The sequence below is a fragment of the Panicum virgatum genome, chromosome 2K (genome assembly GCF_016808335.1).
Source record: "Panicum virgatum strain AP13 chromosome 2K, P.virgatum_v5, whole genome shotgun sequence".
In the NCBI taxonomy this organism is placed as follows: Eukaryota; Viridiplantae; Streptophyta; class Magnoliopsida; order Poales; family Poaceae; genus Panicum; species Panicum virgatum.
Window position 1 is genome coordinate 38,692,273 of NC_053137.1, and position 59,139 is coordinate 38,751,411.

Below are 59,139 nucleotides of genomic sequence, written 5' to 3' on the forward strand. Positions count from 1 at the left end.
GACGTCTCAAGCAGACAAGGTTGGAAATGAGCCGAAATGGCACATAGTTCTTCCAGAAAAAAGAAAAGTTGTTAGAGTCGAGGATATTTCGGACAATTTGAAAGATTATGACCAGATTGATGACCTTCCTCCATTCTCAGTTGACGTTGACCCCCAGCATCCTCTTATCCAGAGAGGACACGCCTTACTTATGCCGTGATCACGTCCAAGTCACTTTCGTCAAAAGGAAGATTATCAATGTTCCAGTAGATAATGATGATGAGTAGTACTTTTATATAAATTATATATTGTATTTTCTCATTAAGTGATGTAATGTAACACACCGCGTCGTATTTGTCTCAATTCTCGATACTATTCGTCCAATTAGGACACAATATCATCTTCATATAATATTATATTGTTGCATGGTATAAATATTATTTACTTTCACTAATTTTGCATTACTAGATGCGTTGAAATATTAAATTACAAACAAATAATCAAGTAATTTGCGAATTGATTATATCATTGTATAGGCTATTACTGAAAAGACTTTTGAATATTTTTGCATGGATTAAAATGAAAAATTTTCAATTTATTACGAATAACAGAAGCATACTAACATATAAACCCTATAAACTACACATAATTGATAATGGTAGCATATTTGTTAATTTACTTCAATTACTATTATTATTGTGTAGATATAACTACTATAATTATTGTGTAGCCAAAAAAATTAAGATATAAATTTGTGAATAAATTTATGTTATTCTAATTATTAAGCCTATTATGAATAAATTTATGAATATTAAAAATTTAGGTTAAAAGGAAACTGGCGCGGCCAATTTTTGGTTCCCGCCAGATGGAACACGTTAGTGCCGGCTGGTAACTATAGCCGGCACTAACGTGTCCATCTAACATCACGGGGGCACATTAGTGCCGGCTGGTAAGGCTAGCCGGCACTAACCGAGCCATCCCCTCCCCAAACAAATTCCCCCTTTTGCCAAATTCAGATCGACGTCGCCCCTGCCCCCGCCGCCCCGACGTCGCCCCTGCTCGCTCGCTCGCATGCGCCGCCGCCTTCTTCCCCGGCCGTGTGTGGGTCCTCGATCGGCGCTCGACCGTGGCCGCCCCTCGAGGTCGTCCCCGGCCCGCCGTCCCGGCCGCCCCCACCTTGTCGTCCTCGCCGCCCGGTCCGCGCAGCCGCACCTCGAGGTCATCCCCCACCGTCGCGGCCGCCCGGCTGCCCCCACTGTGCCCCGACCATGCCGCCCTTGCCCCCACTGCCGCACGCCTCGTCGTCCTCGCGCTCGGCTCATTCCGTGTAGCCCGGCTGCCCCCGCCGCCCCGACCACGTCGTCCCTGCCACCGCCGCCGCGCGCCTTGTCATCCTCGCGCGCGGCCTGTTCCGCGCAGCCCGGCCGCCCGGCTGCCCCCGCCGCCTCAAGGTCGTCCCTTGCGCCGTAGTCCCGGCCGCCTCTACCACCGCCGCCCCGAACTCATCGTCCTCGCCCGCGCCGCCACGCGCCTCGTCGTCGTCCACGCCCGCGCTGCCGTGCGTCTCGTCGTCGTCCTCATCCGGTCCGCGCCGCCATGCCTCGTCATCCTCGCCCGATCCGCGCCGCCCCCCCTCCTCGTCCCCGTCGACGTCCAGCCGGCTGCGCCCTGAAAATAGGTATTTGATTTGATCCGAACTGCTCCCTCACTAATCCTGGGCAAAATTGTGTCTCTAGTTGGCCTTACAGACATGCAACATTGGTAAATTTTCAAAATGCCGAGCAAAATTAAACAAGCAGCTCGAATATGGAACAAAGAACTTAGACATTAGCTAGAGGTTTAAGTTTTCAGAACTATTAATTCTTACTAAGGCATTCCAAGTGCTGTTTGTGATCATTGATCATGGGTTTACAGCTAGTGATTGCCTTGGTGTTTTGATTTCTGGATCTAAATAACCATGTATCATTGATCATGGGTTTACAGCTAGCATGCCCAAATTTTCTTTGTGATAATGTTATCATTGGTGCTGAAATGGTATTCTTAGTATTTAGAGCTTTAGAAAAATGCAAACTGAAAGCCTAGTTGAACCGAAAGCCATCATGATTTCAAGGGTTAATTTCAAAGCGACCATCATTTACAGAACGTGGTTGGAATTTTCCATTGCTATTCAACTGTGCTTATTGTTTTATGCTTTTAATAATTTTTTGTCTGAAGAGTTCTGAATTCAAACAAATTATAAACATGTGTTCAAATTCAGCCATGATTTAAATTGAGTTTAAATTCAGCCATGATTCAAATTGAGTTTAACCTTTGATTTAATAGATGCTTTGTAAACATGTGTACTCCATTTAGCACTCCATGCATCTTCTAGAAGTGGGATTCTAGAATGAATCCAAACAAGGCAAGAAGCCCAAGTGGCATCTAACAGCACTGTTCTATTTCCTTCATTCTGGTGAGGAATTTAGTACCAAATTGAAGCTGGTTCCCACCTTAGAGTTTTGGCTGTTTTCCTCATGTTTCCCATTCCTATTCATGTATTGTTGTATTGCATCTCGATCTTGAGTTCATTTTGGGAGGACTTATACCAGCTTCGATTGTTTTGCGCAAGCCGAGGTGCTGTGGCGTGAAGCCGTTTGGCAAAGCAAGACAGAAATGAACTAGCTAGAAGGTAAAAGCTAGATGAAGCTAGTTTATTTTTTTTTCTTCACTGGTGAACCTGTTTTCGGAGAAGCCTTTCCAAATAGTCTCTTCTCTTGTTGCTCCTTGTCTACTGGGCTTGTATGCAGTTGAATAAGTTGGAGTCGTATATATATAGTAGATACGTGTAGGGAATGCCTCCTGAACACATGTGGCTCGTGGTAGGTAGGTGTTGTATCGACATGTGTACTATTCTCAAGTGTTACAATAAACTATAAACGTATTTCCCGTACAGCTCATGCATTAGAGGATTCAAAGCAATTTGAATGCTGGTGTATTTATGCATGATCAAAATGTTTCGAATACATATGGTTTCACAAGGCTATGGTGAAATACGTTTTTTTTAAAAAGTGGTGAAATACGTTTTGGAATATGTGAAGGATTTTTGTTTTCTTTCTTTTTTGATGTCGGCTGCCAGTGCTTAACGACTTGAGCACATTGCAAATGTGGGTGGATACTAGAGACATGACAGTCGAAAGAGAGTAATTTTTCGCTGAAAGATTTGATCTCTACAACACTCGGATTTACAATATACAAACCAGTACAGTACAGCACGTATATCAATTATTACATATATCACGAGTTGATTAGCCACATCGCTTGTTCCTACGGCCATATCGGCACCACAAACTTGTGCCCTATGTATTGCCGACTAGGCTGATTGGGATCTGATAAAGCAGTGGCTTGTGGCTAGGATTTGATTCTCAATCTTTGGTTCTTTTCTCATTGTCTCCCTATGTACAGTTGTGTTGCCTATTCAAACGAATAAGTCGGAGCGGTATGTATATAGTATATGTCTAGACACTTACGATGGTTGGTGCCCTATTGATGGCTGAATTAAAAAATCCTATGAGCATTTATGAATATAAACATGTGTACAATATTTTTGCAAATACGTACATTTTACTAGTACTAGAAAATACTTAATATTTTTTTATTGTTTCAGGTAGTGGAAATGGATCCTACGGACAACCAAGACGAGTTAATGCACGAGCTCATTCGTGGTAGTACCTCATACACTGCTCCAGAGTTTGATGAGGCCGAGAACGATGGTACACTTCTAGGCTTCTGAAGAATCCAGTTGCGAGAGTGGTGATCGGCTTTTCTCTTCTTCTCGTGCTTGCGATCCTCCCATTCCAATCTTTCATTCTCCACAGCGATAGCACAGTTGACTAGATTGCGATACGACTGATGGATGCTTCCTGCCAAAATCTGACGAATCCCGTGGTGTAGACCATGGTGAAACCAGAACTACTTCTTCTCATCGGTGTTCACATCTTCAGGGGCGTATCTCATCATCTTGGTGAAGCGGCGTTCATACTCCTGAACATTCATCGTTCCTTGGGTCATGGTACGGAACTCTTGAGCCTTCTGAATGAGAAGTTGTCGGGGCACGTGCTGGTCACGAAACGCCCTAGAAAACTCCTCCCAAGTGATGCTCGCTGGGTTGGTGCGGGAGTTACAGTAACTGTCCCACCAAAATCTGGCGGTTCCTTCGAGTTGGTGTACTGCAAGTGCAACGCACTCCTCGTTGGTGCAGTCGGTCAAATCCAGCTTGGACTCAATCACTCTTAGCCAATCGTCGGCATCCATAGGATCTTGAGAGTAGCTGAAGGTCGGTGGCTTCATACGAATAAACGTCTCGATCTTGCGAGGTAGACTCTCTGCTTGTAGGTCCGGGTGATGATATACATTGATCTGCTGCTCGGTCGCCTCGGTCAGGCGCCGAAGTAACTGAGTTTGTGCAACAATGCTCTCGGTGATGTCCGGTGGCGGCGATGGATCAGCATTGATCTCCATGTTGACTTCTTCATCGTCTTCTCCGTTGACTTCTTCCTCATCTTCTCCTTCGTCCACCTATCCATTAGGACTGTTAGGAGCTCCAGCAGACAGGTTTGCGCCCCTGCTTTGCCTCGGGGGTGGAATAGGTACCTACGCACATCTGGGTGCTACAGCAGTAGCTTCCTCTTGAGCGGCTTCCTCGAAACATGCCATCAGGCGGCTGATTCTTCGATCTGACATCTTCTGCGAAGGATTGACGAAGGGATGCACTGTTTAACGTACGTCACTCACCAGAAGAGCACACAATATAAATCCTACACTCAATAGCAAGAACCATAGACTCAAACAAAATCCAATCAAGAATCAAACACTCAAGCATTCAAACATCCTAAAAAGGCTATTTCGTGTAACTATCAGTACACGAACTTCTTTGAAAGGGTAGTCTCTACTTTAAGGAACTCAGGGTCACTTGTCTGTCAACTAGATCACTTCAACCTCATCCTAAGGGTTTTGTAAGAACTTGCATCTGCGTAGGTAAGAGAATGAGTCAAAAGTAAGGGGAAAGAGTCAAAAAGATAGAATTTACAGTACAAGGGGGTATATAAAGTAGATGGAAGCGTTTAGAGAGTCCTGAATCTAACGACCATTGCTATGGCTCGTGCTATGGTCAAGTATGGCTCTGATACCAACTGAAACGAACCGGGTTGTCGAACGGACAACCTGACTCCCTGTATCATCGTGATAGTCCCTGGATCAGTAGCTATCATATACAGAACTCATTTCAATTACATATCCCAGTCATACTTCTCGATAAAACACAACAAGGGTTTAATTATTACATAATCCAGCGGATTGCAGTACGAAATTCTGGTACAAGCCCATTGGGCTAAAGAGAAAACAAACAGAACTCGGAAGCGGTAGCTAGACTTCTGGGCATCCTCCATCTTGATGTTATTCTTCCACAGGCGAACCTGAGCGAAGCACGAGTCGTCCTTAGTCCTTCCTTCAAAGTTGTCATCGATCTTCGAGTCGGATCCTGCATCTACCAAACTATCCCCAAGGACAGGATAGGTTCACATCACCATCCGTATGCAAGCTTTAAGTGGATGCATTATGGTATAAAGAAATATCCAATGGATAAGGTTAGGGCTTCCTATGCGTAGCATCAACAAAGTATAGCATCTGCCAAGCCGCCTGACGCGGGCCATTCCGACATCCCGGACTCCATTCCGGCATCCTGGACTCCCGGTCAACTCACACCTCCGAGACTCACCCAAGTCCCTGATATCCAACCAAGTCGGTGCGAGAACTCCCTCTCCTCGCACCTCAGCTGCTATCCAAGCAGGAAAGTAGACTAGAGGGAGGTAGAAAAGTATCAAGGCACACTAACTAATGGAAGTAACAGAAGAGTAGGAATGTACATGACCGAGTACGCGGCTATACGTATAGTTTTCACCATGCAGGGGTTGTACACCTGGACCCACTCGAATCACTGCCAGCCAGAGGCCAGCCGACTGACAACGAGACACCGGTCTACTGAGAACAAGAACTAGCAGCCATGGCACCATCCTGCTTTCCCGGGTTTGGGCACGTTCTCTCGCAAGAGGTCGCTCCGGGACTGTGAATCCATCTAGAATAGGATTCCCATGAATCTCGCGAATCGGGGAACGCCAGGTCCACACCTGCTTCCCCTGCACTGATACTACATCCGCCTACAGGATTGGCACCACGCTTACTAGCCTCGGACTGGATCCACCCGCATAGTGGATAAGTGGTGTGCACGCTCACAAAGTCCCACTAACCATAGTTACACCAACCGGTTCCTTATATGCCGGGGCGAGCATCTCCGTCCTCATGCGTATCCACCACAGCGGTCCGCGAATGGCACCCATTACAGGTAAGGCCCACAAAACACCTCAAGAGTCCAACCGTGTCTAACGACACCTACATGCACCCGCAACAGGTGCTCGTAGGGTGTGCCCAACACACACCCCCAGCAAAGTCAACTTGCTCGCCCCCTGCTAATAGCCCTAATCACCAACTCCTGATATGGTGGATCTCCACACACGCCAAGACCATCATATCACGAGGAAATCCCACACATACACATGCAAGCATATCAACCATTCAATATGGTTTATATTAGGAGTTCAAGGAATAAGGGCACACAATTGGCTATGCAGGTTCATCTCATAACAGTAATAAAGCGATAGCAGTTCTAGCAAGCAATGTCTAATGGGTAATTAATTCATAGATGTGCGTGAACCTGAGACTTCTCGTAGTCGTCCTAGGTCTTCGGAGTCTTCTCGTAGTCTGATACATCCATCTGGGTCCTCTGGGCGTCCGGGGCGTCGATAAGCTCCTCCTCGCTAAGGGCATATTCGTAATTATGAATTACTAAAGGGGCCAAAGTGCAAAAGTGCAAAAAAGTATCAAAAAGATCCAAATCACACCGAAACCTAATCTAATGTGTAGATCATGATTTTAGAAAAATTATGAAACTGGTTTCATAATTTTCGGAGCTCCGGTTAATTTATTACGAATTTTTGAAGCCTAAATTTATTTCTGAAATTAATAACTGATTTTCGAAAAGAGAAAAACACATAGTCAACGGTCAATGCCTGGTCAGCGGAGTCCACGGGTCAGTGGCTCCACCTGTCAGTCTCACACCAGAGGCTAACATGTGGGACCCGCGGGGTTAAAAAGGCTTTAAAAGAAAAGAAAAGTGAAAGGGCGGCTTGGTCTACTGGGCTGAAAAGAAAACAGGCCGGCTCGGGCTGGCCCAAACTTGGCTCGGCTTGGCAGGCTCAAAGCAATGGGCCGGCTCAGGCCATGGCCCATTCGGCTCTCTCACTCTCTCTCTCTCTTACAGGCTGGGCCCGCAGCGCGGTTCTCTCTCCCTCCACTGACAAGCGGGACCTGCCCGTCAGCGGGAGGAGGATCTGGTGTGGTCGGGCCGGATCCGGTGTGGTTGTAGGGCGGTGTGGCCGAAGTGTGCGTGTGTGCAAGGCATGGCTGAGGGTGTGCACGGCACTCAGGCGCTAGACGAAGGGTCTCTACGGGCCAGCGACGATGCGCACACGATGTTGCGACGCTGGCCGCGGCGACCAGGCGCCTCGTGGTTTGGCGAGGAGGTGGCGAGCTCAGGGTGAGACCAAGGCGTGGCCTTTTGGCCTCGACAGCGAGCAGCGGGGCTACGAGATGGCGAGCGGCATGGCAGAGCAGAGCGGGGCGAGCTCGTGCGTGCGTGCATGCGTGCAAAACAAGCCAAAAGGACAACCCTTGGTTGGTGCTAGCGAACGCTGGGGCAGGGCCACGGCGTGCCGAGTCGGTGTTTGCGGCCATGCAAAAAGGCGGGGTCTTGGCCCTTGCAAGCGGCCGTGCGCATGTGTTTGCGGTGGTCTGGGTGGCCAGAACTGCGAGGGTAGCACCGGCGGGGCTCAGGCACTCCGACGGCGGACAGGAGGGCGGAGCGGGTGCGTGCGAGTGTGGGAGCTCTTGCGCCAGTTGGGTCCTAGTGCCACGGCACGGTTGCGATGCGCGCGCGCGAGGCACCGGTGTTCCGGGCCCGCGGCGGCGGCGCGGCGGGGAAGAGGGCTATGGCGGAGGCACAGACGTCGGGTCCCTGCAAGAAAGGATAGGACAGGTTCCTATGGCTCGCTAGGAGGGTTCATCGGCGGCGTACGGCGGCCGGATAGCAGAGCAGAGGCAGAGAAAAGGCGGCGCGATGGTGGCTCACCGGCGGGCTCGTGGAGGAAGGGCTCGGTGCTGTGGCGAGGCGATGCAGGTAGGTCGAAGCGGTGCCGTGCCGCGCAGGTTCGTCGGGGTAGTCGTTCAGGGCGCCGGCGTGAGGCAGGTCCTTGACGATGGTGTTGCGGCGGGGTTCTTGGCAGCGAAGAGGTGCTCCTTTTCTTCCTTCTTCTCCTCTTCTCCTTGGCTCCGTGGCTCCCTCTTTTCCCTCTTGGCACGGCGTCAGCGACGAGCTGCAGTGGCGCTCCTGGCTCCTCTCCTTTCCTCTTCCCCTGCTTCCACTTCTCCTCCTCGGTCTTCTCGATTTGGCGGCGGCGGCGCTCGATTGGGTTGGGGGAAAACCCCAGGGGTGGTTCTAGGGTTTCACAGCGGGGCTAGGTGGCTTTATAGGCGGCCGGCTAGGGCTCCCCTCGGCACGGACGCCGAGGATTGCCTGTCTGGTTGGGGGGCGCGCCCGGGGGCTACGTGGCACGCATCCGACAGCCTTCCGTGCTGGGTCTAGGGTTTCTAGGGCGCGCGCGCGGGCGGTTTTGCTATCCTGTCATGGAGCGAGGGCGGCGGCTGCTGACGCGGGCACGCGCGCGGGCAGAGGCGGCGGTCGCCGGCTGCGAGAGAGAAAAGCAGAGGAGAGGGGGCGCTGCGCAGTTGGAAAGGGGAAAAAGGAGGGGCTGATGGGGCGGGCCCGCTCGTCAGCGGCTTAAGGCAGAAAGGGGAGCGGCGGCTGCTGGCTTGGGCCGGACTGGGCTAGGGCAGCCGTGCGGGGTTAGCAGGCCGGCTGGCTTGTCGGGCTCGCAGTGGGGTAGGCCGAGAAGGCCTGTGCGTTTGGGCTGGCTTAGGAGGTTGGGCAGGTTTAGGCCTGTTAGCAGGTTTGGTTTTGTTAATATTTGAACTTAATTTGATTGGTTCAAATCAAATTAAGTTCCACACAATTCAAACAAAAATAAATCAAACCAAATTTAAACAAGGTAGATTCGAATAAACTCCAACTCCAAAAGATTCACACTAGCAGTTATAAACCTTATATTTGTTTTGGTTTTAATTCACTAGGAATTCGAGATGGAAGGAGAGATCAACCTTACATCATTTCTACCTAATTACACATGCACACAAAAAGTTTTTGAAATTTCACATTTTTGCACTATATAATATTTCGTAAAAATATGGGATGTTACAGAGAATGACGAGCTGACTTACGCTCTTGGGAATGAGGAACACACTGGACGGACCCGAGGCATGGGCGTAGTTCCATGGAAATATGGCTTTTCCGGAGATCTCGAAACCTACCGAAGCCGATGCAGAAGCAAGGCAGTAGTGGCAGAGAAGATCCGTAGCCTAGAAAACGGGATAATATCACATGAGGCAACAGTTGGGCAATGCTTGGACCAACCAGCTGCCAATGTGGAGATCAGCCCCCCTCTCAGCGTCGTAGCAGTGTTGCTTTCACGGAGCACCCTAATTTGGGTGCCGACAGGCCGAGGGACCCCATTGACTACATCACCGTTAGGACCCAATGTGAGCTTCTGGTTCTTTATGGGAAAAAGCTCAAAGTTTGTGCTGAGGGTTATGCGGAAGTCCAAGAAGAAGGCGGGACAATACATTGCCAGCCGATTCCTGAAGGATTCGCCAGAGTCTTTGTTGACCGAATTACTGAAGAACGCTGGGAAGACATGGACCTCCCGATCCCTATAGGTCCTGAAGAAACAGAACTACAACATGATGTACACATATGGATCGCTTGGCCAAAGCGTGACATAAGATTGGTGCAAGCAGCCACAGATTCCGCTCGGTGCTCAAGGCAAAGATCACCAACGCCAGTTGACAGGAATCCTACTGTTGGTCCACCTTCTCCACCGCCTGCACGGGACCCCAGCATGGATCTGCCATCACCAGCCGCACAAAGCGAGCCCAGTCCGGCATCATCACCAGCCGCACAACAGAATCAGAGTCAGCGACAGAGGGCATACACGGTACCTTCGGTCCAGCCTTCTCATAAGCGGCAAAGAAAGAAGAAAGCGAAGGCTCCAGAAGAGGAAGAGGCAGAAGAATCATTTCAAACCTTCTTGCTTAAGCGCAAGCTACAGAGGGAGGCTGCGAACAAGAAGTCAGAAATAGATCCGGGTGCAAAGGCACACTTCATTAAACACTTCATTAAAGATCCCACCAAGGATAAAGAAAGGGAATCGGATTATGATCGGCAGATCAAAAAGTGCTACAACAACCCCAAGAATCGGCGGATTAATGCAAAGACCGTTCCCTAGCTCGGAGAGCAGTCCAAACAATCGATCCCTCCGTTGATAGTGCCGCATGAAGAATGTCCTGATGAATCAAGAGATCCGGAGACCATGGCTGGGATGATATTGCAAACTGATCTAACAAGGGCTCAATTACTTGGGGAGGCCCTACAGAATGCCCGCGGTAAGAAAAGTTTGTACTTGGTGAACCTTTGATATGGCCAGAGTTACTACCATTTCTACCAACGAGAATGGCCGAGTTACACAAATGGTATGCCGTGCAATCAAGAGCTAATGAATTAGAGATGTTCCCAGCTCAGATTAAAGATGAGCATTTCTGGCGGGGGGGCAGATGATGTATATTTCGAGTTTGCAGCACTTTACGATTTATACCATCAAGATGCCCTTTACAAGTCCCTCATCAGTGTATGGTGCATGTAAGTATTGTCTCTTATTTCATTATTTTAGCCTTGTGTGTTGACTGATCCCCGCTTTGCTTGTGTCCCATAGGTCAAAAATTCAAATTTGCCAAAAGAAGAACTTCCATAACGTCGGGTTCTTCGACCCCGATATTATACACGAGCAATCGGTAGCGCAAAAGTCTGAAGACGTAGTCAATGTTATATACAGGGGGTTGCGTAAGAATAGCATGTGTTCCTTCATTCTCTTGCCATACAATCATCAGCGAGTAGTTCTTTGTTAGCCGCTTTTTTTCAATCCCTTCGTATTAATAATACTATTTAATAACTATTATAATCAACATTAATTGATTATGCGTATGTATATGTACAGCTTTCATTGTATATTGCTTTGTATTCGGATTGAGGAGCACAAGTTCTTGGTGTACGACTCGTTAAGGCAAGATAAATCAAAGTACCAAGATCTCATCGAGGTGATAAATACTGCATGGAGTCGCTACCTCCGCAAACACATAGGCTTGCCCATAGGTGAAATCGAGCCTCTTCGTTGGGTGACTAATTTTTCGGTATGAATATATTCTCGCTACTAGTGTCATTCGTAATAAACATCAGGAAAATTCTATATCGTAACCCACATTTGCCTATAGTGTTGGAGACAGGAGCAAGGAAATAATTTATGTGGATACTACGTATGCGAGTGGATCAACACATTTGCAAGTGAAAAAGGGCAAATGACACTGGAGGCATTCAATGTACGTGAGCACAATCATATCTGCTCATTATTTTAATTCATTATTTTTTATTCTCATGTTTTTATCTGAAAATGTGACAGCGTTGGTGGATGAAAGAAGAACTCATAGAAATGGCTCGGGTCAGGGCAATTCAAGAAGCTATGTGCGGATTCCTGCTCGATGAAGTCATAAATCCTAAAGGCGAATTTCATGGCAATCTCCGTATAAGCGTCGCTAAAGAAGATCTGACAAGGAAACTGATAGTTACTATAGTTGATGCTTAATAATTTGTAATATCTCAAGTACTTTTGAACTCCTAAGTGTTCCATATATGAACTATATATGTATAGACATATATTATATATATATATGTAATATTATATTAGTGTGATGCGATCCTAATATTAGTATGCAATATGTTACTAATACAGTTCTAATATTAATGTGCAATACGGTACTAATACGGTCCTAATATTAGTCTGCAATACGGTCCTAATACGACACAAATACGCATAGCAATATGTATAAAATCAAAAAGAAAAGAAAAAAAGAGAAAAACATTTAGTGCCGGCCAGTGATACCAGCCAGCACTAAAGAGGATGCCTGGGATCCCGCGTGGCCGCGCACATTGGTGCCAGTCAGAGTAGCCGTTACTAACGTGTTGTCACGTTAGTGCCGGCCATTTAACACGTCATGTGACCGGCACTAATAACCATTTCTCCAACAGTGTTCCAAGTGCAAAAAAAAATGGTCACCAAGCATAGATGGCCTTATTTTTGAAAAAATAGATGACCTTATTCGGTTATTCCTCCGACCTCCACATCTCCATCCTAAGAGTAGAAGCAAAAGAATAGTACGGAGATGCATCACTAGTCCTAACTTAAACAGTGAGTATTATGGGGACTGTTTGGTTTTCAGTAGTACGAGTAGCATAAAAAATTTGACCAATAATTAAGGGTACTAAATAAAGGCAATTTACAAAACTAACTCCACAACCCTGCGCGGCTTCGCGAGACGAACCTAATGAGGCTTTTAACCGCGTGATTAGAGGACAGTTATTGTAGCATCACTGTAGCCAATCATCGATTAATTACCGTTATTAGATTCGTCTCGAAAAGTTACACACATCTGTGAAAAGGTTTTGCAAATAAACTTCGTTTAGTACTCCATGCATGTAAGATTTTTTTTTCGGAAATCGTGTGCCGTAGTTGTGCTACTCAAACAAACAGGGCCACGGTCTTTTTGGAGGTTTAAATCTCTATCTCTTTTCTATCTCAATCTGTACTACTAAAAAGAGGCTAAATGTGACGTTTATTTGTGCACATCCTTCCTTCCCAAGCTTCGCCTGCGATCCTGTCCTCTGTTCCAGACTCGCCCCCTGCTAATCTCTCCCGCACGACGCGCCCCGCACGCCGCGCACCTCCTACACGCCACATCTCCCGCACGCCGCGCACCCCGCACGCCGCCTACAGTCTGCGCCCGAACCTCTCCCCCACCGATCCAATCTCGCCGCGCCCCCCGCACGCCACCGCGCCTGCAGTCTGCGCCTGATCCAATCTCGCCGTGCTCCCCGCCCGCACGCCGCCGCCGCCGCCGCCGTCGAGTTCGACCGCGCGGGCTCCGAGGACATCCGTCGTCGCCTCCCCCCGGGACCTCTCCATCTGCCGCCGCCGTCGAGTTCGTCCGCGCGGGCTCCGGGGACATCCGTCGTCGCCTCCCCCCGGGACCTCTCCATCACCGTCGCCTTCGCCGTCCAGTTCGTCCGCGCCGTCTCCGATGGGGATCCGTCGTCGCCTCCCCCAGGACCTCGCCATCACTGTCGCCGTCTCCGTCGCCGTCGCGTTCATCCGCGCAGGCTCCGTCGCCGTCCCCGGTGAGTGCCCAACAGAATATCAGGTTCAGTTCCTTCCCAAATCCAAGCAAGTGTGTCTGCACCAAATAAAACAGTGCTCCATATATTTCAACTAGCCAAACTCAGTTCCCTTGCACCTTCTAACTTCCCTGATGCCCACACGTAGTACTTTGAAGGTGCTTAAAAACTGAAAACCGAAGCACCACATTAGGAGCTGGTAGGTGTAGCATAGAAAACAGCAGTATCTAGATGAGGAAACAGTATGCAAATGTAATGCAGATCAGACGTTCATATAATTCATCAGCTTTCAATTCAACAATTTGAATTGACTGATTTTTCTCCTCAAATAACTCAGGCTGAACATCAGCTGAATTTTCACCAGTAGGCAGCTTCCCTTGAGATAGTTGCTGGTTAAAAAAAATTGTCCTATTCAGATAGATGTTTAGTATTTATTTCAACAATTTGAATTGACTGATTTTTCTCCTCAAATAACTCAGGCTGAACATCAGCTGAATTTTCACCCGTGGGCAGCTTCCCTTGAGATAGTTGTAGGTTAAAAAAAATTGTCCTATTTATGTTGCGGTTAGTATTTATTTCAAAGTTTTAAGTACTTGAATTACTAATAGTTGAACTACCAAGGGTTTAATTATTGGTAGATGTGATCAGGGGACTGCTCAAATACTGCCCAGCCACAACTCATGAGTCGTCAGAAGGTGTGTTCAGCCTGGGATAGTTAGAACTTTTGTTCAGCCTGGGAGAGCTGAACCTGTATCGTTCTGATTGGTAAACCTGTAAATGCAATAGGTCCTCCCAACAATAAGAAAGGTACTAATTTTTTTCTTTCCCTTTATCATATTATTTTTATCTTTATATCTTTATTAAGTATCCGTTCCAAGTACACGTCTCACGAAATACCACTGGATAAGGTCCTGGTCTCCCCGTTGATGCTCTTGAACTTCGAAGAGAGCGGCAAGCCGGCAACGAGCCCGTTGTGCCGCAATGACAGATGAGCAAAGAGAGGAAAAGAACAGGAAGCGTCGTGAGGCATACAGATGGAAAAAGAGCTATGCAAACAAGGAAAATGAGCTAGGTTTAACCCTGTTGGATCCAAACTGACGCTTTGATCTTGTGCTTAATTGTTGTTTCCCTGACCTTTTCCTCATCTGAATCTTCTTTTAAATCTACGGCAGGTTGTAACATACATGTTTTCAAATCGAGTAATGCTGATACTAATATAGCCAAACATCCAACAGGTATTTTTTTTTCATTTCTTGGTCGGCATTCTACATCTATGGATAACAAACTCATTTTAACTGTCTTTAGGAATTTCTGGCCTGAGACGAGAAAGTGACAGGGCCCTGAGTGACTTGAATTCAAATGATAAAAGGCTTGAAACGAACAAGAAGATGCGTGAAGCTTATCGGATGAAGAAAGATGTAACCAAGGGCGCAAAAATTTCATCAGGTGTGTGTCCTTCTGATGAACATACTCTGACTTGCCTATCATGCAGTTCTTATGCTTAACATCAATGTGAATGGAATGCATAATAATTTTTGCTGGTGGACGTGTCCAACTGATCCTGTGTAGACTACTATGGTGCTTTTCATAATAGAATCACCATTTAAGTTATGTTGTCATCTGAATCCCGGTGAGATCCACTGCAGATTTAAATTTCAAGGACAGTGCTGCTGAAGAACATGCACACATCTCAGGCACTGTCCAGTTTCTGCCCACTAATGGTAATTTGCCTGTCATGCAGTTCTTATGCTCAACATTGAGTGAATTGAACTATATGTCTTCACTTGAATGAAATGCATAATAGTTTTGTTTATTAGTTCAGAAATGATTAGAAATTAGTTTTTTGTGGTGCACGTGTCCAACTGAACCCGTGCAGACTACTATGGTACTTTTCATAATAGAATCACCATTTAAGTTATGTTGTCATCTGAACCCTGGTGAGATCCACTGCAGATTTAAATTTCAATGATGGTGCTGCTGAACAATATATAGAATGTGTCTCGTGTACTGCGCCAACCAACGAGCATCCCCCCACTGGTATGCTATATATGTTTTCATATGCTGTGATGTACATGCCCAGCTGATGAACAAGCACTAACTTGTTTGCTGTAGATGACGAAAATGATGCACCCATCACCAGCACTCCTATCGTTGAGCATCCCGCCGGTAATATGCACCCATCATTTTTCATGCCGTTCACATTTTATTGGTTCGACTTATAGTGGTAGTGATTCTTAATCAGATTCGACCCCGGTGGGCATGGTGGAGTCTAATCTCTCTTACGCATATACAGATGTACCACCAGGTGCGTGAAATCTTTGGTTTTGATCAAATGATTGGGATATATAATGTGCAACTACCTGTCCAAATTCTTCATTTTGTATATTGTATACGTTTTTAATATTAAATTTTATACTGCTGGCTTGTTTGTGTTGGTAAAATAATTTTTTACACCGTAATTAAATGCTAAGTTGTGTTTATTAAGTATGAATGATGATTGCAAACGTCTGATGGTGTGATCTTAATAATTTATTTACAGTAGTTGGCTATACACACTTGCCTGCATGTGCGGATACCTCAAGTGTGAGTGTAAAGTCCCGTAAGACACGAACCTTAACAGACGATCAACGGGTCAGAATAAATAAACGTCGTCGTGAATTAGACCATGAGAAAAACCAATCGAAGAAGCAAACGAAGACTGGTGCGGAACGTAATCGAGATTACAAGAGAAGATTAAAAGATTTCTGGGAAAACAATCTACACCCAGAATCCATCGCCATGGAAAATCCTCAATTTATCCCTCAAATCATATGTAAGCTTGTTTCTACTCATGAACATATAAAAATTTCACACACACACACGCACGCACGCACACATATATATATATATATATATATATATATATATATATATATATATATATATAATAATATAAATTTTTTTTATGCAGTTTCTTATGCCATGGGTAAAATCTACAAAATTTATGCTATTTGTGCTTGACCATAAGGATAAAAAATTTACCTGGATTGACCCGACCTCAACTCCAGAATGGTGCAAAGATATGCCATACAAGAAGTATGCGCGTGCAATCCTAGATCTGGGTATAAAGTATATGAGTGCTATGAGAGTATATGACCAAAAATGGAGTCAGAACATTTTCACGTGGAAAGCTAAAAGTACAGATGGTATTATCGAGGATAAAGACGGGTTATGACTCTGTCACATGTATTCACAGAGCATTCAAGCACAGGTGTTTAACTGGCTACATAGTTCTGCAATATATGGCTGCCTAGAAGCATGTGATGACTACACCAATATGTGTGGTGCGTATATTATGTTTTTCTACGTTCATGATTCATTTCAGCACAACTTTATGCTTATGTATACACAATCTTAACTCCAGGATGGACAAGCACTGAAGAGGAATTTTGTGATTGACGCGCTAGCGTTCGATGGAAACTCATATCGGAAAATACTTCCTGATTGTGTTAAGAAGTGCCTAAGCCGCATCACAGGAAAAGACATTTGAATTAGATATATGAGATAAAATATTCAAACTATGCTTATGAGATTATGGATACTGTGATTTTGTCTAGATGAATTCTTAATCCATTATGGATATTTTGATTTCATTGAATGCAATATTTTTTGGACGTGTAGAATATTGGTTTGGGTTTACTTTTGTTCACTCATAGCACTGGAATGATTCTTTCAAGTCTAAATTAGCCTTATAATATCATGTTGCTAAGACCAACATCATGCTACTCATGCTATACATTACTTTGAGTAAACTTTTACCACTGTAGTTGAATTTTGATGAAGTTTTATAAAATTGAATTATAAATTAATATATAAATTGGTAATATTTTTGTTGTCCGTAGCAACGCATTATTGCCCGTAGCACGGGCACTCACCTAGTATATACTACTAAAAAGAGGCTTAAGCGTGACTTTTTTTCGTCTACATGGTCGCCCCCTCGCCCAGCCGCCGCAGTCGGCCCTCTCTCCCTGGCCGTCGACCTGTGCCCGTCGTCGCCTGCATCGTGGCCTGCGTCCCGCGCGCCACTTCCTCCTCCTTTTATCCTTCCCTCTCTCTCCACACGGGAAGTCAAGCAGAGCCGTCGCCGTCGCCGTCGCCGCCCCCAGATCCGGCGCCTACCGGTCATCCCCCTCCGATTGCCCACATCCATAGTTGTGTCGCCCTCTACTGCACGTCAGCCTGTCGATCCCCGCCCGCCTCCTCCAAGCCGTCGGGGCCACCGTCGCCGTCGCCCCCGCCTCCTCCGATCCCTCTGAGACGTCGCCCCCTGTACCGCGGCCCCTGGTACGTGACCGTTGTTAGGCGTCCATGACTGCAACGGTCGGCCAGCCGGCCAACCCACCGGAGCCAGGCGCAAATGCTTATTAACACCATATCTCCTCGTCTTGCAGATTGGTGGTGGTATTAGAAGCGACCCAGCGAGCGCACCACGGACGAAGTGGATCTCAGTGCCAGGTCCGATTTGCTTGCTCGTCGCTCTACCTCAGCTTGTTTGATAATGCGACTGATTTTTGAGCACCTTTTTGTGTGAAAGTTTTGATTTATTTCTGTGTTTGCTAGATTTAGGGACTGCGAGGACGACTCCACCGCCGGACCAGAAGGCGTTGGAGATGATTCTAGAGAAGCTGCAAAAGTTCGTGCTTCACATCTTTCCATTCGACCCAAAATGGGATTTGTTGCATTGAGTTTTGATGAGCTCAATTTTGTCTTCTTTTTGCCACTGTTTGATTCCGCAGAAAGGATACATGCGGAGTGTTTGCTTAGCCAGTGGATCCGGAGGAGGTGAGATCCCTTGTTCTTGTTCATTAGCTGTGCTTGCTGGAGTTACTGAGTGTTGATGATGTTATTGTTGATTGACACAGTCGCCTAATTATCATGATGTGATTGAGCACCCAATGGACTTCGATACCGTCAGAAGGAAGCTTGCCAGGAACACATACTGCTCATTCCGTCATTCGAGCAATTTGAGGTGGGCTTAAAATGGTGCTGCAAACCCTCAGGCGGGCTCGCCCCCTCGCCATCGTCGTCGCGTTCTCCTCCGAACTGGCGTTGCAAACCTCCTAGATCTGCAGCAACGCCGAGGCTGATGGTGGCAGCAAGGGTGATGCGAGGCAGGCCAGGTCGCGTCCAGGAGGGGGCAAGGACGGTGGGCGTGGCGGTCGGCGAAGCGGCAGGAAAGGGTCCAGCTCCCGGCCATTGTCTCTGGCGGTGACGTCGGCGAGTTCGTGCGGCACCCTGACATTGTGGAGTCCCTCCTCAACACCGGCGCGCTCGAGAGGGGGGTGGGGGGAGGGGGGTAGGGGGTGCTGGGCCCGTGCTCTGCTGCATCAGGTTCTGGGCTTCGAGGTCACGCCGGTGCTCGAGCTCCGCGTCGCCCTGACGAGCACCGACTGCACCGTCGAGATGCTGTCGTGCAGGGTACGTGCGTGCGATCGTTGTCTGATCCACCGATTGGTCTTGCCATGCGAAAACTTCTCTGATCCCAGCTCTTCCTTTCCTCCTGTGTTTTATTTGAAAGACCCTGCCTAGATGCTCCACCGAGTAGACAACATAACACATCTCAAATTATGTTGTCTTACTTCAATCTGACACTTGCACTGAATTTTATTTCAGATTGATGCAAGGCCTGCTGGACAGGCTTGTCCGTGTCCTGGGGGAGCAGTTGCTGAGGGACTACCATTCCTGGGTTCAGCAGTAGCCTGAAGCTTCTTCATGAGGTAGAGGGAGCCCGGTGCACAGTCCCCCAACGCCTTGAGCATTTCATGCTAGGATGGTGCAGATTCAGAGCTCTGGGAATCCATGTGCATGGTTCATAGGGGTAACAAATCCATAAATTCTTGTTTATGTCAAATCAATGGTGATTGTTTAAGATTTCTTGTCTCAGCAATGCGAGCCTTAGAGTAAGTTTTGCTTGTCACAGATCAAGATGAATTGATAAGTAATTTCTATGTAGACATGTCATAAAATCAGATTGATAGTTCGTAACTATAACAATCTAATTTGAGGTGCCGGCTTTTGTCACAAAATTGTCATTGTCCATCTATATGATCTATATGGTCTTGTACTTCGATTGAAAGTAATTTGAATTATGACCATCATTAGGCTTCAATGTTGTTGATTGTTTCTTTATCTTCTACTAAATAATCTGTATAAATTTACTTATACTGGTATAATAGTTTCCCACAGTGAAATTTACTTTCTCATGGTCATGTCCAAATTATTTGACACGATTTTATTTAGTGCCTAATCATCTTAGCATCGGAGGCCTAACATTTTTATTTACAGGTGTCATTCGACCATATGGATATAACCTTGTCGAAGGTATTCAAGTGCAGCAGTAGATAGTATACTGTGTCTTCCCCAACACCAACAGGTAAGGTCATAATTCTTTAGAAGCCTTCATAACTTTGTTTCTTCTTTTGCTTCCTCCTGTTATGTTAGTTGTAGTCTACTGCATTTCTACATCTCATTCTTATGTGTGAAATCGGACAGATGGTACTGTGTGCATTGGCAAATACTTTCCATCATTGTAAGAAAAAGTCTACTAGCCTAGGAGAGGTAACACTTACTCCATGCGCTTGTATGATTCTAACCTACCTATACATACCTTTTTTCAGCTCAACAAATCGTACATTGGAATCTGTAGATCAACCCAAGTCCCAGCAGTTGGAATGCTTGATTTCTCGAATAGTGCATGGTTTTCAGTGATCAGGTGTACAGATATGGTTAATCATTTACTCAATTAGAATGAAATGAAAAGGCAACCCAAATGTTTCTATTTTGATTCGAAGGCACGTCACCTAATTGGTTGTCCAGATGCTTATAGCATTAAGATGTTTATAAGGCTCCAGTTATCCTCACAGTTAGCTGGTGACATTTCTCACATTTGTATACTGTGATGATATACATTTTACTCGTATAGAAGGGGATAAATTTTAGGTCAATTTTGTTTACTGTAAAATAATAGATTCTAATCTTACATTTACCCCCAAATTTGTTTTACTATTATTATTCTTGAATTATCATGGACTCAAGGGAAGTACTTGCTCAAAATTCACCATCCTAGCTTCAAAACCACGTACCAATTCACTCAATAATGGTAGAGTTTGATTGTAAAAAATACTATGAGAATTATAAAAATGTGCATTTATATATCACTTAGATTGATTGAGAATTATAAAAGTGTGCTTTTATATGTTAGGCTCTTGTATAATATGATTTGTTGGGGTTATTTATTTTGCCCGTTGCAACGCACGGGCACGAACCTAGTATATCATCTACATCGTTAGCCTTGCCTCTACCCTAAATGTATAGTAGCTTTACGTCCCACTTTCTTTTCCCTTAGCTTTCATCTTGTAAGCTACCTCTTTGTTGTTTGGGTGTAGGCATCTACGCTGTAAGTCTTCAGTTTTAAATTTGTACCCGCTTCCATGCGTCTGCAATATCAAATTAAGTGAGGTGGTACTTTCGCACTTAGACTATTTTTAATGGTAATTTCATAAAAAATCATTTCTGATTCAATTAAGTGAGATGCGTGCCCCGTTAACTATGGTAACATGTCAAAGTATTTATGACGAGAGAGACGTGAGTGGTTTTATTAAAACTGGTGCTCACCATTTCCAAAACGTTGGAATTGAAACCAAGTGAAACTTCTACTGAGAGGATGAGTTTTATTTCCACTCCTTTCAACAAGTCTCATAGATCACTTTAGAGCAAGGCTAATAAGCCCGCCGACTGTCGGCTACAAGGAAGGCGGGGTGGTGGCGGGCCCTATCAACTTTTAATGCCCAGCAGCAAACGCTAGCGAATAGGAGCTCAGCAAACGCATGCGCTGGGAGACGCCGTTTCGCGAGTTGTCCACCCGTGCTTTCTCTCTCTCCGCATAGGACTCTGCGCTGGCTCCCTGCTAACTACTATACTTGCTCTTAGATAAAACACTGAAATGATAGCTAGCTTAATTGAGAGATCTTTTTCATTCATCAATTCAAATATCGTTGGATGACATGACACTCTTTAAAACCATGTAACACAATCTTGCACTAAGAATGATCTTAGTACGTACCTCTTTGAAACGCAAGATTACCAAAATACAGGAATAAAAACACACCGAAATTGAGTTGTATGCCACTTGAAATCCTACGCGTTTGAGAACAAAGGAACGTTTCTAATAGAGTGTTTGCATGAAACACAGGGCACCACCCGCCCGGGAATCGTAGGAGAGAGACACAAAGATTTTTTTTTCAAAAAGTTGGACTTTACATTAGATTTTCTCTAAAATTTCATGGATTGATCCATTCCATGTGGTGTTTGTATGGCCAATCCTTTATTCCAAAGAACTACCTAAAAAATGCCTAGAAACTACTATTTTTACAATTTTCTCTATTAATCCTATCAGCTTATTCGACAATGCTATTTGCAGTTAGGCTGTAGTTGCTGCTCCGAAAATTGCAGCAGATAATTGCATAAGCAGGCACATAGCTGTTATATTGTGATCCAAATTTATTGCACAAGAAAATGCCGACTTTCGACGGAGCGAAGTGAAAGGCCCGCGCCAGGGACGCTTGGGGTGGGGTGGGGTGGGGGGGGGGGGGCGAAGCCCTCTGTGGTCCGGTTTTGCTCCTCATTGCATTATTCCTCTTGTAAGCCACCGTTAGGCATTGTAAACACATATCCGATATAGTGAAGATTTGCTGGCTGGCGCCCATGGTTTTTTCCATTCCACATTGGAGGGGGTTTTTCACGTTAAATCCTCGTGTCTCCTGTGATTGATCTTGTTGTTCTTTATGTTTATTCGCCGTCGCTTCTAACAATAACTACTACAACATGGTACAGACGCTGTCGAGGCTAAGGAAAAAGCTAAAGCGAACACTTCCATAGGGCCTCAACCAAATATTTGTGTAACACCAGAAACACGAATGAACATTCTCGAAAGTAATCAAGAATTGTAGCCTCAAATTTTGATTCAAGACCTGCTTGGTTGGTTCCAAATTTTGCCTTGAATAAAAATATGCAAGTCTATAAATTTTAGTTCCAGTTTGTTTGAATTAAAAAAAATAGCGCGCGCAAGTTTGTTGGCAATTTGGCAATATTCAACTCATATACATTGCATTTCGACGGTTCCTGCCACACTTCCTCATATGATATTTGTATTATCCTATCAAACTAATTGATGGCCAAAATTTTAGTTATCATATTCTAACATCCAATTAATACTCGTCTTCCCCAGATTTTGATTAAGTAAATTTAGCATGCCTATATGCCATATTTTAGTAGGGTAAAATAATTTTTTTTGAAAAAGATATATTCCATTACTTAAAGGCACAGTACAGATATGGGGCAAAACATGCCCCAATCAAAGTTTTGGACTGCAGTTTGCACAGTACATTGAGTAGAATGTACATTTGCTTCGCAAGAGAAAAGGCAAGAACTAGAAATTGTTGCCTTTCTTGCCTGCTTTGCGAGCCTGTCAGCCATCTTGTTTATGTCTCTGTTGATCTTGATGATCGAATGTTGCATGCCTTCAGTGATTTCTGCGAACTCAGCAATAATTGGTCGCAATGACCAATGACCCGGGTATTGGCGCGATGATCTCCTTTTAGCTGCATCGGCAAGTATTTCATTGTCTGTGAGGAAGTTCACCACCTGCAAGTTCAGTGCAGCAGCAAGCCTTGCACCTAGTAGCAGTGCCCAACCTTCTGCTTCCAATGGCTCCATGATGTGTGGAATTGCAACCTGAAAAAAGTATCCAGAGGATAGACTATGCCTTGGGGAAGAAAGTATGAAGACTCCAATCCCAGTTTGGTTATGATGTGGGGGCTGTTGCACACATACTGAAGCATCACAGAACACTCTTGGACCATCATGTACCTGCATTGGATCAGCTCTGTAAATTGTACCTTGTGAACTTAGGTGTTGGTGACGGGCCTGCATTACAGGATCAGGAGGATTCATATCTTCTTCCATAGCCAAGCTGTAAGACATATCTATAGCTTTGGCCTCATGGAGCACTCTTGCAGGCGACCAATGAATGTTGTTGAACCTGTGATCATTACGAGACTTCCAAAGGCACCACATGATGGAAAAAATCATACCTGCAGTTGCCTGTGATGGTCCTTGTTGCAATATTGTCATAATCTGCATGTGAACTCCATGACTTGAAGAAGGCAGAGTATGGGTTCGAATTCCTATCATAGAAGTAAACCACACTGCCCTAGCATAACTGCACTCAAAAAACAAGTGAACCTCATTTTCTACACCTCCACAACGTGAGCAAGTTTCATTGATCTTAGGAATTATTCTACGAATCCTACTTGCTGTTCCTAAAGCTAATCTAAGCAACCTCCAAGCAAATGTTTTAATTCGAGGTTGGATTGTTTTGTCAGCCCATACTTGGCGTAGGATTTGTAGAACCTGCATGGGAATATTAGTGGGTGGTGAAATCGCTGCCTCATCAATTGCAAGCATCTTGTAAGCACTCTTGGAAGTACATTGCCCATTAGATATTAGCTTCCAGCATAAAATATCCGGTCCTGTACCTGCAATGATAGGAACATGCACAAGGGCATCCCAAGTTTGTTGCCCAAAAATGGTGATAATTTTATCAGAATCCCAAGTTTTCGTGTTTGGCATGCACAGATCAGAAACTCTTTCTGGTATTTGATAAACTGTTTGCTTAAGGTTTAGTCTTTCATGCATTTGCCTCCAAAAAGGACTCCAAGGCTGATTCCAAATAGAGGTGTTGCCATCAATGAATTGGATGGTGATATTCTGTTCAAGATGATGCCTAATAATAAGAATGGAACTCCAAAAGGTTGATTTACGAATGTAAGTAGCAGCAGTTCATAAATAAGCATGAGGATAATACTTAGATTTGATTATCTTTGCAACAAAAGAATCTGAATTATGGACCAAGCGCCAAGCAGTGTTGATGAGCATACCTTTGTTGACAAGTTCAAGATTTTTTATCCCTAGACCTCCTTCCTTCTTTGGCTTACAAATGGAGTCCCAAGATCTATAGTGGATGGGTTTCTTTTCCTTATCATTTTGAACACCTTGCCACCAAAAGGTGCAGATAATCATTGTGATTTTTGCTAAGAACTTCTTAGTGAACAGAATGTTAGCCATGTAATATATGAGAATTGAGGCAAAAACAGATTGAATGAGAGTTAGCCTGCCAGCATGATTGAGAGTGTTTGCTTTTGTGAGTGTAAGCTTCGTTTTGAATTTATTGTAAATGAACTCATAAGCTCTCTTGTCCCTGTGAGAGATGAGGAAAGGATGGCCCAAATGCATTGTGTTTGATTTTAAATCATCAACAGGGAACACAGACTTGATTTGAGCTTTGACTTGAGGCCTAACCTTTTTGCTAAAAATAATCGAGGATTTTGCCCAACTTGGAGTCTGACCTGACATTGAACAGAAAGATTGCAGAATGTGATTAATGGTATGTACTTGCTGCATGTTCGCCTCGCCACAAATTATCAGGTCATCTTCAAAAAGAATGGAATGAATTGGTGGACAACCCGGACCCAATGTAACACCTGTGAGTGAAGCATCGTCCAAAGCCTGCTGAAGTCTCAGATATAGTTCATTAATAGCAATGACAAACAAGTATGGTGAGAGTGGGCAGCCTTGTCTGATACCCCAAGTAGCCGAGATCTTCCCATAGGACTGTCTATTGACGTTGACAGAAAAGGAGGCTGTGGACATGCATACATGGATCAACTTTATGAAATGACCATGATATCCTTTACGTCGCAGGGCATCGAGGACAAAAGACCACTCAATTCTATCAAAAGCTTTGGCCAAGTCAATTTTTAGCATGAAAGCTTGTTGGTGAAAAGATTTCAAATTAAAAGAATGGATCATCTCTTAGGCAATAATGATGTTATCAATAATTCTCCTTCCTTTAATGAAGCATGCTGAGAATGGTGGATATAATCAGGCAGCTCCTCTTTGAGTCGATTCGCTAAAGATTTTGCAATGATGCGATAAGCTACATTTGTGAGACTAATTGGCCTGTAATCAGTCACATGTTTTGCATTTGCCTTCTTAGGAATAAGCACAATCTCAGTAGTGTTTATGGGATCTGGAAACTCACATGAGATGTAGAAATCGGTGACAAGTTTATGTACATCCTCTTTGATCCAAGACCAGACTGCTCGATAAAATGCCACATTAAGACCATCCGACCCAGGAGATGCATTGAGCTTCATGTTTTTAATAATCTGCAAGCACTCATCAAGACTAGGAATTGAATTGATGAATTCATTAATAATAGTACCTTCGTGAGAAAAGTCCAAATTTTGTGTTGGAAGTGTGGAAGTGAAAAGGTTTGAAAAATATTAAATGAACTCCTTTGCAATGTCACCAGGGTTTGACACCATGTTGTTGCACCCATTTTCAATAAAAAGAATTTTATTCTTTTGTCTTCTTCTGGTGCAAGCTTGCTGAAAAAATCTTGTATTCCTGTCACCCTGAGTTGCCCAATGCTTCTTAGAAAGTAGTCTATAATAATATGTAAGCTTGTCTAGGATGGAGTTGTGGAGTTGTATTAGAGACTCCTCTTTGGAATGGTCAATGAGGTGCGGTGGAGCTTGCTGCACTTGGAAAAGCTCTTGCTCAATCTCAGTGAGCTGCTGGTTTAGGGATTTCTTTTTCTTGGCCCAAGTTTTAAGGGAGGCTGCAAGGATTTTAGTACGGAGGTGAAAAGGCTCTGCAGCTGTCTGAGTCCAGGCTTGGGCAGCTGTTTCATGGAAATCTACTTCAGCAAGCCACCAATTTGCAAATCTAAATCTCCTTCTAGGTTTTGGATTGCTGGATTCCATGATAGCTAGAATGGGAGCATGGTCACTGTAGAGCATCGGCCGGTGATAAACGACAGTGTGAGGGAAAATTTGACACCAGTCAGCATTGGCAAGACAACGATCCAATGTTCAAATGTTGGGTTGGTTTGGTTGTAAAACGTTTATTTGTCCAAGTGTAAGCTGGGCCACTATAACCAGAGATCAATCAAACCACATTGCTTAACAAGAGCACAAAAGTGCCAATTAATACTCGTCTTCCACAGATTTTGATTAAGTAAATTTAGCATGCCTATATGCCATATTTTAGTAGGGTAAAATATTTTTTTTTGAAAAAGATATATTCCATTACTTAAAGGCACAATACAGATATGGGGCAAAACATACCCCAATTAAAGTTTTGGAGTGCAATTTGCACAGTACATTGAGTAGAATGTACATTTGTTTCGCAAGAGAAAAGGCAAGAACTAGAAATTGTTGCCTGTCTTGCCTGCTTTGCGAGCCTGTCAGCCATTTTATTTGTGTCTCTGTTGATTTTGATGATCCAATATTGTATGCCTTTAGTGATTTCTGCCAACTCAACAATAATTGGTCGCAATGACCAATGACCCGGGTAGCCAACTACCAAGCAACCCACAGATACATCGAATTCCAAACGTGCCAAACTGCCAACTGAAGTGCCATCAATTCAATTGTTCCCTGATCAGGGGCAAAACTGGCAAGCCACAAAATGGAGAGGGACCCCAGGGTTTCCTGTTCGGCGCTCCCTGTCCCTTTCTGCGTCTCTCTCCTACCGCCGCCACCATTTTGCCGCGCCTCATCGCCGGCGACGGCATACGACAACGCAGTCCTCCTCAGTCCTCACATCCAAGTCTCTATTTCCTAGTGTCGCCGACCCCCTCCTCCTCTACTGGCATTGTACCGTCGCGGAGGGGAGATCCGTCCACCCTCCTATACGGTCCTAGATCGATCTCACCAATTCTTGGCAACTAACCCAAGCTTGCTCGGAGGAATCGCTGCAGGGCCCGAGAAATGCAGAGGGACAGCGGCGCCGGCGACGCGACGCCGGGCACCCCGAGCCCGACGCACGGCGGCCGCCTCAGGCACCGGAAGCGCTCCAGCGAGGTGATCCTCCGACCTGTCCATAATCCATGCAGACAATGCCTCTGGTTCTTGGGTCTAGGAGTAGTGGACTCATGTCGCGATCTTTGAAATCTTTTGCGCATCCTCCCTTGTTGTTTAGGTTATCAGCGACGTGAACAAGTCCAATGGCGCCAACCTGCTCTTGAACGACCAGAACAAGTACAAGTCGATGCTAGTCCGGACCTACTCCTCGCTGTGGATGATGGCTGGGTTCGTGTTCTTGATATACATGGGGCATCTCTACATCTGGGCCATGGTGGTGGTCATACAAATATTCATGGCCAAGGAGCTCTTCAACCTGCTTAGGAAGGCCAACGAGGATCGGCAGCTCCCGGGATTTAGGATGCTGAACTGGTGAGGTGGCGGTAGGATAAATGGTCGGTTGATTAATAGGATGAGCCGAGGTTTACAAATTTTTTTTTTGTGTTGCTGCAGGCATTTTTTCTTTACTGCAATGCTGTTTACATATGGCCGGTTCCTTAGCCGGCAGCTTGTCAACACTGTCACTTCAGATAAGTTGCTGTACAAGCTGGTGAGCGGGGTCATCAAGTATCAGATGTTTATTTGCTACTTCCTCTACATAGCAGGTAGCTGTGACCATCTTTTTTGTGTGTTCCCAAATAAGGGTCATGTCAATTACAACATAGGGGGGCCTTCAACATTTAAGTGCGTGTTTGGATAGGCAGGTGTTAGACCCTATGTGTTCAGGTCGTCAAGAAAAAAATGGTTCATTTGCCTAGAACTGTAGGGTGACGAATTGTCCCCCCCCCCCCCCTTTGTTCTCCAATTGAGGCTTATTCAGGAAGCCCAGAGGATTATTGCTTGAGTTTTACTGTATTAGTCTTCTCCTTTATAAACTTCAATTTTCCATAGTAAGTTGGTGCTCGTTTTAGTTGATATTTGTTATTGAGTAAAGGTGGTTGGGTAGGTTGTTTATGATGTGACCTAGAATGCAATTTAATCTCAATGTTGGCACCTTTTAGTCTGGTAGACGGTAGTTGAGCACTTAAGCTTTTATGGCACATCAATCTTAACTGTCAATTTGGATAGTTGTACTTACTAACAAGTGCCTTTGTTGACATAGATATGGCAAATGCATTTGTAAATTTTGAAAATTTGCTTGCTTCTTGCTACCATATTAATTGATGTATCATCCAGGTTTTGTCTGGTTTATTGTCACGCTAAAGAAAAAGGCATACAAATACCAGTTCAGTCAGTATGCATGGACTCATATGATCCTTCTGATGGTATTTGCGCAGTCATCTTTCACTGTGGCAAACATATTCGATGGAATATTCTGGTAAGTTTGTATCTTACAGCATGTTCTGATGCTTTGATCTGATAATATGATATGGATGCCAGTGCTCTGTTTGAACAGTGTGGATATATTACCAGCTTATGAGCCTATTTGCTTTACTAATTACTACTTTATGCTTGTGTTTGTGATTTTTCTCGTAAAATTTTGTTGTTGGTTTAAAATTTGCGAGATAGCTGCAGAGTTACTGATTTAAAAAGTGCTCATTCATTAATGAAGTTCAATTCAAAGAGTGTTTGAACCAAGCTATAGTTTAGTGATTACATTAGTTTTCTTAAAACTGTATGAATTCAAAACAATAGTGAAAACCTGCTATTCTTTTTGTGTAACTCTTCCAATCTTTCACGCATCACTTTTATGGAGCATCAACTTAGCTTAGGTAAACAAAGGCAAAATAATTGTACTCACTTTTGTACCTTTTTGTTTTAAGATCTTTGTACCTAATGATTTGTGCTCTACTCCATTTATCTTTATTTAGTTATGCATAGCATGCAGAGTGGTATTGATAAAGCTTTGGCAGCTAAGCTGTGTATGGATGTGGGAGGTTTCTTTGGGGATTATTACTTTTTGTTTGAAATCTGATTCAGATTCTCTCATTCAACTGGGCCTTAATTGATTAATGTAAGGCTGATACAAAGATGCTTTTGTAGGTTCCTCCTACCAGCTTCATTAATTGCTATCAATGATGTTGCTGCATATTTCTTTGGATTCTTCTTTGGGAAAACACCCTTGATTAAGCTCTCTCCAAAGAAAACATGGGAAGGCTTTATAGGTGCATCAGTGACAACCATGCTTTCTGCATTTGTGGTCAGTAAATACTCACTGACCTTGTATATTATTGTTGGTTCCCATTGCTAACTGATGGCCATGTAACTGATTTATGTGGTACATATACTCCATCTTTGTTCAATTGTTTTCTTGTTGGCCTTCTACAAATATGGACATGCCTAATTAACTGGAGTAGCAACTGAATCAGACATAAAATTTTCAGTATCCACCTGTCCTTTGGTAACATTATACATTATAGTTTGTACCAAGGATGTGCTAAAAAATGGTGGGGATTGTTTGGTTGGTGCCCCCGTGTGCGACAATGCAACTACTTTCTGCAAAATTAGTCACAAAAAATGTACACTTATGGTCATTAAAATGCTCCAAGCCTTGTATTCTGGAGAGCAACTATTGTCCTCTTAGAATGAATGAATCTGTGGGCTGATTTTGTTGTAGTGGTGTTTGAGACTTCACCAAAGTGCATTTGAACTTCTTGTTCTTCTACATGTTTTCTAATTCTTTTTAAATTTAAGTGTTTTTATAGATGTATCATGTATCTAATGTCATTATTTACTTTTGGTGTTTTGGCAGCTTGCTAATTTCATGGGCCATTTCCAGTGGTTGACATGCCCAAGAAAGGTATAGTTCCTTGGATTAATTCTTCACATGCCATTGCAAAATTTCTCAATCCCTTATTTGCCATTAGCTCTTTCAATGACATGCAGGGCCTGGGTCCACATGTCATAGGCAACACCGATGGCAAATAAGATATTGCGCAATTGTGACAGTGGCAAAAACCTCCTTTCTCATAGAGCAGCACCCATTGCAATGCATTTGAAATGTACTGCCACCAAGCTTTATCTTATTCCATTACTCCCTCTGTAGGACTTGTCAACTGGATGGCTTCATTGCGACCCAGGTCCCATGTTTACACCAGAAAGTTATAGGTTATCAGGATGGATGCCACAATCGGTGAGCAAGCAATTTGAATATTTGATTCTCCAATTGATAATAGCTAACATTCCATCTCTTCTAGTCAGAGTTCCAATTAGTTTATTTGTACTTTACAGTTTCCCTGGCGAGAAGTTGCAATTATGCCTGTTCAATGGCATGGCTTAGCTCTTGGCTGGTTTGCTTCAATAATAGCACCATTTGGGGGGTTTTTTGCAAGTGGCTTCAAGAGGGCATTCAAATTTAAGGTGCGTATTTTGTTTGCAATCACTGGTTCGAAAGATATTTCATTCTCCAGATCTAATCCTGATTTCTGTGCATACTTTTTAGGATTTTGGGGACAGCATACCTGGCCATGGTGGATTTACAGATAGGATGGATTGCCAAGTATGCATTTTGGACTTGATTTGTTTCTAAAATGTACACATTTGTTAGTGGTGATTTTATGAGTTCTGCTACTGTGCATCTTGTAGTCAAATCAAATGTATGTTCTGTTCCATATTTGGTGGTGAATAGATGTTGATTCAAAGAGAACACCTGCATCTGTTTCGTATGTTTGACTCGTTTATTCTTGCTCATAGATATGCGTTTTAATTGCTGTGAATTCAGGCTTGCTGATAGTTTCTGATGATCTGATCTTGAGTGAACTATATAGTTATGTCTCTCTCTGTATGGTGCACTTATCAATGTCAAATTAAACAAGACATGCAGTTCAGACTTCAGCTGTGTTTTCTATTCTATGTATATGCTTTGCAATGCAAAAGCTGATTGTCTACAATATTAGATTGCAGTTGAGGCTTCATCTGCATTTTTCATTCCGTGTGCTTTTACGTTATTACATGTTATATTCTGAGAAACTCCAAACTGATTTCTTGCAGATGGTCATGGCTGTCTTTGCATACATCTATTATCAATCATTTGTGATGGTACAGGACCTGTCTGTTGAGACCATCCTGGAGCAGGTAATTTGGCTTCGCCATGTTTATATGTCGACTCCAATTCACTTGTGCAATAAAGAAATATAACTGTTAAACACCATTTTGTTCAATGCAGATACTAAGGAATCTCACCGTTGAGGAGCAGCATGATCTATATGAACAGCTCGGCAAGTTACTGGCGCGAGCAAACTGATGCTAACATAGACGTTGTGCACGCACCAGATCCAAAAGGATATGTGCAGTGCTTTTTCCAGGCCGTGTTTTAGTTAATCTGCTTGTACAGCCCTAACACCCCTAAGAACAGAATGGAAAAATGAAAACCACAACACTTCACAGGAGTTGCACCGCTGTATGATGTTTCGGAGTATACAGATCCTGCGTCCTTCTGAATGATTTGACATCGCCCTTTTGTCTTGCTTCTGGTGTTGTGTTATGCTTGTTGCCTCCTCAAATCCGGCCAACGTTGTTTTCTTGTGTAAAAAGGTAGTTTATACTCTCTCTGTTTTTATTAACATGTCGTATTAGATTTGTTCTAAGTCAAATTTGACTAACTTTGACCAAGTCTATAAAAAAATATAGCAACAACTATACTATCCAACCTATGCAGTATCAACATATACTTCATGGTGGATCCAATGGAACAAAATTGGTATTGAAAATGTTTTTTTTTCTATAAGTTTGGTCAAAGTTTGCCAAGTTTGACTTAAGACTATGTGTAGGTTGTCTTTTCCTGTCAATGTCTTTCTTCAATGTGGTAGTTTGTGATAAATTTCGTTTGAAAGAATGTCCTGGCAAGTGGCATGATGTGCTCTTTGTTGATAATTGTTTTGCTATTGTCGACATGTTTCAGTTTTGCACCCTTTGCCAAATGTGAGTGCCTCCAGGGTCCTGTGTCGACATGATAGTGATTCGCTTCGTTAGAAATCAGGTGAGATCTACACAAGATATTGATAGTTTTAATAGAAAAGATGAGCCTATTCAATATCTGTATTTTCAGCAAAAGCTTTCCAAAAAACTTAAGGCGTTTCTTCCGCAAGTAAAATAACGAACGTGCGTACACTTTTTTTAAGGTAAAAAGAAAGCTTATTAGCAACAATCATGGCGATTGTGCTTGTTCACGTAAATGCAAAGTGTTCAAATGGTGAAACAAAATTTCCTTTGTTGGAACAAGAATGTGCACTTATTTTCACCTCCTTTCTAGATACAGTTTATATATGAATGGCAAAATAGGTAAAATCGTCTTTGAATTTTTGTCAATGGGTCAAATTCCTGGGTCAATTAGTCCTCAACTATGGTTCTCCGCTTCAGTTACATCTTTCATCCAAACTGCCATCAGCAGCGCTGTTAAATTATTTGACGTGCAATAAGAAAAGACTCGTTTGTCCCTCCCTTCCAGCGGCGCTGTAACCCCCCCACCCCACCTCCTACAGCAGGCGCAGTGCCCCTCCATCTTATCCGAGCAACCATCAATCACCGTGTTCGGCTGGTTGCTACTGGGCTGCTTCCGGCTGCTGCTGGCTGCTCTTGCCGTTCGGATCGCTGCTTGCTGCTGGCTGCTCGCTGCTACTGCTGCAGCCAAGAGCAGCCCAATCCGCTGCTGCCGAACACGGTGAATGTTACAAGCGGCCGTGCAAGAGCAACCATCAATGTTACAAGTGGCCATGCAACTACAGAGATTAAATCTGCTTCAACTGCACGGGGGATAGAAAAATCACGATAATAGCATCTGTATTATCCGAGATCATGTAGTGACTTCCAATTTGTAATGGCTTTGGGAAGGGGCGCTGGAAGGAAGGGACAAATGAGTCTTTTCCTATTGCGCGTTAGATGATTTAACGGTGTTGCTGACTGCAGTTTGGATAAAGGATGTAACTGAAGTGGAGAGCCATAGTTCGAGAACTAAATTGGCCCAAACAAAAGTATAGGGACAAACTTGATCCTTTGCCAAGAGTTCAGGGACGATTCTACCTATTTTGCCTATATGAATATATGCGCGCGCAGCTCATATTGAACTCACATGGTCACATATAAAACGTCCATATTACTAAGGTCATGTTTAGTTTCCAAAAAAATTTCTACAATATCCGTCACATCAAATCTTTGGACACATATATAGAGCATTAAATGCAGTAAAAAAATAACTAATTATACAGTATAACTATTTCACATAAGATGAATCTTATAAGCCTAATTATTTTATGATTTGATATTAATTGTCAAATAACAACGAAATGTAATACAATACCAAAATTCAAACTTTTTTGCGAACTAAACACCGCCTAAGTTACTCAAGTCCCTAGAAAGAGGCAGAAGCAGAACGGCTACTACTAAAATAATCAGATCCCTCGTAGGGTTTAGCTTATCCATAAATAAAAAAATATAGGAGGTGGGTGGTAAGTGGGAATATTGGATATATCCGAATTCTATCGGCGATGGAAAAAAGCAGACAAATTTTAGGGGAAAATATCTCATTTTACATAGAAATGAACATATATTCTCTCCAAACCATATCACATAAAAATATATACCTAATAGTGTTGAAAAATGTGAAGAATTTATCAGCAGCAAGGTATGGCGTGTGCAATGTCTCTAGCTAGGATATGGAATGAAAGTCCATATGTCCTTATTCAACTATTAGTACACCAAAAAGCACACATTATCGTAGGTTGGCCCTTATTCAACTATTAGTACACCAAAAAGCACTCAAAAGCTCCTCTCAAACAAACATGAGCAGCCGCAGGCCGCAGCTCTCACTCCGATTCTCCATTTCAATCAAGCTTCACGACTACCTCAACCGTCACCACCGATTCCCGCCACAACCTCCGATAGTCTCTGATGCCTTCCCCACCACCGGCACCGGGCCTCCTCCCCCGACGCCACTCGGTCACCGCCCTGCTGCCGCGTCTCCGCGTCGCCGCCGGGCCGGCCTCGCCGCGCCTCCTCCTCCTCCAGTCCATGGCGCTCGTCCTCACCTCGGGCCTCTCCTCCCACCCGGCCCTCGCCTCCCGCCTCCTCAACTCCCTCCTCCCGCACGTCCCGTGCCACCGCCTCCCCGCACTCCTCCGCCTCCTCCCGCGCGACCACCTCACGCTCCTGCTCCTCTCCTCCGTCAAGCACCGCCGCCACGCGCACTCCCTCCCCGCCGCCTGCGCGCTCCACGCCCTCGCCCTCGCCTCCGGCCACCTCCCCTCCGACCTCCGCCTCGCCAACTCCCTCCTCTCGCTCTACCTCTCCCTCGGCTCCCCGGCCTCCGCGCGCCGCCTCCTCGCCGACATCCCCCGCCCCGACACCGTCACCTGGAACACCCTCCTCCGCGCCTGCCTCCGCATGGGCCTCCTGCCCGCCGCGCGCCGCCTGTTCGACGAAATGCCGGAGCGGGACCTCGTCTCGTACAATTCCATGCTGGCTGGGTACGCGGCTGAGGGGGACGTGGTCGGCGCCCGGGAGCTCTTCGCTGAGATGCCAGAGAGGGACGTGGTTACGTGGAACTCGATGCTCGCTGGTTATACTCAGCTAGGGGACATGGAGAGCGCCAAGAAGATGTTCGATGCAATGCCAGTGAGGGATGTTGTGTCGTGGAACTCGATGCTGGATGGGTACGCCCAGGCCGGGGACATCAAGATGGCGCGAATGGTTTTTGATGGCATGCCAAGGAGGAGCATTGTCTCGTGGAATGTTGTTCTCGCATTATATGCAAAGGTGAAAGACTGGCGCGAGTGCCTGAGGCTGTTTGATGCGATGATGGCTGTGGGGGAAAGCATTCCAAATGAGAAGACGTTTGTGAGTGTTCTGACGGCCTGTGGTAATTTGGGAGATTTGGAGAGGGGGAAATGGGTGCATGGCTTGGTCCGCGAGAGGTGGGAGAAACTTGTGCCAGACGTACTACTGTTTACTGCACTGCTGACAATGTATGCCAAGTGCGGGGTGATGGGGACAGCCAAGGAGATATTTGATTCGATGAGCGAAAAGAGTGTTGCATCCTGGAACTCAATGATCATCGGGTATGGATTGCATGGGCAGAGCGAGAAAGCCCTAGAGTTGTTCATGGAGATGGAGAAAAATGGGCCTCAACCGAATGAGACGACTTTCATATGCATTTTGAGCTCGTGTGCTCATGGAGGCCTGGTGCTTGAAGGCTGGTGGTGTTTCGATAGGATGGTCAGGTTCTACAATTTTGAGCCCAAGGCTGAGCACTTTGGCTGTATGATGGATCTCCTTGGTCGTGCTGGACTGCTCAAAGATTCAGAGAAGCTCATCAATAATTTGCAGGTGAAGGTTTCACCTGCATTATGGGGCACTCTAATAGCAGCCACTCGAACTCAGGACAGCTCCAAATTTGGAGAGTTTGTTGGAAAGAAATTGATTGAAATGAAGCCAGCAGAGTTCAGCTCCTACGTGCTTCTGTCAAATATTTATGCTGCAGAAGGCAGATGGGATGATGTTGAAAAAGTGAGAAAGGTGATGAAGGAGAAGGTGGTGGAAAAAGATGTAGGGATGAGCCTTGTAGGATCAAGTGAGCCTCATCCTGATGCTGAAGATGGCATTTCATTTCAAAAGAATTCTGTGATGCTCTCGATGTTGGGTGAGATGGGTCTGCGTGTGAAACAACCATCTGAGGTGTCAGACTATCGGAGGGAAGCTTGTTAGTTATTGTTTGACACTGCCAACAGAGTTTATGCACTCTATTTTGCATTTTTGCTAGGCATATTCAGGAAGACAAATGCCAAGTGGGGATGCTTACGTATCAGTACCTCATGGTTGCTGATAGTTGCGCAGTTGTAGTAAGTCAGTCAATATACAACATGCATTTTATTTTCATTTTTTATGTACATCACTGGTGTGTAACTGTTAAATACAAAGGAATCTTTGTTTCCGGACACAATTTTCAATTTTGCATTAAACTACTTATCATGTGCCATGTTAGCTAATCCTTTTTAGATAAGTTCTCAAAAATAGTGTGACTTGGAGGGGTTTTGCTAGTGGATTCCAGAGTCATTTAAGGTGCTTTGAGTATGATGTTACCTTGTTGGAAAGATGTTTTATCCTCAGAAGCTCATCCTGATTCCTGCTTGTACTTTTTCAGGATTCTTGGGAGGGCTTACCCAGACATGGTGGATTTACAGTTAAGGTGGACTTTGAACTTGATAAGTTTCCAAAATGTACATGTTTGTTATTGTTGAACTTTTGAAGAGTAAAATCTACCTGTTAGTGTGCTTCTAATGTATGCTCTGTTCTACTTTTTGTGTGAATTCATGTCAATTCAAACATAATGCCTCCATCTAAGGTTTGCTATTGTTGTGAACTCTAGGTTTGTTGTGCAGTTCAGATTTCAAATGGGTTCATGCTGTTTATGCCATGCAATGCAAGAAATAGTAGTATACAATATGAGAATCTGTAGTTGAACTGTTTCCTGTGTATGCTTTGCAATGTGAAGCTTATAGTTTACAGTATTAGAATGCTTTGTGCTGAGCAACTTCCATTGGTGCAGCAGATGGTCATGCTGGTCGTCGTGACCATATACTTCCAATGTGATGGTGCAAGACTTGTCTGTTGGGATTATCTAGAAGGTAATTTGCCAATTTGGGCTTCTATAATCCACACGTAGAGTTCTAACACCCTAAGAACACAACAGAAGATCGACAACACTGACAGGAAACACATTGCAGCAGATTGATTTCTCCGACTCATGGGAGTGGCAGGCAATGATTTTTTGTGCTTGGGAGCGCTCCGTGGAATCTGGTGTGGAATGGAGCAGCAGGAACGCTGCCAAACAAGGTCCTCCGAGATGATTTGTCACCACATTTATCTTTATCTTATAGTTTACTGCCTGAAAATCAACAAACTTTGTTCCCTCATGTAGCCAAATATTTTCTTCACTAGGATATGTAGTTGACAAGCCCTTGTTTGAAAGATTACCATTGTTGTGCTTTTTGTCGGTGTTTTGCTTAGAACTTGGACACTAACTGCAAACCAACTTGAATCAAAACCTTGATATTTCTATTTAAGCACAGTTAAATGCTAAATTTTCTGACAGCAGTCCCCCTGAACAATGTTATACTCCACCATTGTGGTACAGTGCTAAATAAAACAAGTCACACAAAACCCAGCTTTATTCATTTTTCTTGATCGTCAAAATTGGAAGCACTGTAAGAATAAATATTTCTGTACAACACTTGGCAGGAACAATTTACCACCACAAAAAGACAATACACAGTAGTCATTCAACGTGACTATTCAAAACTGACAACTGCCCAGAGTCTCCATTGAACAAGTAAACCTCCAGCGGGGCATATGAGAATGACGACGAGAGCCTCGCTGAGGGTTGTAAGATTCTGCTTCCTTTGGGACATGGGATGGTTAGGAGGCGTGATCCGGTTCGCATTTTCCAAACCTGGCCACATAAGGGTAACAAATTACAAGTGTCAACCAGAAAGTAAATAGTCCTTTAGCCAACCTAGCAACGCAGCTTGTTTATCACCCTCTGAAGAAAACATGTAATTAACCCTTAGACTCTTCTAAGTGACTGAAGACCAACAGAAAATCAAACAACCGCAGAATGTCATCGTTCAGCACTGATAAAACCAAAAGATGATCGCTAAACAAGAATTCAGCAATTAGGCAACCATGAGACTTACCTCTATTATGCCTTTCCGTGGGGCATGGATTGCTAGACACAAACAGTAGTCACTCTTTGTATATTCCATATGCATTGTACTTGATGAAGCCTTGTCTTTATTTAGAAGCATCTCCACAAATAGACACGAAGCATCGCGATAGCCCTATAAAGTCGTTACATTAAAAATGATAAAAGAAATGGAAATAAAATGGTATTGTGAGTAGCTGACGAAGGTAATCATGTGCAGTCCAGTGATCATGCTCTCACAACAGCAGTTTATATCCATTGCAGACTTGAACAACAATATTTTCTATGTGCAGATTTCTGATCCTACCAGGATTTACAATAATTGTAGGACAGTGCAACCCCCTTCAACCCAAAAAAGTGATGCAAGCGTGGCAAAAAGATTTTTACCAACTGCTACAACCAATCAACAATTTGATTGAAAAATGGTATATAAAAGCCATCAGATGGAGGTGATAGTTTCTATAACTAGATTTTCTACACTTGCTTTCTAGGTTTGGAAAACCAGTGGGAAGCTACATATAAGCTTACTAGATAAATATTGACCATCTCAAAGTACTGAAATCTGTCACTAGATTTTCTACACTTGCTTTCTAGGTTTGGAAAACCAGTAGGAAGCTACATATAAGCTTACTAGATAAATATTGACCATCTCATAATGCCCTCGAAATACACTTGAGTTGCAGTGGCATGGGATAGTACCATGCTACCCAGTGGTAAATGGTGGCATGATCAGAGGACTGCGCATGATTACCCTGGTTTGCTACTCTCACAATTGCAGACTTGCTCTAAGGGGTGAAATGTGAGTACAGTTGAACCACAGTATTTTCAATGTCAACCCTCCTGGTCCTACCACGATTTACAATTATCATAGGATAGTACAGCCCAGCAACTTCCTAGGACAGTACAACCCATCAACCTAAACTATTGATGCTAGGCTGCTAGCATGGCAAACAAGTTCTATCCACCGCTGCAACCAATCAAATAATAGATTGAAATTGGTATGTAATTCAGGGATGAGATGTGAAAGCACAGTTGAACCACCATACCTATCTGCAGGTATCTATTTTGACCCAGACTACCTCTCTACATTCCGAAAGGGAGAATCTATTTTACTACCTCTCCCTTTCATGTCTCTCCCTCTCAAATGAAAACAAAATTTCTATATTTTGAAAGGGAGAATCCATTTTACTACCTTTCTGTCTCGCAATTCTCACCATGCACATTGTGTTTTAACTTCAATTATTTTTTGGGTGAATGTGAATCCAATATTAGTCTAAACCTGTGACAAAACAAACATTTAAAATGCTAAATACAAGACGACTAGGTATTACAAGTACTACATACCTAAATAAGGCAAAAAAAAAAAACTAATCAAGATCAATATGCCTTCAAAAGAAAATGAACTAACAACCACACCAGAAGGCAATAGTCATAACTGTTGGAAGTAATATATTACTTGGCAATTCATTATTTCTTTAGATTAGATTATTTAAGAATAAACTCGAGAACTTTACCTTCCATAACCGTACAGCCACAAGGGCATGAGTGTCCAGCAGTAGAATCCGCCCAAGTGAATCAGTTATGGCAGCCAATGTACCACTTGGGGAGAGTGTAAGCCTTTCTCCCTTCCTCGGCGAGTCTTTTAAGCAAGTTAGGGGTGATGCTGCAGCATATGTGACTGTGAGGAATAAATTCAGTATTTTTGAAAGATGTTAAATTTTAACTACTAGCCATTACTTTTTGCAAAGGATTGAGGCTTTGGCCATGACTTTTTAGGTGGTGATGGCTCACTCCGCCATAATATTTTTGACAAAGATGATATTGTCGAAAATGTTGCAGCGACACCTCTTGACAAAATTGCTCCAACAATTGACCTGCTTCTATCTTCTGATAGCCTGCAGAGTCAACAATGTGTTAGGAGATGTATAATCCTAACAATGTGTCAACATCACTTGATAGCTTTCCTCTACCAACATCTAGAACAGATGGACATTATTTTGAACTGATTGCAATTCAAATTTGAATGGAAGCTATCATGGTAAGTTTCCTGTTGCAAACTTGTAATATAATTTGAATCAATAAACCATGTCTACAGAACTCACAATGAAAGGACTGAAAAAACAATGTCACCATGTCAGAGCTAGTATCATGATCACCTCAATCAGAAACGCAAAAATCAGTGAGCAATGGAACTCACCTATACGCTGAAACTACAGCATCCTCTCCAACTGTGATGGCACAGTAGTGGCGCTGACTTGACTGCCCAGCAATATAAAAGCAGCTGAATTCAATATAATCGTAGCTTCAGAAAGCTTCCACTAAAGGTAGCAAAACAGGGATATGATAAAACTAAAATATAATAATGGTAAATGCATAATGAATTTATGTAAGAGTGATATCTAACAACAGTAGAAGAATCATGAGCAAGCAAGTCACCTGAAGTTCTAACAAGGGAGGTGGCATCAAACCAACAATTGCAGCATCAGCACATGAACCAAACTTGCTTACATTCCAAATCTGAAAGGGTATCTTTCCAAAGGAACCCTCATGCTCAGTATCTTCCTCTTCAAACTTATCTTTCCACAGACGTGATTTTACATCTTGAAATGATTTTTGAAGAATGTTCTGTGAATAACCAAGAACTCAGTTATTATTGTTATTGAACAGAGCAGACACAAAAAGCCTGATCATTACGACGCTGGCGACTAAGCATGGGGCTATCCGTTAATATTTAATAATAGAGAAATAGAGGGCTTCACACAAACCTGAAGGTCAGCCCCATCAAAGCGTGCGATAACACCAGGAAAAACTACAGAAAGTTCATCCGAACCTGAATCTTCCCAAGCGTTCTCCTTCCGCTCACGAAAGTTGAGTTTCAGTATCTTTGAAGGATATATACTCTGAAATACACGTGTCCAAGGACAACATTAAAAAAATGCATGTTTTATAAAAGATCGGGGATAGACAATATAGTTAATAGGAGCAATCTAAACAGAGTATCTTCTCTTTGTACTACAATACATGTGCTGCCTTCATTACAAAGTATATTTAGGGGGAGTAATTCATCAATGCAGTTTCACACGACCTACCTAGACACGAAACCTACATTTGGAATATGCGCTGCTAGAATTCCTCAAATTTCAAGCAAATCCTTGCATCTTATCTGACCCTAGTAAGAGCATTAGTGTGATTCCTAAAAGATCGTACAAAAGTTATCATATATATTGTAACAATCTGGTCTAAAAAGTATAGACCCGATAATTTAAATTTCTCAGACTAGCATATCTACAGAGAGAACTGGATGGATTAAGTGACCTGCTTGTGCAATAGATCTCCGGCGAGCGAGTAGAACAGCAGCCACCCGGTGTCCGTGCCAACCGCCACTGCCACCCCCTCCTCCCCTTCGCCGTCCTCCGTGGTGAGCGGGACCCACTCCACGGCCGAGATCCGGCCCTCCTCGAGCCCCACCGCGGGCTTCACCGTTACCCCGCCGCCTCCACCTCCCGCGACCGGGACGATCACGAGCACGGACCGCGTCGCGCTGGCCACGGCGAGGGCGCGCGCGCGGGGCCCGAGCGAGGGGAGCACGGTGGGGTCGTCCAGCCACCCCTCACGCTCGCCGGCATCCACGGCGGCGAGGTCCGGCGAGGCGGAAGCGAGGAGGGCCACCTCCGTCAGGTGGTGGCCCCGCGGCGCCATGGAAGAAGCCGAGAGGAGATCCCGCGGAAGCTTGGGGCCGCGCGGAGGCCCCAGGAAGAGGAGACGTGCGCGTGTGTGATTTTGGCGGATACACCCTTTGGCTAACCTCTAATTCACGGTCAAGTGGTTAACTAATAAGATTAAGCCCTTGCGTTGCTCGAGGCACCATTTTTTTTTCTCAATCGTGTCTGGGCACGTTTTCATTAAGAGAAAGAAGAAATGGTAGACATTACAACAAAGTTTAGGAGCAGAGGTCCTAAACTCACAATCTCACAAAGCCTAGGAACTAAATGTATTAGACCATTCTCGGTGAAAGGTTTCATGGGATGGTCCTGCCATGCCATCGAAACAAACTTTCATTGATAAATGAACTATACATAAATACCTCTAATGTATATTTCCATATAACAGTTTCAACGCAAGCTACAAATATTAATTGCAATACGGTAGCGGCGAGCCTGGATTTTAATCCACATAAATAGTAAAAAGTTCAGAATATGTAATGTTTGAGAAAATTGTTGGAGAGAGAACTCGGCCAAGCAGTAGAGGGATAGGAGGAGGGCACCGAAGACATTCAAAGTGTGAGCCAACTTTCAGAGCTCCAAGAGGGAGCCCTCTTGACCCATTGGGTCAGCCATATGTAGAAGGGGAGAGAGGTGGCAATTTGCACCTAACCCCCTGGCAAATATAAGAATCACAAATAGGCCCTTGAGCCGTCATATGTTGCCCATTTACATTGTGGGCAGGGTCATTCCCCAACAAAAATAAAGGTACAAAGCTGTTCAACTCTAATATATCCATGAAATAAAGGGAATTAGGGAAGTTCTTACAAAATACATAAAGAAATTATAAATTAACTCTAACTTTATGTTTCTGTTTCTTCATGGCTTAGAAGAGTAGCTCTAACTTTGTGTTCCTTCATGGCTTGGAAGGATTGATGGTATCACAGTCTTTGAGTAGCAAAACGAACTCACGCTCAACAAATGTAACCAAACAATCATTCATGTATTATTGATCCCCCCATCTTATTTCTTAATTTATTCTTCGCATAATTCATGGCAGAAAAGATTCTCTCAACCATAGCGGTTGCTATAGGAAGTAATAGCACCACCAATTTGAGAAGCCTGTAAACAACTACATATCCACGATTTTTTAAAATAATATTATTTTAATAGATAATCGCAGAAATAAATGCCACATAAAAGAATTACAAAAATAAGTGCCTGTCGGCTCTCCGACAGCCGACAGGGCACCTATCGGCTCCTGGACGACCGACATCCTACGTGGATGCCTGCGTGGCATCCTTCGGGGCAAGTTGACCGCACGAACGGGAGGTAGTCAGCGCTGACAGAAGCTGTCGGCTGTGCTATAGCCGACAGGAATCTTTTCGGCCGACAGTCTAATCGGTGCCTGTCGGCCCATGGAGTTCCGACAAGTGCCTGTCCGGCCGCCCCTGCCCATTGCCGTGCTTGTGCGTGATTCTCCGAGCCAAATAGTTGTCTGACGCTTCAGTCTGTTCTTTTTGGCTACCTCATCCTTTTTTTGAAGGTTTTGGCTACCTCATCCTCTCGAAGGGGAATCTGTATGCATTGCAGTAACCACATATGGAAAGAAAAGGAATCAAAACATGTCGTGTTTTTTTCCTGGAACGTTAAAATTCTCGAAGGAGAAAAATATCGCGAAAACATTTTGTAACTTTGACTACTAAGGTTATGTTTAGTTCGCGAAAAGGTTTGGATTTTGGTACTGTAGCAAATTTCGTTGTTACTTGACAAACTATGTCCAATCATGAACTAATTAGGCTTAAAAGATCCATCTCGTGCTAATCAGTTAGACTATGTAATTAGTTATTTTTTCAACTACATTTAAGGCTTCATGCATGTGCTTCACAAGCTGCGAGCGGCGTAGCGCTGGCAGCGGCTAGGGAGTTGCTTCGCAACCCCCCGGCTGCGGCAGCCTCGCCAGACGCCCTGAGGCAGTGGCGGGACGACGTTGACCGTCTCCTCCACCTGGCTCAGGCCTCCCCCAGTTCTGCAAGGACTGGGCAACGACCCCCGCCCGACAATGCGGTGGTACCTTACCGCCAGCGTCAGGGCGGTGCGTCGGCGTCCGTGCGCTCCCCCACCGTGAGGGGTGCACGAACAGAAGACCTGCGGGCGGAGCTCAACCCCCGGCGCGCGGGAGAGGATGCCCGCATCTCCGTCGAGAGGGCGCGAGAGCGCCGTCTCAACATTGAGGGTCGCAACCTCAACGCCGACTTGGACGTGGTGGCACCCAAGCCCCCGGTGAATGCCCGGATACAGTCAGGCGCACCAGTGGCTGGGGTGGGCTGCGCTGCGCTGGCGGAGCACCTTTGCGCCGTGGCATGGCCATCCAAGTTCCGCCCGCACCTGCCGGAGAAGTACGACGGTACCACTAACCCGTCGGAATTCCTACAGGTGTACGTTACCGCCATCACAGCGGCTGGTGGTAATGGCGCCGTCATGGCGAGCTACTTTCATGTAGCCTTGTCTGGGCCTGCTTGGACTTGGCTCATGAACCTCACACCTGGGACGATCCAGTCCTGGGAGGAGCTCTGTGCGAGGTTCACAGCGAACTTCGCCAGCGCATACCAGTAGCATGGTGTGGAGGCACACCTTCACGCCATGAGGCAAAAACCCGGAGAAATGCTCCGGGCCTTCATCTCGCGCTTCACCAAGGTACGGGGTACCATTCCTCGTATCTCCGATGCATCTATTATCACTGCTTTCCGCCAGGGGGTACGTGACGAGAAGATGCTCGAGAAGCTTGCGACGCATGAGGTGGAAAGCGTTACTACGCTTTTCTCCCTGGCAGACAAGTGTGCCAGGGCCGCCGAGGGCCGTGCTTGGCACTCAGCCCCCCAAGACGGAGACGCCAAGGCTGGTGGCTCCGGTGCTACCGCTCAGGGCGGTGGCAAGAAGAAGAAGAACAAGAAACGGAGTCGCGGGGAGCCGCATTCTGGCGGACCAGTCGTTGCAGCAGCAGCACCAGCAGCGACGCCGGCTGCAGCAGCAGTGGCTGGGGGCCAGAATGCACATGGCAAACGCCCTCGTCCACAAGGTGGAAACGGAGGTTCCTGCCCAGTGCATCCCACCGCTCCCCATAGCGCTGCTGACTGCCGCGAGATCCAGAAGCTCGCGAAGCGGGTCAGTGGGCGGCGTGAGCAGTCCTCCAAGGACGGTTCACCCCCTCCTCGCTAGCGGCCTGGCAAGGAGAAAGCCTCCGACGGCGGAACCGCTGCTGGGGAGAAGGAGCTGGGGTACCAGTCCCCCGCTCGGGAGCTGAAGGGCGTCTACCACGACGACGACTCCGATTCCGACAACGGCGACCGCCGCAAGAAGCTGTACGTAATGTACGGCGGAAGCTGGGAGCTTGTCTCCCGGCGGGACGTGAAGACCCTTCGCCGAGAGGTTCTTTTGGTGAAGCCGGGGGTCCCGAAGGCGGCGCCGCACCAGAGGTGGATGAACACCACCATCTCTTTTGGGCCATCCGACTGCCCGGAGAATATGGCCGGAGCTGGTGTACTATCTCTAGTCACCGCTCCTGTCATATCCAACGTGAGGCTCTATCACGTGCTGGTCGACGGTGGGGCTGCCCTCAACGTCATTAGCTATGCAGCGTTCAAGCAGCTGCAGATCCCGGAGTCCAAGCTGAGTCCCTCTCGCCCATTCTCCGGAGTGGGCCCACATCCGGTGTTCCCTCTGGGGAGCATCACATTGCCGGTCACGTTCGGGACCGAGGAGAACTTCCGCACAGAGAGAGTTCTGTTCGATGTTGTGGAGGTGAACCTCCCGTTCAACGCCATCATTGGCCGACCGGCACTCTACCGTTTCATGGCCATTGCTCATTACGGGTATTTGGTCTTGAAGATGCCCTTCCCTGCCGGTGTCCTCACCGTGCAAGGCGACCTCACCGCTGCTGTCGCTGCTGTTGAGAGACTGCATGCTCTGGCGGCAGAGGCTGCACGTTCCGAGGAGGATCCATCCACATCGCAACCCAGGGCGCCTGCAAAGGCTCCCAAGGTTCAACCGTCTGATCCGGATCACGTTCCCGTGAAGACGGTGCAGATCGGGGCGGACTCCCCCAGGACCACCCGCATCGCGGGGAACCTGGAGGAGAAATAGGAAGACGCGCTCATCGCTTTCCTCCGGGCAAATGTTGATGTGTTCGCCTGGGAACCGTCACAGATGCCCGGGATCCCCAGGGAAGTGATGGAGCACAATCTGCGGATCTACCCCGACGCCATGCTGGTGAGCCAGAAGCCTCGGAAGCAGTCCGTGGAGCGGCAGAACTTCATCCGCGAAGAAGTCCGCAAGCTCCTACACGCTGGCTTCATCGAGGAGGTCCACCACCCCGAGTGGTTGGCCAATCCGGTCGTCGTCCCAAAGGCCAACGGGAAGCTTCGGATATGCATCGACTACACCAGCCTCAACAAGGCATGCCCTAGAGACCCCTATCCTCTTCCACGTATCGATCAGATCGTGGACTCCACCTCCGGGTGTGACCTTTTGTCTTTCCTAGATGCATACTCTGGTTTCCACCAGATTCAGATGTTTAGAGAGGATAGGAAGCATACTACCTTTGTAACAGTAGATGGGCTTTATTGCTACATTGTTATGCCATATGGTCTAAGGAATGCCTTACCCACGTTTGTACGAGCTATGAACAAAACCTTCTGTAATCTAATTAGAGATATTGTTGAGATCTATGTTGATGACATTGTGGTGAAGACCAAGCTAGGGTCAACACTAGTGGAGGACCTGTCCCTCGTCTTCGACCAGCTCCGCGCCACGCGCACGAAGCTGAACCCCGAGAAGTGCATATTCGGCGTCTCAGCAGGGAAGCTGCTGGGTTTCCTGGTCTCACATCGAGGCATCGAGGCAAACCCAGTCAAGATCAAGGCGATCGAAGTGATGAGGCCTCCTGGCCGCATCAAGGACGTCCAGAAGCTTACTGGATCTCTCGCTGCTCTTAGCCGCTTCATATCGAGGCTGGCTGAGAGGGCCCTCCCCTTCTTCAAGCTATTGAGGAGGTCTGGTCCATTTTCTTGGACCAAAGAGGCTGAACAGGCCTTCCAGGAACTAAAGCAGCACCTCACCTCACTGCCAGTATTGGTGGCTCCAGAGCCCGGTGAGCCGTTGTTTTTGTATCTTGCTGTGTCTGCGGAGGCGGTCAGCATGGTGCTGGTCGCCGAAAGGACGGAGCAAGCTCGCCAGGGGAACACCAGGGTCTCCTCGGGCAAGGATGGTGAGCCGGACCCCGAACACAGGGGCCCGTCAGCCTCACCCCAGCCTGAAGGACCATACCCCGCACAAGGGGGTCCGGAGGAGCCTCATCCCAGTGGGAACCCAGTGCCGCTGGGGGCCCAAGGACCAGACGTGGTTGATAAGGGCGAGCCGGACCCGGTTACCAGGGTCCGGACCGTCCAAAAGCCAGTTTACTACGTCAGCGAAGTGGACTCCAACGCCACAGGCAATATCGCCAAGTGGGCGGCAGAGCAGGCTGAGTTCCAACTGGACTTCCAGCCTCGCCATGCAGTCAAGAGCCAGATCCTGGCTGATTTCATAGCGGAGTGGACTCCTTCCCCAAGCAATTCTGGGGGTCCGGACTACAACGCCGGACCCCCGGAGCCAGAAATCAGGACACCAGTCTTCACCGAGCCCCACTGGACACTCTTCTTCGACGGGTCCGCCCGCGAGAAGTGGGCCGGAGCTGGTGTGGTCCTCATCGACCCAAACGGAGATCAGCTGAAGTACATGGTGCACCTTGAGTTCAGGGCAACCAACAACATGGCGGAGCACGAAGCTCTGATCTTTGGCCTGACGCAAGCCCTGTCTCTGGGGGTCCGGCAGCTTCTGGTGAAGGGGGACTCACAACTAATCGTCAAGCAGGTGCGAGGGGATTGCAGTTGCAACAATCCCCAGCTCGCGGCATACCTCATCCACGTGAGGAAGCTCGAGAAGGACTTTGACGTCTTGGAACTGCAACATGTTCCCCGCGAACTCAACTCAGCAGCGGATGATCTTTCCGCGAGGGCATATACCTGGGCATCCGTGCCCGAGGGCGTCTTCGAAAGACGGTTGCTGAGACCTACCGCCCAACCAACCAGCTAGCTGAGTTGTGGTGCCCGCCCTGGGTTGTGAGCTCGAAGCTAACACCTCGAAGCTAGCTGTCCCGGCGGCATTCCACGTGTGGTGCCCGCCCTGGGTTGTGAGCTCTGTTGAGGATCCTGGTGACCTCATAGAACCAATCCCACCTACTCAGGAAACTCCCGATGCATGGATCTCCGAGATCCGGGACTACCTGAAAGACAATATCCTCCCTGATGACGATGTGTCCGCTGAGCGCATAGTACGATTGGCTAAATGCTACGCGGTGGTAGAAGGGGATCTCTACCGCCGTGGTGCCAATGGGGTCCTCATGCGGTGCATTTCCCAGGGAGAGGGCCGCGAGTTGCTCGCGGAGATCCATGGAGGCGAGTGTGGAAGTCATTCCTCATCTCGCACGCTTGTTGGCAAGGCCTTTCGGCATGGCTTCTACTGGCCAACAGCACTCCAGGATGCGGCTGAGCTGGTAAGGTCCTGCAAAGCATGCCAATTCCATGCAAAGCCAATACACACACCGGCTCAAGCTCTGCAGATGATTCCTCCCTCATGGCCATTTACCGTGTGGGGTGTGGATATCCTGGGGCCTTTCCCCCGGGTCGTCGGTGGGTACCGGTTCCTCTACGTCGCCATCGACAAGTTCACGAAGTGGCCGGAGGTTACCCATGTGGTGAACATCACTAAGAAGTCAGCAGTCGCATTCCTCAAGTCCATTGTGTGCAAATTTGGCGTCCCAAACCGCATCATCGCGGACAATGGGACCCAATTCAAAAGCAGACTCTTCCAAGAGTACTGCGAGGACATCAGCATCCAGCTATGCTTTGCGTCCGCGGCACATCCCCGCAGCAATGGACAGGTTGAGAGAGCGAATGCAGAGATCCTCAGGGGACTCAAGACCCGCACCTACAACTGCTTGAAGAAGCATGGTGCCAAATGGGTTGACGAGCTTCCGTGCGTACTGTGGGGCAACCGAACGACACCCAACCGAGCCACCGGGGAGACTCCATTCTTCCTGGTCTACGGGGCTGAACATGCCTTCCCCCAGAAATTCACCTGGGCTCACCACGGGTCCAGGCTTTTGACGAATCCATGCAGGAGCAGCTGCGGCGTGACGACATAGACTTCGTTGACGAACGAAGATGGCGAGCAGCAATCCGAAATGCACGCTACAACCAGATGCTCCGGCGCTATCATCAACGGTTCGTGCACAGTAGAGAGCTCCGGGCTGGCGACCTCGTCCTCAGACGGATCCTGAGCCGAGCAGGGCTCCACAAACTTTCCCCCAGCTGGGAGGGGCCCTTCAAGGTTACAGAGGTATGCCGGCCTGGATGCGTTCGCCTCGCCACAGAAGATGGAGTGCCGCTGCCCAACCCATGGAACATAGAGCATCTGCGTAAGTTTTACACCTAGGCAGAGCAGGGAAATAAACTTTTCCTTTGTAATAAGATAGAGTTAGCGTGCGGCCCAGAGCGGTTGGGGGCCACCCTCGTAAACCCGACCTCTGGCATCCATCGCACCGTCGGCTAAAGCGCGGCTCAGAGCGGTAGAGGTCCGACCTCGTAAACCCGGCCTCTGGCATCCATCGCGCAGGCCATGTACATCAAGATTGCAAAGGAAAGATTTTCTCCCAGTTCTGTCTTTGTGTCAAAATTTAATTTCGCATTCTGATTCTCGAGATTTTACTTTTCTCACCCCCGCGAGGACCTCTACTCTTGTTGCTACAACTAAGATCTGTATTGAGTTGCTGGACTGCCGTACAGATCCGGACCCTCTTGCTGCTGGGATAGAGGTCCGGACCCCTAAGGACCAGCGCTGGAGAGGGGGTACTTGTTTCCTGGGGTGGTCCGGAGCCCTGTGTAGCCGCTTAGCCGGTTCCGTACCCAAAGCCTACACACTCCACCACCCTGTAACGAGTGCCCTAGTACCCGGGGCTGGGTAATTAGGGGCCTGGACCTCGTTCCAGCTCAAGAGTTGGCTTCCTAAGTCCTACACGGCATGTCCAGCTCTATATCTTAAAGGATCGAGTACGACAAAGTGACCTCACCCACTGCTGCGAAGGGTCTGGGACGTCGAAGCCAAGTCCGGAAAGATCGTGCTATTTCCTGGAGTAGTCCGGAACCCTGTGTAGCGCCTTAGCCTGGTCCCGCACCCTAAGCCTACGCACTCCACCACTCTGTAACAAGCACTGAGCTACCTGGACCTGTGCATCTAGAGCCCCGGACCTGGTACTAGCCTGGGACCGGTCCAGGATGAGTCCCGCGGGCCTGCTACTAAGCTGTAACTTTGAAGTGGTACACAGGTTAAACCCTGACTGGTGGTAGCCAGCCTCAAACCATTGAGCCTACCTACCAGGGGGTCCCGTCTCATCTGCTTCAAAGGTTTCATGCAGATCAAGGTCCAGTCTCAGTGGTAGACAGATTCAAAACAACTGAGTCTATCTCCCAGGGGGCTCGGAGCATCCGCTTTGTCCCAGACATCATGGATGGATTCTGCATACGTCAAACAGCTAAGTCGCAGTATCATTACTACCATGCGAACGAGTTGATTCTTCTCTCTGTAGTTTTTTCTGCTACGCAGGGAAGGGCATAAGACGCTCGCTCAGCCTGCAAACTATGCGGCACCTATGCCCAAGGAGGTCCGAAGTATCTTCTACAGCTTAGGTGGTAGACAGGGGGCCAGGGCGCCGGGGTGCTGTATACCGCAAACCAACAATTAACAAAAAGCTAAGTTGAAGTTTCTTCTATTCCAAAATTTCAACTAGTACAATGTTTGTTACATAACGCAAAAGATACAATGCCCAGCTCAAGGGTCTGCAGGCTCCCGCTTGAAGTAGGCGGCAACGAAGTCGACGACCTCCCACACACTGTCTCGAGCGGCGGCCTCCGTCTCCGCTACAGGACCATCGACCACGGGCGTCAGCGAGATGGCCGGGTCGTGGCTCCGGAGGCAGGTCAGGATGTGCTCCGCCACCTTCCGGATCAGCTCACGACCCTCGGCTTCGGGCTGGCCAGCAAGGGCCGGCTCCAGACGCCGGAGCCTATCCGAAGCAGAATTCAGCACTGGGAGGGCGTCAGCAATCGAAGCTGGCGGCTCCGCCACCTGGATTGGGCTCATTCCAAGTGGCACCAGTGCTAGGCTCGCTTCGGCCGCCCAGTCAGCGATCCGCTGGGCCCCCACGCGCTGGTCCTCCTGGTGCTTCCGGACCGCCTCCTGGACCGCCTCTTGCATCCGGGAGTTCAGAGCCGCCTTGGCCACCTCCACCTCGCGGGACCTCTCCTCGAGCTCGGCCTTCCTCTTCTCCGACCACTACTTCAGCTTCTTTAGGGAGTCCCGCTGGCGCCCAAGTTCCTTCTCCATGTTGGAGGCGTGGGACTCCCGCTTATCAAGGGACTTCCGGTCCTCTTCCAGATCCGCCTCGGCAACAGTCAGCTTGCTGGCTCTCTCCTGCAGTTGCTCGCGCCATCCCTGCAGAGTCGCAGAGAGGACGTCGAGCTCCTGCCTCCGGACCTCGAGACCCTGGCTGCGAGTCTCCAGCTCGGATTGCTGGGCCGCGAGGCGAGTCTCGAGGTCGGACCGCTGAGCCGCGAAGCTAACAACCTCCAGGGCGAAGGTCTCGTCCCGCTGGGCCAGGGCCTTCTCCCGGCTCGATACTGCAAGCTCCCGGTTGAACACCTTCATAAGGTTGGCACGATAGGCCTCTTGGTCGGCTCTGAGAGTTGACCGGGCTTCCGCAGCACGGGAGGCTTCCGCCTTCATGTGCGCCTCCAGGCGAGTGTGCCAGTCGGAGAGGCGCTGGCGTTCGCTCTCCAGGGCAGACCACTCCCGCCGGTAGGCCGCCTCGGCGGAGGAGGTTGCCTCCACTATCGACCGCCAGACCTGGTTCAGCACCTAGGGAAGGGGAGTCGCTTCCTCCTCCAGGGGTTGGATCTGCAGGAGCTGCCTGCCAAAGACCACCTCCAACTCCTCCTCTGCAACAGGACCGGAGCTGGAGGTGCGAGCTTCCGGTATAAACATCGGGGCCTCAGTAGACGTTGTGCCCGCAGCGCTATGTCGGGCGCGGCTGTGCCCAGCCCCGGCGTCTCCGCCACCGCTGCGTCAGACGCAGCTGCGCCTAGCACCGGCGCCTCCGCTGCCGCTGCGTCCGCTGCGCCCGTCACCACCGCGTCGGGCACCACCGGGCTAGCAGAGGTCGCTGCACCTAAGGTTCCCGCTCCCGCCGTCGCTCCCGCTGTCGTCACAGAGGCCCCGGTCGCCTGGGCACCAGCCGACGAGCCGGCGATGGTAGAAGAACTGCTGGGGCGAGGAGCCCTGGCAACAAAGTGGAGAAGCCTTCAGCAAAAAGCAGAGCACCTGGCACAGGGGAAGAGAGCAGAATAACACTAACCCAGAAATGCCGGGTACCCAGCGTCCTCGGAGGCCCGACCTCCGCTCCTGCTGCTGCTCCCGTGGCTGCGGCGCGGGCGCAACTCGGGGCTGCTCCTGTTGCTGCTGTTGCCGCTCTCGCGTCCGCTGCAGCTGCTCCCGCGCCTGCTGCTGCTGTTGCTGCCGGCGGGAGGTATCTCTCGGCGGCGATGGTGGCGGTGCAGTCACCCCGGAGGACCCGAGAGGGCCGGAAGGCCCGGGAGCTACCCTGGCCCGCGCCCTCAGCGGTCCTCTGACGCTTCGCGGCGGACTCCGTGACTGGGGTCCCGTCGCCCCTGAGTAGCCTGCGCCGGCCTGCATCCCCCGACGATGCGCCGGAGCTGCTCCGTACCTGGCTGGAACCGGCTGTGGCGGCGCTGCTGGCCACGGCCTGCTTCCCCTTCGTAGTGGGGCCGGACCCCGCGGTGCTCAGCGTCAACTTGTTGTAGATTGATTATCATCATCATCACTTGACCATGAGGTGGAGCAATCTTCCACAACCACCATGTCATGGATGTGCTCATCATCCTCATGCACTTCCTCCTTGGTCTTATAATCATCATGATCATCGGAGGCCGCCCCATATTTCTCATTTAGATAACTCCAAATCTCATGGGTGGTTTTCTTGTCCATGATCTCACCAAGAATGCAATTATGCAAAGATCTAAACAAGATGTTAGTAGCTTGGATGTCTAGATCTAGGCATTTCTCTTGTGTTAGAGTTAGATTTCCTTCATCTAACACATGAGAAAAACCTACATCCACCATCCACCACATTTGAGGGCAAATAAATTTAAAATTGCATATCATCCAATTTTTCCACCGTGCAAAGTGTGTGCCATCAAAAATATGTGGACACTCAACATCTAGCCCATAAGTCGCCATCCTCTCGGGTCGGTAAGGACCACAAATGAGAGACCTCGGCTCTGATACCACTTGTAGGGTCGAGATGGCGGACTAGAGGGGGGGGTGAATAGTCCTTTCTAAAACTAATTGCGCCGACTAACCGAAACTTAAGCGGAATTAGAACTATTCTCTTAGCCAAGACTTCACCCCTCTAACTATGACTCTAAGGCACCTCCAAAAAGGTCTTACACAAAGCAAATGGAGTGCCAAGCTAGCAAGAGCTCTCCTAACAAATCTAATGCCAAGCCACACAAGTCTAAGCACTAGTACTTCACAAACCGGGGGAGCTCCTACACAATTCTAATGAGCAAAAGCACAAAGCCAAACCTAAGCTCACTATATGCTCAAGGACAAAAATACTCAATCCAAATCCAAGAGCTCAACTTACTTAGCTACACAATCCAAGCAAGAGCAACCAATTAAGCTACACAAGCTAACTAGTTACACTAGAGAGCAACTACACAAGCACAAGATATAGATGAATGTAAATACAAGGCTTGTGATTTGGAGAATGCAAACCACCGAGAAGAGTAGACAAAATTGACACGATGATTTTTATCCCGAGGTTCACTTGGTTACCACCAAGCTAATCCCCGTTGAGACAAGCTCCAAGGTTGCCGCCGATCCTCTTGCAAGTGGTGACTCACAAGTCACACTCTCCCACGTGGAGTGCTCACACCGAGCTCTAACACATGATCCGACCGGACCACTTGATGCTCTTCACGTCTCGCTCAACTAGAGTTGCTCTTCGTGGCTCCCGCGGGGTGAGCACAATACCCCTCACAATCTCTTCTCCGGAGCACCGCACAATCTTCTTGCGGGCTTCAACGGAGTCTCTTGCCACCAAGCCGTCTAGGAGGTGGCAACCTCCAAGAGTAACAAGCACACCGGCTTGCAACACGATCACCTAGTGCCACTCGATGCAATCTCTCAAAGCAATCGCACTAGAATCGCTCTCTCACTCGATCGGATGATTACTATCAAGTTAGAGTGAGTAGAGGGCTCTCAAGCACTCTCACATATGGACACCAAGTCCCCAAGGTGCTCAGCCACCTCAAATGGCCGGCCACACCCTCTATTTATAGAGGGAGGCCCCAAACTAGCCGTTACACTCAAATCCCGTGAAAACAGAGATTTCGCGGACTGTCCGCCTCACAGAGACCGGACCGTCCGCCATTCAAAACCAACGGCTAGAACTGCAATGATTATGTGTCAGAGTCGACCGTTAGAGCCCCGGGCGGACTGCCCGCGCCCCTGGGGCGGACTATCCGCGGTTCCAAACTTCGAACCAACCGATTTGCAAACGTCTCTGACTAAAACTGGAAGTGACCGGCGGACTGTCCGCTCCCCTGGGGCGGACCGTCCGCAGTTCAAAAAGTAAGCACACACACAGAAACCGCAGTGTTTCTATCCCAGAATTTTCAGTAGGAGGCGGACCGTCCGCCCCCAAGGACCGGACGGTCCGCAGTTTATTTTGGACACCCAAGACAGAACTACCAAGTTTGTGCGCCCGTTTCAGCTTTTAAAGGAGGACCGTCCGCCCCCATGGACCGGACGGTCCACAGTTCATTTTGGACCACCAACAGAGCCAAAAACAGTTCTGTTCAAGCTCATCCGAGATAACGGAGGACCGTCCGCCCCCCTTGAGCGGACCGTCCGCAGGTATATTTCCAGCAGAAATGTACCTCGGTAAAACGGCCATAACTCTTAGCTCCGAAGTCCAAATTAAGTGATCTTGGACTCTATGGAAAGCTAATTCAGAGGGCTACACAACCCAACTGAATACTTGATCCAAAACACAATGGATCAAAGCAGTATTCCACTCCAAGAGACCACCTAATTTCCAGAGAAAACTGAAAAACCTTTCTTGCTTCCCAAAGTTGATCAACATCAACTCCAACTCTTTCTCCTTTGCAAATGTGCCAACACAACCACGTGAACAACACCATGTGCATGTGTGTTAGCATTTCACAAACATTTTCGAAGGATTTTCACTTGATCTCACCACGCCACTCGATCCTAGCAACATCGCAATGTTAGATCGCTCAAGTGGCACTAGATGACCGATATGCAAACAAGTTTGCCCCTCTTGATAGTACGGCCATCTATCCTAAATCCGGTTATGTACTTCTCTACACAACCTTTGACCGGTGAAATGAAATGCCCTACAAGTCATACCTTTGCCTTGCGCATTTCATTTCATCTTTCCAAATGTTGATGCCACACAAGCACCAAACTCCATCAAGCCTTTTGATCATCATCATGAGTCAACACTTGGCTTGATCTTTCTTAAATGATATGATCCACTCCATATCATCACATGACCTCTTTGGTCCATCGATCTTGATCTTGCTCGCTCTTCACCGTTGCCTCGGTCCATCGGCGCCAAATCTTGCCCAAGCTTCACCGCCTCGCGGTCCCTCGCTTCAAAGCCTTGACTTGCCCTTCTCCATTGCAACCGGTCCATCAAGCCAAGCCTTGTCTTGATCTTCTCCACTTTGGTCACATAACTCCATGTCATGTCTCATATGCAATGAGCTCCTCGATCACACTATATGAGCATAGCATCAACCCTTAGCCATTTCTCCTCCATGGCACATGTTGCTCATACTAGTGTCTTTGTGTGGACTAATCTCCTGTGTATCTCAACATAAACACTTATTAGTCCACCTAAGTTGTCACTCAATTACCAAAACCAAACAAGGGCCTTTCAGTGGGGGAGCAAGGGGCAAGGAAAGCTCGAAGGCAAAGGGGCGCAAGGGTTGGAAGGAAGAAAGCGAATGCGGGAAAGTAACCGTGGTATACGGTTCACCCCATTATAAAGCCAGACTCAACCGGCGCACCCCGGAACCGTCGCTGGAACCCAAACGACGCCCGCACCTGGTGTTAACCGCCCAGTCCATGACAACAGGGCCCAGGCCCACCTGTCAGGGTGAGCGGGTAACCAACAAAGGTGTGAAAAGACGGGATCTGAACCGTCGCCTGCGCGCGAAGCGAGGCGGAAGCTGAGCTGACGTGCACGTATTAAGCGCTGGTGTGGCCAAGCTTTTCGGGAACTGCGCCGGTAGTAAATATCCCGTTTACTCCGGCCGCAACAATGCCGAGCGTCGCGCGCGTGACGAGTTGAACCACTGTACGTGGGGACCATGAGTAAGTAAGCCGTTGCGATGCGATGAGGCAGCAAACAACCCGATAGATGGTCAAAACCGGTCAAGACCCCTGCAGTAAGAAAGCTTCAAGCTATGCAGTGCCAAATCACAGTAGTGGCCCCACCTGCGGGTTCGTAACTCCCCCGAGGTGGTCCCGAGGCCACTGTCGGTACCCTGTAGCAGAGATATCCACTCCTACTGCAGTAAGGCAGGGCCTGTGTAGTTATTCGTGACTACTCCCAAAGGACGGAGCAGCCAGGCCCCACGGGTCAGGCTCTTACCTCACCAGGCAAACGGCCCCGGACCCGTTCCCCGCGTGGGATAGGTCCGGAGACGCCACGTGTCCTAGAGGAAGGGAAGCTCCGAGCTGGCAGTCGGGGCCTCGGACCCCCATAAGGGGTCCGGGACCTCCTGCTCCCGTCCGGACCTCCCGTGCTGTAGAACCAACATACCGCCGGGGGGGTCCGGAGCTGCCCCGCGTCCTAGAGGCACGGGCGCGGGTTCAAGCGCGAGCGTTCCGCTGGAAGACTCGCCCTCTCATCGCATTCAATGCTGGTGGTTGAGGCGTGCCCTGCCACCACGGCACGCGGGGCGGCCTTTGTCAGGCCCCACTGTGTATCGCTTATTACCGAGATACACAGTGAAGCCGCACCTGCGCAGAGCCCGTCTGCCGCATTAATGGGATACGACGGCACGGCACTTTTCCATCATGCCGCCTACGCTGCAAACTACACAGCCCGTTCAGCTACGTGGCAGGCGACGCCGCTAGCTACATCTGGCACCGTTCCGACAAGACAACACCTGGACATGCTGAACGGGGGACTCCAGGAGCAGGCAAGGGAATCCAGGAGAGAGATCTCCTTTGCCTGCCACGCCATAATGTACGAACAGTACGTTATTTTATACTACATCGTTGGGCCCACCTGTCGGGGGCCCAGCAGCCATGTACGCGCCTCCCTTGAGATATAAAAGGGAGGCGCTCGCTGTACACTAAGGACACGCCACCCAAGCTCTCTCGAACTCTCTCGAGGCAAGGCAATATAACACACAGTGGACGTAGGGTATTACGCTCCGGCGGCCCGAACTACTCTAAATCTTGCTGTGTTCATCGTGTTCTTGAGCGAGATCGAACTAGGACTAGCTAACCCCCGAGTACACACCCTCTGGGCTTAGGCGGGTGCCTTCCGCGCACCCGGCTGTGGTTTGCAGCACTACGACAGGCTATTTAGTTCTCAAAAAAATTTCTACAGTATCCGTTACATCGAATTTTTGGACACATGCATGGAGCATTAAATGCAGTTAAAAATATGCATAGAATATTATTTGTCAAATAATAACGAAATATGCTACAGTATCAAAACTAACAACATTTCACCAACTAAATAGAGCCTAATTAGAAGTATTAAATGAAGTCTAATTACAAAAGCACTTCTACAACTATAGTTACTGTGTATGTAGCAAATTTGCACCTATCTAATGCCATGAATTAATTAGGCTCATTAGATTCGGCTCGCAAAGTTGCACCTATCTATAAATTTTTTTTATAAATAAATTTCATTTAGTAGTTCATGCCATATTTTTATGGTTTACTCCACTCTAGTCTGCAAACATTCATCAGCAGCATGAACTGAAGTAGAAGTGGTCCCTTTCGAACAGTGGGCGGCCCGGGGCCCAAGTGTTGTGCATGATTGAGCACTTAATAGTATCGCCCTGTGTGATAGGAGGAGCAGCAGCCATGCATCGCAGCAGCAGGCATGCTTTCAACAGAGAGGCGTGTCGGCCGGCGACTAGGCGATAAGAGGCCTTATCGTCCCGAGAAGGCCTGTCGGCCATCAAGGGGCCGACTAGTGGTCTATCTCGCCGACACGCCACGCTGGCAGTATGTCCGTGAGAGGTGCCGACGTGGACACCACTAGTCGCTTAGAAGCCGACAGGTACTTGTCGGTCGTTCAGAAGCCGATAGGTGCCCTATAGGCTGTTGGAGAGCCGACCGACACCTATTTTTACAATTCTTGCATTTATTTTTATAATTATCTATTAAAATAATATTATTTAAAAAAACTTCCTCTGTCCGGAGGTGGAAGAAAAGAGGAAAAAGAGAGAGGGATGAGAATGAGACCGGCACTTCTTCAAAAGTTAGCAAAAGTGGCAAACGTTTTGACTAATTATCTTTTAGGTGGTAAATATGTAAGAACCATAATAAAAATAGCTTTTGAAGAAGTGCCGAGCATCTCCAAGAGTTTGGCATCTCTACTTGGCATCTATATCTTTTCGGCAAATTAAAAAAAAACAGCCTCCAACAGTTTGTCATTCAACTTGGTAATTTTAGAAACTTGGCAAATTCCACCCCCTCCACGCGCAAATATACACGCTGGGGAAGGACTTGGCATCGCGGTCTCCAGGCGTCTCCGCGACTCTCGGTGCGCGCGAAGCCCGTCGGTCTCCTTCTCCCGCGCCGCAGCTCCGTGCGCAAGGGAGCAGGGGAGCCGACGCACTCGAGGGAGGAAGGGAGCAGGGGAGCCGACGCACTCGAGGGAGGAAGGGAGCCGGTGCGCTTGCTCGAGGAGGGAGCTAGAGCAGGGAGCCGCCGACCGTGGCGCTGGCCTGGAGGTCGTCCTCGAGGAGCCAGAGCGGGGAGCGGACCGTGAGGAGGGGCGCAGGACGGGCAGCGGCGAGGATGAGGGAGTGGCGAGGAGGGCGTAGAGCGAGCAGCGGCAACGGCCGCCATGGACGAGGCGCCATCGCGCCCTGGCCTCCACCGCCGCGTCATGGCCGCCTCCACGGCGGAGCTCGACGCCAT

The 59,139-nt window shown here is 47.3% G+C and overlaps 4 protein-coding genes across 24 annotated transcripts; 3 read left to right on the top strand and 1 right to left on the bottom strand.

The window, feature by feature from the left end:
- Positions 1-12,956: 12,956 nt before the first annotated feature.
- LOC120675615 lies at positions 12,957-20,483 on the top strand. 16 transcript variants are annotated; one of them, XR_005675411.1, is made up of 19 exons: positions 12,963-13,462; positions 13,939-14,023; positions 14,108-14,531; positions 14,632-14,905; positions 15,106-15,180; positions 15,413-15,496; positions 15,572-15,625; positions 15,702-15,764; positions 15,999-16,271; positions 16,410-16,782; positions 16,863-17,782; positions 17,890-17,953; positions 18,059-18,131; positions 18,235-18,280; positions 18,361-18,916; positions 19,112-19,316; positions 19,784-19,871; positions 19,991-20,056; positions 20,116-20,483. XR_005675411.1 is itself a non-coding variant. In XM_039956822.1 (11 exons), exons 2-10 carry the CDS (start codon positions 14,441-14,443, stop codon positions 16,457-16,459), a joined length of 894 nt encoding a protein of 297 aa, XP_039812756.1. In that variant the 5' UTR covers positions 12,982-14,266; positions 14,368-14,440; the 3' UTR covers positions 16,460-16,782; positions 16,863-17,181. The 16 variants fall into 16 exon arrangements, 1 of the variants encoding a protein (XP_039812756.1); XR_005675405.1 differs by having other exon boundaries at positions 12,962-13,462; positions 13,797-14,531; XR_005675406.1 differs by having other exon boundaries at positions 12,962-13,462; positions 13,939-14,531.
- Positions 20,484-27,036: 6,553 nt separating this feature from the next.
- LOC120675665 (phosphatidate cytidylyltransferase 1-like) lies at positions 27,037-31,836 on the top strand. Its single transcript, XM_039956872.1, has 11 exons — positions 27,037-27,426; positions 27,545-27,798; positions 27,880-28,031; positions 28,603-28,744; positions 29,410-29,566; positions 30,119-30,166; positions 30,413-30,499; positions 30,598-30,726; positions 30,809-30,865; positions 31,357-31,440; positions 31,532-31,836. The coding sequence occupies exons 1-11, from the start codon at positions 27,334-27,336 to the stop codon at positions 31,607-31,609; spliced, it is 1,281 nt and encodes a 426-aa protein (XP_039812806.1). The 5' UTR covers positions 27,037-27,333; the 3' UTR covers positions 31,610-31,836.
- A 2,320-nt stretch (positions 31,837-34,156) lies between these two features.
- On the top strand, positions 34,157-37,347 carry LOC120675678 (pentatricopeptide repeat-containing protein At4g02750-like). Of its 6 annotated transcripts, none has more exons than XM_039956894.1 (4): positions 34,157-36,197; positions 36,500-36,544; positions 36,905-36,983; positions 37,083-37,347. In XM_039956894.1, the coding sequence occupies exon 1, from the start codon at positions 34,252-34,254 to the stop codon at positions 36,061-36,063; it is 1,812 nt and encodes a 603-aa protein (XP_039812828.1). In that variant the 5' UTR covers positions 34,157-34,251; the 3' UTR covers positions 36,064-36,197; positions 36,500-36,544; positions 36,905-36,983; positions 37,083-37,347. The 6 variants fall into 6 exon arrangements, with proteins under 6 accessions (XP_039812828.1, XP_039812839.1, XP_039812813.1 ...); XM_039956905.1 differs by having other exon boundaries at positions 37,086-37,347; XM_039956879.1 differs by having other exon boundaries at positions 36,908-36,983.
- A 152-nt stretch (positions 37,348-37,499) lies between these two features.
- Positions 37,500-41,855, bottom strand: LOC120675714 (rab3 GTPase-activating protein non-catalytic subunit-like). The gene is made up of 8 exons (XM_039956923.1): positions 41,375-41,855; positions 40,825-40,959; positions 40,496-40,684; positions 40,257-40,318; positions 39,797-39,954; positions 39,574-39,722; positions 38,052-38,195; positions 37,500-37,807 (listed from the first exon to the last, which is right to left on the bottom strand). Exons 1-8 carry the CDS (start codon positions 41,756-41,758, stop codon positions 37,634-37,636), a joined length of 1,395 nt encoding a protein of 464 aa, XP_039812857.1. The 5' UTR covers positions 41,759-41,855; the 3' UTR covers positions 37,500-37,633.
- Positions 41,856-59,139: the final 17,284 nt, after the last annotated feature.

What these genes read in the sequence shown, in the direction of transcription:
- LOC120675615 (XM_039956822.1), top strand. Translation starts at nt 14,441, where the DNA reads ATGACAGATGAGCAAAGAGAGGAAAAGAACAGGAAGCGTCGTGAGGCA. An exon ending in CCAGTTTCTGCCCACTAATG is followed by an intron (nt 15,181 to 15,412) that starts GTAATTTGCCTG and finishes GATCCACTGCAG; the next exon opens with ATTTAAATTTCAATGATGGT. An exon ending in CAACGAGCATCCCCCCACTG is followed by an intron (nt 15,497 to 15,571) that starts GTATGCTATATA and finishes TGTTTGCTGTAG; the next exon opens with ATGACGAAAATGATGCACCC.
- LOC120675665 (XM_039956872.1), top strand. Translation starts at nt 27,334, where the DNA reads ATGCAGAGGGACAGCGGCGCCGGCGACGCGACGCCGGGCACCCCGAGC. An exon ending in GGATTTAGGATGCTGAACTG is followed by an intron (nt 27,799 to 27,879) that starts GTGAGGTGGCGG and finishes GTGTTGCTGCAG; the next exon opens with GCATTTTTTCTTTACTGCAA. An exon ending in CCATGCTTTCTGCATTTGTG is followed by an intron (nt 29,567 to 30,118) that starts GTCAGTAAATAC and finishes GTGTTTTGGCAG; the next exon opens with CTTGCTAATTTCATGGGCCA.
- LOC120675678 (XM_039956894.1), top strand. Translation starts at nt 34,252, where the DNA reads ATGCCTTCCCCACCACCGGCACCGGGCCTCCTCCCCCGACGCCACTCG.
- LOC120675714 (XM_039956923.1), bottom strand. Translation starts at nt 41,758, where the DNA reads ATGGCGCCGCGGGGCCACCACCTGACGGAGGTGGCCCTCCTCGCTTCC. An exon ending in TTGATGGGGCTGACCTTCAG is followed by an intron (nt 40,685 to 40,824) that starts GTTTGTGTGAAG and finishes GGTTATTCACAG; the next exon opens with AACATTCTTCAAAAATCATT. An exon ending in GCCTCAATCCTTTGCAAAAA is followed by an intron (nt 39,723 to 39,796) that starts GTAATGGCTAGT and finishes CATATGCTGCAG; the next exon opens with CATCACCCCTAACTTGCTTA.